This window comes from Sciurus vulgaris (assembly GCF_902686455.1).
Source record: "Sciurus vulgaris genome assembly, chromosome: 6".
Classification (NCBI taxonomy): domain Eukaryota; kingdom Metazoa; phylum Chordata; class Mammalia; order Rodentia; family Sciuridae; genus Sciurus; species Sciurus vulgaris.
The window spans coordinates 45,304,952-45,377,040 of NC_136466.1; the positions used below are offsets into that span (position 1 = coordinate 45,304,952).

Consider the following 72,089-nt stretch of genomic DNA (forward strand, 5'->3'; position numbering starts at 1 on the left):
CACCCATCAGCATCTATGTGGGAATGTCATGCAACCAGAAGAAGGGAGAGAAAGACACTGGGTTTGGGAATGGATTGACTGAAAAGTAGATAGCAGCTTTATTACACTGCAATCAAGAGTAGACTCAAAAGACATGGATTGAAAATCTTTTTACTGGGCAGAGCAGGGAGCAGTATATTTGGTCATGGAATGTGTGAAAGAAAAAAGTAGCCCAAGGTGAGAAATTCTATATACTCCTATGACAGTGAAGCTAGTCAATGGGACAGAGGCCTGGAAAGAAGAGAGTGGGAGAATTAGAGTAAAGGTTTGGGGTAATTTATCATGTGGATGGTGTAGGTGGCATATGAAGATTTTTGGATCACACAGTAATGCCTGTCAAAAATCAATCACACAGGGGATGCTCAACAACCACACAGACACAAAGAGGTGATTTTTTAACCTTGGTCAGACTTCATCATTGACCATCCCAGAACTGGCACACTGTGCGGATGAACAGAGAGGCCACAGTGCAGGGACAAAGGCTGCTTGTAGACTCAACAACTTGTATGCCTATCCCCAAAGCTGATTTAGCTACTGCCACCTGTGAATGTTTAACCTGCCAGCAACCAAGACCAAGGCAAGTCCCCCAAATGACAATATTTCTTGAGGAGATCAACCTAGAACTTGATGGCAAGTAAACTAGCCTGAGCCCCTTCTATGTTTCGATGTCAATCTTTATAGGAAAAAAAAAACTATTTGGGATATGGATTTGTTTTTATTTCCCACAAAGTCTCAACCAACACTACTTTCTAAGGATGTAGAGTATGCTGATTCATACAAATGAGTTTCCACACAACACAGCACCCAACCAAGGAACCCGTTTCAGAGCAAAGTAGATGTGAGAGTGGGGAGATCCAAGATGGCGGACTAGAGGGAGGCTGCATTCCTTGTCGCTCCATAACTCCAGTTTCAAGCAGAGGATATCTGTTTCTTGATAAGGCAGTTTTTGCTGCTTATCAATCCCTGCTGTTTACCCCATTTGTCTGCTGTGATCACCTGCAATCTGCCAGCATATCGACACCTTTTTTGAGTGCAGATTGCTTGCTGTCAGGCGTCTATCATCCACCATTTGCCTGCCTCTCACCTGTCCATCGCTTGCCTTACACCTATCCATCACCCAATGCACGAGGTTCACCTCCTGATCGTCCAACAACAGTCAGCAAACTGATCACCAACTGCCAGTGGAGCACCAGCTGCCTGCTCTTGCCTGGAAGTTCACTGTTGCAGTACCTGCAGGTTTGATTACAGGTGGCTGCCGCCATTTTGAGACAACAGCCAGGCCCTGTACGACCTCTGGCCAGACTGACTGAGCCCCATCTCCAGGATCCCTCAGCCAACTGACTGTGCCCTATCACTGGGACACCAGACAGACTGATTGCAACTGGCCTCCAGGATTCCACAACCACACCAAAAACACCAGATCTCCAGGACCTCCTGCTGACCATGGCCACACCTGAGCTGCAGCTCCCCATTTGCCAACACATTTTGAAGCCAGAGCAGCCATCTTAAATAATCCTGGAAGCCTTAGCACCGATCTTTAGGTGGGATAAAACCCATCCTGAGACGCCTGCTGGAAGCTTGAAGCTCATTGTCAGAAAGGGTTTTGGAAACCTATAGGGCCACTATAAGCCTATAGGGGGAAATCTGCAATACCCCAGATCTGCACTGCTACAGGGGAAGATACATGAACAACATGAAAAAACAAGGGAAGAAAATGATCCAAACAAATCTAGATTCTATATTAATAGAATTCAATGACAGTATGGTAGAAAGAATTGTCAGAAAAGGACTTCAGATTACACATGATTAAGATGATTCATGAAGCAAAGGATGAGATAAGAGAGAAAATGCAGGCAAGGAATGATAATACCAATAAACTGAAAGAGCAAGTGCAGGAAGCAAAAGATAATTTCAACAAAGAGATAGAGATTCTCAAAAAAAAAAAAAAAAAAAAAAAAAAAAAAAAACCAAATGGAAATCCTTGAAATGAAGGAAACAACAAACCAAATAAAAAACTCAATGGAAAGCATCACCAACAGACTAGACCACTTGGAAGACAGAACCTCAGACAATGAAGACAAAATATTTAATCTTGAAAATAAAGTTGCCCAAACAGAGAAGATGGTAAGAAATCATGAACAGAATCTCCAAGAACTATGGGATATCATGAAAAGACCAAATTTAAGAATTATTGGGATTGAGGAAGGCACAGAGATACAAACCAAAGGAATGAACAACCTATTCAATGAAATAATATCAGAAAATTTCCCAAACCTGAAGAATGAAATGGAAAATCAGATACAAGAGGCTTACAGAACACCAAAAGCACAAAATCACAACAGGTCCACACCAAGGCACATTATAATGAAAATGCCTAACATTCAAAATAAAAATAGGATTTTGAAGGCCATGAGAGGAAAACATCAGATTACATATAGGGGGAGACCAATACGGATAGCAGCTGACTTCTCAACCCAGACTCTGAAAGCTAGAAGGGCCTGGACCAACATATTTCAAGCTCTGAAAGAACATGGTTGCCAACCAAGAATGCTATACCCAGCAAAACTTACCTTCAGATTTGAAGATGAAATAAAATCCTTCCATGATAAACAAAAGTTAAAAGAATTTACAAATAGAAAGCCTGCACTACAGAATGTTCTCAACAAAATATTCCATGAGGAGGAAATGAAAAACAACAATGTAGGTCAGCAAAGGGAGGAACTACCTTAGAGAAAAACCACTCAAAGGAGAAACCAAGCCAACTTAAAAACCAAAAATAAGCCAAATGACTGGGAATACAAATCATATCTCAATAATAACCCTGAACGTTAATGGCCTAAACTCATCAATTAAAAGACATAGACTGGCGGAATGGATTAAAAAGAAAGACCCAACAATATGCTGCTTTCAAGAGACTCATCTCATAGAAAAAGACATCCACAGACTAAAGGTGAAAGGATGGGAGAAAACCTACCATGCACATGGACTCAGTAAAAAAGCGGGGGTTTCTATCCTTATATCAGATAAAGTGGACTTCAAGCCAAAGTTAGTCAGAAGGGATAAAGAAGCACATTTCATACTGCTTAAGGGAACCATAAACCAGGAAAACATAACGATAGTAAATATTTATGCCCCAAACAATGGTGCATCCCTGTACATCAAACAAATCCTTCTCAATTTCAAGAATCACATAGACCACAACACAATGATTCTGGGCGACATTAACACACTGCTGTCACCACTAGATAGATCTTCCAAACAAAATCTAACCAAAGAAACCATAGAACTTAATAACACAATCAATAACCTAGACTTAATAGACATATATAGAATATTCCATCCATCAATGAGCAGATTCACTTTCTTTTCAGCAGCACATAGATGTGAGAGTGTATACACATCTGACCATATACAAAATCATCTCAAAGTTGCTGGCCTAAAAGAGCATTGGAATGTCCTTTGTGGACACAATACTCTGCAAAGATGTGCGCCATCCTTTCAGATGTAGTATAGACAATAAATCAGAGAACGTCACATGGTACTATGCCACCTGTAGGAAGCATACAAGTTTATAACACCAAAGGGGTGTGTATCCATTCTCTTTCCATTACTATAAGAAAACACCTATAGCTGGGTAACTTATAAGGAAAAGAGGAGCATTTATATCACAATTTTGGAGGCTAAAAATGCAAACAGTGTGGCACAGCCTCTCATGTGGATCTCATGGCAGATGGCCCAGTAGTGGGAGCACATGTGAAAGGTATCACATGGTCAGACATGAAGCCAGACAGTGACTGGGGTCCCACAAGAACTATATTTCTTCCTTCTGAGGGTATACCTAAGGACCTCCCACTGGGCTCCACCTCTTAAAGGTCCTACCATCTCTTAATATCACCACACAGTAGACCAAGCTTCCAACACAGAAACCCTTGGGGGTTATCCCAAATCATATCCAAACCACAGCTGGGTAGAAACAGGGAGGCTCCACTTACTATCACCACTAGTAACACACTAGGGACTTCCTGCTTCCAGGGGGCTCTGGGTTCTCTGAAGTAAACGTTCTAGACCCCTTTTGTGAGGGGTCCCATTGGCCTACAAGCTATAGCTATTGCCATGGCACTTTGAACTTCATGCATATGTGGACCTGCAGGCAAAAAGAGTCATCATCATCATAGCAGGATAATTGACCCGCCCAGAACTGGAATACTAACACAGTAGAATGTGCACTTAGGTAATACACTTAAGTTCTTCTTGGTAACTCTTGCCCAATTCAAACAGTGAATAGATTTGTGAGGCAACCCAGTCCTGAACTGGGTACAATTACCAAGGACTCAGAGCCTGCAGGAATAAGGGTTTGAGTCACAGCACTAGATAAGTCATCAAACTTACCCTCAGGGTGAGAAACCCGCAATTCCTTGAATACATGGAGCAAAGGATCTGTGCTGTACAAGGGGCGCATTGGGGCAGCCATGAGAGTGCACAGCTCAAATTTCTTTTCAAGAGGGAATTGTTGCTATGAGTATAGTTAACTGTCGACACCAGGGCTGTGCTTTGCATAGGCTACACACAACCAGTGACTGAGCAAAATAGGGTTGCTATAGGTGATCCTGTCTGAGGCAGGGCTCAGCTAATGAGCAATATTTGCTCCAGGATTTAATGAGTTTCTTAAATCTACACAGCCATATGAAAGTCTTCCTTCCCCATCCTTCGTCCTTCCCTGTCTCCTCGCACAGGTGTCAGATCTGCATGACAGTCTGAAGCCTTTCCCTGCCTCCTGCAACTCCCTCCCCATTATTTTTCATAGACATTTCTCCCAATGAATCTTTAGAGATTCTAGTTCCATCTTGGCATCTACTTCCTCAGAGTGTCTGAACTGGCATATTGACATATAAGGATAAATATCAGCACTGTGAAGTATTTTCTTTGGATAATAATTACTTTTGTATTTGGGACAACACTGTGAATGAATGCTCACATCTGAAAGATTCTCAGTTTTAAAAACTGTTTGAACTTGAACCCCAATTCCAGTCAATCCCAGTCATAGTCTGTGACTGAGGAACAGTTTCCGTATTTGCCTTAGCTCTCATGACAGTGCCTTAATATTTCAAGGTAGATCTTTTTTATACTTCTAATATTTAGGCCTCTATTGTCACTATATCTGAATTATTGGGATAGAATCTTTATTTAACATGGTAGGTTTCTGTGAAGTTGATATTTACAGTTAATAACACAAAACTGAGAATAACAAGGAGCTATAGTTGTGAGGTATGTGTTATTTTACGTTTACTCCTGGTTCATGATGCCAAATAGACAAGATTCAACTTTCATGTTTTAAAAGTTATTAAGTCATTCACTTACAGCGTTGACTGAGACACAGGTCAGAAATGGAAGTAGACTCTGGAATGGAGCCAGAGATGTACAAGAATCAGATTCAGTTGAGAATCAGGGTGGAATATGAATTAAGTGTATTATATATGGCACACATTATTTAGTAATTGAAAACAAAACTGAGGTTTCACTGTGTTTTTAATTGCAAAGTTTTGTGCACACACAATTGAGATTGCTCTAATTTTTAGATGGACACATTAAATTGTTCATCATCTATATTGGCTTGAGTGGACCATGGATTCCCATTATATTTAGAGCTTATATTAATTCTGTGTTTATAGAAGTACTAATTGATTTTACTTTTGTTGACCATTGTATTTTTTAACATCATTGTATTTTTTAACATCATTGCAGTAAAATCAGACTGTATTAATTGCAACTTAGCTCATTTCAAATTCTTTTTAATCCCCAAGTTCTTTTCCCAGTGGGAGATGGAAACAGTTGGTATAGGTAGACAATGGACTCTCTAATTTAAACAAAATAGTTGGAGGTCAGAAACAACTGAGAATACTGACCAAAGAGACTTTGAATAATGCTTTTGTAAATGTTTTATCAAACAGCATTATGCTGGAAAAGGATCAACTTGTACTCACGGTATTTTGGGAAACTCCATTATGATACTCTCTTTCCTTCCAAAGCCCTGCCCTATGTGTGGTTGGTCTCCTTCATTGTAATCTGCACTAGGTGCCTGAGGGATCTGTGAACCATGTACTGCCTTATGCTTCAATGCTCTTTATAAATTTTTCTAATTTGAGAATATTTTTTCTTCACTGTGACTTGCCCATAATTTGCAGTTGTTAAATCACCAGGAAACTAAGAAGTCTGAATAGTTCTGTTTTGCTGCCAGAGCCAAACCCCTAACTGCCCAGATGCCTTGTTTCCACCAAAAGATGAATTTAGGGATGAGCCAGTATCTGGTAACCTGACAGTCTTCTGATAGCTCTGCCCACTCTTAGTCTCTGTCTTCTTCATGCAGATATCTGGGTCTCATGAGCAGGTCCCTTGAACTCTGTTCAGGTGTAGAAGTCATCAGCAACTCTTCATTCCAACTTGGCCTGCATCCTTCTGGCTCCAGGGCCTCTGGTGCTGGCGTTCACTTCTCACAGCCCATAGTTCTCTTCCTTTGAATCATGTTCAGTCCTTTCCATTGGGCATAGCCCCCACCAGTTCACCTGGATTTTGATGAGAATTGGTGACTGCCATCATAAACACCTAGAACCACAGTTCTTTAACCTGTTTTTCTCTTCCACACTCTGAGGATGAATGCAATGTCTTCCCCTCTCACTCATAAGTGACACTTCTTTCAAGTGAAAACCCTACCCAATTAGATGATGCAGTGACTAATAAATGAAAAGCCAATTGAAACACAAATTGCACTTACAATTTGATCTCAGGTAAGTGAATAAAAGGGATATAGAGAGTTCTGGAAGGAAACATATCAAACTATGAATAAGTGCTCTTGTTGGGTGATGGAATTGTGGGTAATATTTATACTACCTCTCAATCCCATTATGTATATTTCAAAATGTCTACAATAGCCCATGTCTTTGAGCAGTTGGAAAAGATAATGTAAAATGCTAGGGAACAACACAAAATGATGTAAGGCAAGTAAAGTTGTAATGGTAGAGAATGCTCAGTTTGTAGAATGAAGACTTGTGCAGTTAGGTATGGTCATAGGACTACAGTATGAATCACACTTTACAATCCACAATCCATTGGATTGTGGAATCCAATGGAATGTAGATTTGCAGTGGTTATCTTTGAAGGGGCAGAGCATGCCTCCCCCCCACCCTCCTACCAGCTGTAATGCAGGGGTAAGAAAGGGCAAGTCTTACCAATGGTAGTGGGAGACAAGGATGGGACAAACTTCTGAGAAGAGGTTGGAGCTCAGAGATAGGAGGAGGAATAGGGTATGACTCTTGATTGAGTTAAGTTCCAGAAGTGGAATGAGGCTTAGAGAAAGGTTAAGAGATGGGCTGGGAACCAATGAAGAGATGAAGGGGAACAAATCTCTTCATATGTTTCACATACAACTTAGTAGTTACAAAAACAAAAACAAAAACAAAACCTAAACTCTGTGTTTAAAGACCCACATTTTGATAAGCTGTCTTGGAAGTTATATCATAATATCATGTTCCTTTCGATTTCAATTCAGTGAATCAAAAGTTGTTATTAGTGGACTGCTGATTGTTCAGTGGGAGGTGAGAATCTGTGTTTGGCATGGCGGAATGTCAAATCATCAGCAATGAGTCAATATTGGAAAAAATGGAGAGATGAGCAGGAAAGGAGACATTATTCCAGGGAAAATGAAATTGTTTTCAAGAGAAGAGGGGAAAACAACAGCAAAGTCCTTTGACAGTTTTTAAAGATACTCATTTTTTTGTTTGTACTGGAGATTGAAACTAGGGCGCTTAACCACTGAGCCACATCCCCAGCCCTTTTTTATATTCTATTTAGAGACAGGGTCTCGCTGAGTTGCTTAGGGCCTCACTAAGTTGCTCAGGCTGGCTTAAAGCTATTCTTAAATGTACTAGCTTTGCACTGTTTCCCTCAGCCCTGTTCTATTTTTTGTGCATTTTATTTATATGACTGTATGAGTTCTTGTTAGAATCCACCACTAATCATTAGCAAACTAATCAATCAATAAACAATGAACGAATTAATATATGTATTTAAATAAAACACAATCCTAATTAAGTATAATTAGGTGGTGATTTAAGGTTTTGAAGTTAACACAACTCCGTTAATCTAGGTGGCTGCTTAATATTCTAAAAACAACAACTTGCTAACCAAAGCCATAGTTATTATGTAAAGCAAAAAGTAATGACAAGTTGGGTTTTATGCAAAAATATGCCAGCATGTCCTTAGTCCACTCCCACAGCTAGCTGGACAACGGATTAATGACAGTAAAAGGCAATGATAGCAAAATAATAAACCCATATGTAGAGTACTTAAGAATCTTATTTCTTACAACAACCATGCGAACTAAATATTTTTACTTCTCTTTTATATGAAGAATGTGAAACTTAAATAGCCTGCCCAAAGCCTCAGTAATTAGTAGATAAGGAAGTCAAAGCTTTATCTGGTGAACTCCAAAAACTGAAGTATTAACCTCTATAGCTGTGTTCGCTAAAACTTACTCTCTCACCTGGAATGCCCCAAAACACACAGCATGCCACGATGATAAGAATCCTTATTGGTTATGGTTCGCAAAACACTTTCAAATGCATTGTTTCAGTTGTATTACCCTTTGTGTTATTCCTTATAGGAGGGCTAAAAGGTCAGCTATGAGTATGTTCCCATTTCAGTTGAGTTTTAAACACAAGAGAGATTCTCTGACTTTCCTAGGACTAGAAATGAGAACCACCAAATTAAGACAGTTCATGAGACCTCCTAAGTTCCAACACCAAGTTCAGGATCTGAAAGACCACTCTCAGGGTCAATCATTTCCTAGAAGAATTCACTGAAAGCTGTTATGTTCCTGGTTACGGTTCATCACAATGAAAAGGTACACATTATTCTCAGTTTAGAGAAGAGATGTATGGGGCAGAGACTAGGAGACTTCTGTCTATGGAGCTTCTAGTTGTCCTTTCCCAGTGAAACTGTGAACAGTGCTGACTTGTCTTGACAACAATGTGTGAAATGTGCACAGAGTACTGCCAATGAATGAAGTGCACTGAAACTTGGGTACACAGCTTTTACTGGGAGTTGGTCACATAGGTTGATTATCTGTCTGGTTGACTTTTTGTCTCCAGTCCCTCCAGAAGTACAGCTTATACCATGTGGCCCAAAGTCCCTGCCTTAGATGACCTTGTTAGACTATCTGGTGTGGTCCAAGGCATCCAGGTAAGCAACAACCTTCTTATCAAGATCTACGATCCAAGGACTTAACCATCTCTCAGGATCTGTGTAGTTAATTCTTCACTCCACGTGTCTAACATCTCATAATGGAGAAGCTTGGTCTTACTTCTGGGTTTCTAGTCCAGGTTCTTTCTGTTGTAATTTTTTGGCCTGCAGACTTGTTCTTATGAGATCCTTCTCTAATCTGCTGAGCTAATCAGAACCTAATTGACAATGATATCTTCTATGCATTTCAAAATCATTCTGTGCTTTCCCCATCATTGTTTATCTCTGTATTACAATTGTGTATTTAGTTGTCATAGTTATTCAGAACTAATCCTCAGAAAGGCAGGAACCATGTTTGCAGTGGTTCCTGCTACAAGCCCACAGCCACACATTCATTAAACCAGAAGCACTAACACATGGTGATTAAAATTGCTACCCTGAGTTCAACAGACCCAGATTTTCAGAGTGCTTCTGCATCCTAGCATTGTTATATCAAGAGTGTTACTTACCTCTCCTGGGTCTAGCCTTCCTCACCCATCTGTATGCAGTACTGTAGTTTTTAGCACTTGTTGGGCTCATACTTAGTGTTAAAAACTGATGCCTTGTATCTTTATCAATTGGGGAAGTAACGAAGTTTAAGGAAAATCTGGTCCATTATTTCACTTTCATGCAAGGAATATTTGGGGTCTTCCATTTTTTCTTATACATTTTTAACCTTTTAAAATAACAAAAAGCTTCAAAGGAAGACAAAATTTAGTATGAGATCATTTTTCAATTCTTCAGTGGCCTTCTAGTCAATCAGGAATGCCCATTCTCATTGCCCATCTGTGGCCACTGATGGCCATATCTTCCTTAGGCCTGAATCTGTCCCTTCTAACCACAAAAGGCTTTGGATCTTCCGCTCCATCTGAGAGCAAGCTGACTTACGATGTGTCCCTTAACACAGGGGGTTAATAAAGAGATTAAAGCTCTTTTCTCTCCTGTGAATTATCTGTTTATATTCGTTGATTCTTGCCCATTTCTTTTTGTTAAGTTGTTTTTGTTGCATTTGTTTGATTAATATTTATGAATCTTTTCAGAATATTCCTTTTTCTGACCTATAAAATAAAAACATTTTCTCTGTCACTTAACTTGTAACTTTCTTTGGCTTTCAAATTTCCTTGATGATATGATCTATACTAATTCTAAATTTTCATTTGTTTTATGAATTATATAAACTCTGAAGGGCAATTCTGATTTTTAAATTTGCCCTGGGCTCTTTCCAGCTGTTTGATAACCCTCTGTTGAGTGTCTTATTTGAGAGCTCCTCTCCCTCTCTAGTTCTAATCAAATCCCAATCTTCATCCACAGATTGGGGGGTGAGGTGGGCTGTCTTCCAGGTGAGGGTGCTTCCCTTTCTTCCTGGATACCACCAGCTTTGTGGTACTGTACAGATTCTGCAGCCCAAGAATCTCCACTCTTTTCATACTGGGAATAGATATCTCTCTTGTTTGTCTTTGGTCCATGACAATGGGAAAGAATGAAAGGAAGAAGCTGACCAACTTGTCTCCTCCCCATACCATCCCTGGATAATCTCCTTGTTGATTGCCCTGCGTCCTCCTTGGAGCATCTCATTTTCAGCAGTCTTCATTGCATAGGTTTGGAGTATGGTTCTTTCTACCTTCGAATTGCAGGAATTTTTTTCAGTCCCTGGTCCTCTTTTTTTCCTACTTGGGTGTAGTTTTTTTTTTTTTTTTTTTTTTTTCAATATATTCATCTGTTATGTCTAGGACTTTGGGGGTACAAGCCAGAGACTGCTTTATATGTTTATTTGATTATTTTTTTCTCTTGATCACCTTGTATTTTTATTCTAATCCACTGGTACTGTCACTGGGTGCGTTTGTGTAGCTTAGATGGTCTAAGTCTTCTTGAAATTATAAAGCAAAATGTTATGTATCCATAAACACATGCATTTCCCTAGGACACAGGCCACTAATTCTTTTTTTTTTTTTTTTTTTTCACAGAAAGCCATGAACCAGAGTTTAATAATTGCACAAAAACAAAGGGCAGCATGATAATGATTTCAGAATTTTAAAATTCAGTCTGAAATTTTAGATTTCGTTGAGTTTTATTTAAAATCTGAGTACCTTTGACCCAAGGAGAGGAGATTAGGAATCTACTGCAGTCTCAGCTGATTTTTCTCAGGTTTGTAGCTGCTTTATGGGACAAATATTCTGTATCATTGCTTTCAGTCAAAATCTGAGGAGACAGGAAAGATAAGAAGAATTCAGTATATGAAGATTCAGTATATCCAAGTCTGGATTCCCATAGCATTCATGCAGGCAGACAATGACCAGCAGCTAGGTGCCACTTGCTGTGCCTTTCTTTGTTTTTTCTTTGCTCGCTTGGTTGGTTGGTTGCTTGCTTGATTAATGTAGTGGTACTGGGGCTTATACCCAGGATCTCCTATAGGCTAACACCTGCCCTACCACAGAGCTACACACCCAGACCCCTTGCTGTTCCTTTATTTCCCTTAACAATGACTTCTGAGAAAGGTCTCTCTGCAGGAGTGAATGCAATTGCAAATAAAGAAAAGGGTTTGAAAAAATAATTATTTTCTTTTTTTCTCCAAAATAGCACAGAGGTTAAGCACAAAAATAAACCAATCTCATCATGTAAATGAATAGCATCTGCTTTAATAATTGCACTTGTGATTCTGTAAACACAATGAAGAAGGGTCAAGTAGAATGTAGCTTCCGGAAACCATTTAATGGATCTTTATCAGCAGCCAACAAACAGAATCTGAATGGTGACAACTGCAAAATGGAACACAGTTTAGATTGAGGGAGAAACTAACTTTACTAACCTCTGGAATAATCAAGAAAATGTCTGACCTTCATAAATAACAGTGGAAGGAGAGCACGAACAGCCAGAAAGCTGTTATTCCTCTGCTTGGCTTTAAGCACAGTCTGAGGAATTTGCTTGGGTTATTTGAGAAATTCTTGTGGTACTTATGATGTAATCAGTCAGTTTTTTAAAAAAATAACTCTCCTCATCCTCTAGCTGCTAATGATTATTGGATGAAATGATCTACAGGAGCTATTGAGTGAGTTTTCCTTCACATCTCGGGGGGGCGGTGTTTGGAAGTATGAGGAACCCATCAAGAAGTATGCTGCAGGGAGCAACAAATCTCAAGGCTTCTTTTTGCGCAGAGGGCACTGAATTTGTTTCCCTGACATCACCCAGAAACTTAGCTTCCAGAATGTTCTCTGGTTTGGGGACTGAACTAGGCCCAAGAGAGCTTTGCCAGTCCCAAAGACTCTTGGCTCTCCCACCTCCCCCTTCCCTATCCCTAACCCTTGGAAACTCCTCATCTGTTCTCCATTTTTAAAGCCTAGTCATTTCAAAAATCTTATATAAATGGAGGCACCCAATACCTAACTGTTTAGGATTAGCTTTTCTCACTTAGTCTAATTCTATAGGAAGCCATCCAAATCGTGTGCTAATAGTATCCATGGTATGTATGCACCACAGTTCATTTAACTATTCACACATTCAACTTTCTGGCAGTTATTCATAAAGCTGCTATATTTCTGTGGACATAAGTTTTCATTCCTTTTGAATAAATGCCCAAGAATGCAATGGCTAGGTCATCGGTTTTAGTTTTATAAGAAATTGTCAAAGTGAATTGTCGAAGTTTTTTTCAGTGTGGCTGTACCATTTGATATTCCCAACAGCAGTTGGATCCAGTTTTCTACATCCTTGTTAGCGTTTTCACTATTCTTTATTTTAACTATTCTAATAGGTGTGTAATGACATTTAGCTGTGGTTTAAATTTTAATTAATTTTTATTATGACTATTAACGTTGAACATCTTTTCATGTGATGTTTTTCATCTGGCTGTCCTTCCCAGTGAAATGTCTGTTCATGCCTCTGTCCATTTCCTGATTGAATTGCTTGTGATTTTTACTGTTGAGTTCTGAAAGTCCTTTATATGTTCTACATACGAGTCCTTCCTTGAATTCATGTTAACTTCTAAGTTAATTACCTGAGTATTTTCATGCAAGTAGAATCATATAATATTTGTCTTTTTGTGACTGGCTTGTATCACTTAGTATAACATTTCCAAGGTTCATCTATGATGTAGCACATTTCAGAATTTCCTTCCTTTTTAAGGCTAAGTAACATTCTTTTGTATGTATGTACCACATTTTACTTATCCATACATTCATAGGTGGACACTTGGGATACTTCCACATTTTTATCTATTGTGAATAATACCGCAATGATCTTAAGTGTACAGATATCTCTTTGAGAATCTCTATTTAATTCTTTTGAATATACCCTGAAATAGAATTTCTGGATCATTTGGTGCTGTGGTTTGAATTAGTGTCCCCTAAAGACCCATGTATTAAGGGCTTGGTCCCTAGAGTGACAGTATTGGGGGGTGATGGAAACTTAGGACATGGGACCTTTTGGGAGGGCCTTAGGGTTTTGGGGATGTGTCCTGAAAAGGGACCTTGGTCCCTACCTCTTTCTCACTTTTACTTCCTGGACATGGGGTGAAGAATTTGCTCCATCACTCACTCCCCACCATTGTCGTCCAACACCCTCACCAGAGGCCCAAGGCAATGAGTCTAATCAATCTTAGACTGGAACCTCCAGGGTTAAGAGCCAAATCAACCTTATCTTTTATAAGTTAATTATCTCAGGTACTTTGTTAGAGTGATACAAAACCTACAACTATATATGGTAATTCTACAACAACACTTGTTATTTTCTGTTTTTGTTTCTTTTTTTTTGTCTCTGGGCAGAAAATGATGGTTGCCTCAACTTGAACAGAGAGAAAAACCAGGGCCTTAGCATATTGTATGATGCCTGTTCCTATCAGTGAGTGTGATCTTTGCTCTACAAATTCAAATGCTAGTTTTCCCAGGAACACCCTCCTACACATACCTAGGAACAATGTTTCATCAGCTATCTGGGCATCCCTTAGTCCAGTCAAGTTGAAACATAAAATTAACCATCACAACATCTGTTCTGTGTTAGACCCTAGACCCTACTCTCTATCCCTGAACTAAGCTACAGCTATGTTAAATCTGAAAGTGCACTGAGAAAGCTTTATGTTCTATTTTGTAGTTTTACCGAGGTTGAAATATTAGTTCTGAAAGATAGAGCTATGTACTTAGCCACAGCAGCACCAGAAGAAGGAACTGAATCTCTTAACCCTTTACATGTGGTCTAATGCTATTGCTTGTGTTGTTTTAGGCCTTCTGAAAACTTCTACCAAGAAAGTAGGATAAGGTATAAAGTGAATCCATAAGAAAAAGGCAAACTACTGTCAACAGGGTCCAAAATTCCTGCCATCCAAGGCTTACAAAGTATTCAGTTATGGAAGAGCATGAGGGTAAGGAGGATAAACTGGTATAATTGACAAAAATGTCAAGTAGCCAGGACCGAGTGCTTACAGGCTGGGATGTCATCCCAGTTCTGCTCCTTTTCCATCTAAAATTTTGTTATTTGGTGATTTGACAACTGAGACTCCCTTTGTGGTTTGATCTGTCCTTGACTGAGAACATTTGGTTTCAGTGATGTATTAAAGACATCCCACAAATGTCCGTCACTTTCACAAATAATTTGAAAGGCAGGGCAAGGCAAGAGTTGGCAATGCTCTATGGAAAAGTAGAAAGGCTTCATATTTTCTATTGTTTTGTCACTAACAAGTTCTGAAGCACAAAACACTTCAGACAAAATGAAAATACATTGTGTTGAGATGTCTTGGTATTTCCCTTGCAAATCTTGTTACATTAATTTCTCAGGGAAAGTTACTGGCAATCATCTCATCTATTTTTAACTAAAGGAAAACTGCTACAGAACTAAAACCAGATGCTGAACTGCATACTGCCTGTCTTTGTTCTAAATTCTCAGTACCCAAGAGCTTGTAAGGCTAAAGTCCTCAACATTTACTTGTATTCTCATTTTGCCTTTGATTGTGGCCTAATCTGTCTGTGTTGGAATTTTTTTTCTTCCTTAGATAATTCCTACTCTAAACCCTTAAAAAATCAAAAGTTATTTAGCACCTAGCTATTCTGAGAAGCTGATCAAGAAAAAACGATGTTCATGGTGGCAACTGGGATTTTTCAAGGAAGTTATTTGGCCAGAGAATTTATTTGTGCAAAATAGTTGGGGATATGAGTGGGTCACCACAAATATGTATTTAAAAGGAAGGGGAGGGGAAAAAAAGATCATTAAAGCATCTGTTACCAATTTTTTTTTTTTTTACTAATATGCCAATTCATTTGGAAAATTCTGGCTATAAAATTAATGCCACCACCAATTCCAGTGTGTGAAATATTTTTACATTTTTAATTCAATGTCAAAAAGTGCTTGAATGTATATACTTATTGTTTTCTAGGGCTTGTCACATTCAAATTCTTTTCTTCTACTATGTCTAAATTCATAGCGTCTAATACTTATTAGAAGTTTTACAAGAAAATTTCTTTTAAAAAATTAAACACTTGTAGAAAATAAAGAAATCAAGAAGATAAGGGATCAATTGGCTTAGGAAAAAAAGGGAAATGACAGTAAATGGTTATTCCTAAGAATCGATTGCAAAAAGAAATATTTTTGTTACTGTTTTTTCCTAGAAAGTAATTAAACATCATTTATTAAGTCTCCAATTTGTACTTCAAACAACCCTTTCCCATGAGTTTGTTAATAATTTATCTGTTCTTCAAGGCCTGGCCCAAGCCACCTTCTTTCCTGATTAGCTTCTTTCTTCACTATGGTACATGTTGATTTTGTTCTATGGTTGTAGATTTTTAAAAAATATTACCTGCTGTAAAGTAAGTTTGGTGAGACCTCACTGCTGTCATCTTCAGGCCTATAACAGGTGCTTAAAAAATAACAGTCTCCCACTCATTGACCTGTCCATAAAACAAACACAGGTACACCTTGTTAAGAGTGGCCCTACAGACCACTTAATCATTTAGGCCCTGTTCAGTCACCCCAGAAAAATGTCCAAACTGCTGTCAAGATATCCCAGGTGTGCCCAGGAGGGTCCACTATGATAAGAGAATGTGATGGTTGATTTCATTTGTCAACCTGGATAGGTTTTGGTGCCCAGGTGTTTGGTGAAATGTCAGTCTGGATGTTGCTTGGGGAAGCAATTTTTTTTAAAAGTAATTGACATGTAAACTGATAGATTTTGAATGAAGCACATTACCACCCTCCCATAATGGGGGTGGGCCTCTTCCAATAACCTGAAGGACATAGGAGAAGAAAAACTGAGGAGGAAGGAATCCTGCCTTTGTACTCAAGACTGGAATATCAACTCTTCCCTGAAGAAGTCTATAGTCTGTAGTCTGCTGGCTGGCCCTGAAGAACTTAGATTTGCCAACCACAATCTCATGAGCCAGTTCGCTAAAATAAATTAACCTCTCTCTCTTCCTCTTCCTCTTTCATGTCTCTCTCTCTCTCTTTCTCTCTCTTTCTCTCTATCACACACACACACACACACACACACACACACACACACACACACACACACATATCCCTAGGTTCTATTTCTCTAGAGAATATCGATTAATCTTCCTTAACACAGAAAGGAGGTGGTAAGGGGAGGGATTGGCACTAGTGCTTTCGTGCGTCCACTGTTTTCCACGTACTGCAACCCAGAGCACTGTGCATGCACCCAGTTGAGTGAATTATGTTGAAATGTTGGGGAGTGACCACAAAAACCTTTCATGCCACAAAGTTTCATTGTATGGCAAAAGCAAGTTTAATGAAATAGTTATCACAAATGAAGTTAAGACCAAAAAGCAAATCTCCTGACCTCTTCAGTGAGGACAACAAAGCTGGCAGTACTGTGTCATCTAGCAAATATTTTCAAAAAGATAGACACACAGTCTGCTGCTTCAAGGTAAAGGCAGTAGTTTCACAGTGAGGGAGAAAGGAACAGCTCAGTCATGCTCCAGAAGGACCATCTGAAAGCAAATGTTTGGAAATTATTTTTTTTTTACTAAAAGTTATTTAAAAGTTACCTACAAAAATTGCATATTTATGCACTTAAAATGTTGGAGATACTATGTTTAAAATGCACTATCTTTCAATTAGTTTGGAAGAACAATGGGCTTATAATACCTCAATTACAATAGGAGCAGAACTTGAACAGAAATATTGCATGATATTTTTAAAATGAGTTTGATGAATTTAGAAAACATTTTTCTAAATTTTTCATTTTTCATCTAGGTCTAAATACTTGCTATCAACTGGATGTTTTGTGTCCCTCATCCTCCAAAACTCATATGTTGAGATCCTAATTTCCAATGTAATGGTATTAGGAAGTGGGCCTTTGGGAGGTGATTAGGTCATGAGTGTGGAGACCTTATGAATGTGATTAGTTCCTATGTTAGTGCCTGTGTTACTATAATGACATAACTGAGACAATTAATCTGCAAAGAGAAAAGGTTTATATTGGTTTCTGGTTCTAGTCCAAGATGGAGTGGCCTCACCACTTTGGGCCTCTGAGAGGGCAGCATATCACGGTTGGAGCACATGGAGGAACAAACCACTCATGAGTCAAAAAACAGAAAAGATCCCATGACTTGGCAGGAGGATCGCAAATTTAAAGCCAGCCTCAGCAACTTAGCAAGGCCCTAAGCAACATAAGGAGATGCTGTCTCTAAATAAAATATAAAAAAGGGCTAGGGATGTTGCTCAGTAGTTAAGTGCCTTTGGGTTTAATTCCGGGTACCAAAAAAAAAAAAAGCAGCAGAGAAGGATTGAGAGGCTGGGTCCCACCATCCCCTTTAGTATATTTGAGAAATTATGAACACATGTTGCTAGAAACACAGAAAGCAAAGGACATTCTAATGAGACTTCAGTATAAAATGAGGAACATGTTTTTGTACAAGAGAAAAAAGGCAATACTTAACATGGCAAATAACGTGCACGTTCATGTTCCGTGTTTTGTGAAAGGTAGAACTTATGAACAATGAAACTGAATACTTAGCTAAAGGGATTTTTAAGTGAAGTTTTGAAATATGACTTGGCTCCCCTGGACTGTTTATAGTAAAATGCAAGAAGGAAGAAATTACTTAAAAATGGGATCATTAAGCGAAAAGGAAGGAGATCTTGAAGATTTGGAAAATTGTTGGCCTATTCATATAACAAAAATTAAAAAGTATGTTTGGAAGAGAACACTAGGAATGAGGCCTGATAAGGGTTTGGATTAGTCACCCCAACAGAACCCCAAGCTGTTCCTCAAGACAATGGAAAAATGCCCTGAAGGTGATTCAGAGAGCACCAGCCTGCCCTCCCTCCACAGTCCAGTGCTCAGCTGCCTCCACAGGCAGAGGGGCCCCTGGAGCTGTGGGGCCCTGAGCCCAGCAGGGGACAAGCCAGAGGCACAGGCCCACTCTGGAAGAGCTGTGGTGTCCCAGCAGAAGGCTTCTGCCAAGCTGTGGTGTGGATGTTGCCACTCTAGTAGGCCTAGGAGGCAAAGCATCAAGCCAGAGGATTTCTTAAACTTCAAGGTTTCATGACGTTTACCCTTCCAAATTTTGGACTTGCCTGATGCCTGTTCTCCCTTCCTCCTGTCCTGTTAATCCCTTTTTGGATGGGTATATCCATTCCAAATGGGTCCCTTCACTGTACTTCTGTTTTGATTCCTTTTGAGACAGGGTCTCGCTATGTTGCCCAGATTGACCTGGAACTTCTGGGCTCCAGGGATCCTCCTGCCTCAGCCTACAGGCCTGTGCCACCACCCTTAGCCTGCTACTGTAATGTAAATTAACATGCAATTTGTTTGGTTTTACAGACTCACCAACTGGAGGGGAAGTTTGTCTTAGATTGAATCATACCTCAAATCTCACCCATAGCTGATTTAGATGCTATTTAGATAAAATGTTGGACTTCAGATTTTGAAGTTGATGCTGAAATGAATTGAGACTTTTTTTTTTTTTTTTTTTAATAGAGGCTTTTGAAGCTACTGGTATGGAATGAATGTATTTTGGTGTGAGTAGCATTTTGGAGCCGTGGAAATGTGTGTATCTCAACCAAAATTTCTATGCTGCACAGACTACAATGGTATTTTTTAAAATCTTTTTTCCACTATGACGGTCATTAAAATCAAGTTTCAAAACAAGAAGAGCCCCGTGCTGCAACATCACAGTGTATTGTGGCAAGTATTTTTTAAAAAACCTGTCCAATTACACTGCTTTCATTTAAAATGTGATTAACAATAACAACAGAACTGTTAGCAATAGCAAGGGAACTTCACATCTTGAAACATTTTAATGTCTGTTTTACAATGTTGATTTTGTTTTAAATGATCTTTATTTGCATGTTTTATGGTGTTTATGATATAGTGGTATGAGTATGATCTTAGTATAAAAGTACATTATGAACTTTATAAATAAGTGAGCAGAGAGTGGGACCTATCCTCACAATGGAGGGGGACTTGGAGAGCTCCAGGTCAAATGAAGGCCAGCCAACATTCCATTCCTCAATCTGAGTGAGACCCACAGACCTGCTCACTGAAATAAGACCCCTCGCCCATTTTCACGTATTTTCAGGATTTATTTTTATGGGTAAAGGACTCACTGAATATTGAGATGTAAATATTGCTGGAGTTAAGGGACAGTCAGCTGACGAAGGTTACCTTAAGGTTTGGTTACTTCCACCATCAAAGCAATTGGGAAGACTCCCAAGAAAATAAAGACGGCTCATAAAACTGCAAAGTGCATGACAGTCATAGGTAAGAATGACAATAGGCTCATGTCCTCACAAGAGCTATCTTCTTATGACTCCACTGGTGATTCTGAATGGGTGTTTTTATTTTCTTGAACGGACGCACAATCCTAAGAGGGATTCCCTCAGAGAGAGGTATCAGTTGTATGCCTATGTGTCACAAATATGTTTGGCTAATTTTAAAGAAAAAGTTCTACAATAAGTCCTTTTAAACAATTTTTCTTTAGCAGATTATTTCTAGTTTATAAGGGAATGAATGGTCAGGGAACAGAGAAAGTAGGATTGGATTCCAAAGTATTATACACGCCTAGATGTTGATCTGTCCTTAAAACAAGGAAGTTCTCAAAATAAAATGGAAACCACATGGGAATTTGCCAATAGTAATATGCAGTGCCCTGCTCCAGAAGAGGTTCCAAAAACAGTAGGAAAGAATGGATGTTCTCTACTATATAGTATTTATGGTATATTCATGCATAAATTACATATTTTTGAATACGTGCATATTTATTGTCTGCTGTTATGGTTTGGATGTGAGGTGTCCCCTAAAAGCTCACATGCAAGAGAATGCAGGAAGGTCCAGAGGAGAAATGATTGGGTTGTAAGAGTCTTAACCCAATCAGCGAATTAATCCCTGATGGGATTAATTGAAGTGGTAGGATGTGGTTATAGGGTATATATTTTGAATCTGGAGAGTGGACACTCTCTTTCTCTCTCTCTCTGCTTCCTGATCACGATTGTAAGCTGTTTCCCTCTACTACACTGTCCTGCCATGATGTTCAACCTGATCTGGAGCCCCATGGAATGGAGCTGGCCATCTATGAACTAAATAAGACCTCTGAAACCGTGAGCCCTCAAATAAACCTTTCCCCCTCTATAATTGTGCTGGTCAGATCATTTAGTTACAGCAGCGAAAAAGCTGACTAAAATATCTACTAAGATTATTTGTTAAGGTTAATGACCCTGTTATATTTATTATTGGTTTTGTCCTGAATGTATTGTGTTTACATTTTAAGTAATGAACTCTAGCAAAATACACACTTGTGAAAATGTGGTATAGTGAAGAGAGCACCAAACTTGAAGTCAGAACAATCTGTTCAAAGTCCAGCTGCACCACTTACCTGCCTTGGAATCTTGACCAAACTATCTAGCCTGTGAATCTACCTGCGCTCATGCTGATAACACTACCAACCTCAGTGGCTTTTGGGATTTGTTTTGTTTGATTTTTAAAGTGAGGTCATATATATATAATTCAGCTCGTACATAAAGTGACTTTCTCATTTCATCTACAATTTTAACCCCAAACCTGGACTATCCTACTATATACTTCTTTATGTTCTTGTTGATCACATTTATCATTTACTTTGCTTATTGTCTATCACTTTGACTGGATTTAATGCACCATTAATGCAAAATGGTGCAACAAACTTGGGAAACAGTTTGACTCTTCCATAAACAGTTAACCTTATGACTCATCTCCTCAAGAGAGGAGAAATCAAAATACATATTCATGCAGAAACTTCTTCATGAAAGTTCAACGCAGCATTTATGAAAAACAGACAAAGAACCCCAAATACACATAAATTGAGTGAACAAAACATTGTCTATTCATATAATGGAATATTATTCAGCCATGAAAAGGAATGAAGTACTGATACATGCTTCAACATAGATGAACCTGGAAAACATTATGTTAAATGAAATGAGTCAGACATGAAAGACCACATATTCTTTATTCTATTTATGTGATATGTCCAGAGGGGGAGAATCCATTAAAACATGAAGTATAATTGTGGTTTGCTTTGGTCTGGTAAGGGATGAGCAACAGGGAGTTGATTAAAATAAAGAATACAAGATCTCATTTGAGGTAATGAAAATGTTCTAAAGTTGACTGTGATGTTGCAAAGATCCATGAACATTCTAAAAGTTATTGGATGAACTATATCATATATGAATTATATCTTAGTAAAGGTATGTTCTTCTGCTGAGTTTATTGTAATGCAAAATATATGTTTAAAATACATATATTCTTTTTCTGTAAGGCTTGGGGTTTTATTGCTCCTGAAAAAACTAACTCTATATTTTTTGATAAGTTTAATGGATTAGATAAGTTAGTCTTTCTACAAAATAGTTAGGGTAAACACATGTGCTCGATTAAATTACAATTGTTAGTTATCTTTTAAAAGGATTGTATTTTATAAGCTTCAAACACTACTTCAAATAAATTAAAATTTTACACTTACTGAAAACTTTAAATGCCATCTGTCTAACTTTTAATATCAGTAGCATTGTGTGACTTCATATTATTCCAACTTCAAATATAAATCTAAGACCCTAGAGCTTGGACTAATATTAAATTAATTTGTGGATAAATATTAACTCTGAAATCTCCAGTTATTTGGACACTTTCTAAGAGACTAAAAGTCATAAAGCTAGAAATTATGAAAGTAATACAAACAAGCAGCAGGAATTTGATTTTATGATGGGGAATTTGATACAGTGTATTTAGAGTCTTATGTGCATTAATGATACACATGATACATTAATTAATTAATGATTAATTAATATATCTGAAAACTAAATTAAAAGCTTTAAAATTTTCATTTCACATGTTTGTGTATATTTACATTTATATATAGTGTTATATTAGGATTGTGAAATTGACAACCTTATGTATAGTAAAGATGAAAAAAAATTCATAGGGCTGGGGATGTAGCTCAATCATAGAGCACTAACCTAGCATGTGCAAAGCCCTGGGTTCAATCCCCAGACTGAAAGGAAAAACAAAACACAACTAACCACTTAGGAGGAAAAGTTCCTTGAATAGTCTGACTTTCTTTAGAAAACGACAACAAATGTCTCTTGTATGTTGGCTTTTGTAGTGCAAAGAGTTTTTTCTTTTTTGTTTTGTTTTTGCAAAAAAAAAAAAAAGAAAAGGTTTTGTTAATATTGTATGTAAATTATTTTTATTTTGTTCTTTTTAGTTATAGATGACAGTAGAATGTATTTTGGCAAATTATACATACATAAAATATAACTTACTCTATTTAGGACCCCACTGTTGTGATTATACATGATGTGGATTTACTCTGGTTGTGTATTGGATACAAGGCTAGAAAAGTTATGTCTGATTGATTCTACTGTCTTACCTATTCCCCTCCCCACTCCCAATTCCTTCATTTTCCTTTGTCTAATCCAGTGGATTTCTATTATACCCTTCCCCAACCTCCCTTCTTTTTGGGTTTGCATCTACAAATCAGAGAGAACTTTCAATCTTGGGTTTTTGGGGATTGGTTTATTTCACTTAGCATGATATTCTCCACTTCCATCCATTTACTGGAAAATTCTATTATTTCATTCTTCTTTATGGCTGAGTAATATTCCATTGTGTATATATGCCACATTTTTCTTAATCCATTCATCCATTGAAGGACACATATGTTGTTTCCAAAGCTTGGTTATTTTGAGTTGAGTGCTATAAACATTGATGTGACTGCGTCACTGTAGTATGCTGACTTTAAGTCCTGAGGGTATAAACCGAGGAGTGGGATAACTGGGTCAAATCGTGGTTCCATTCCAAGTTTTCTGAGGAATCTCCATACAGCTTTCCATAGTGGTTGCACCAATTTGCAACTCCACCAACAATGTATGAGAGTACCTTTCCTCCCCACATTCTTGCCAACATTTATTGTTTCTTGATAATCACCATTCTGACTGGAGTGAGATGGAATCTCAGTGTAGTTTCAATTTGCATTTCTCTAATTGTTAGAGGTGTTGAACATTTTTTCATATTTTTTTGACCATTCATATTTCTTCTTCTGTGAAGTGTTTGTTCAGTTCCTTTGCCCATTTATTAATTGGATTGTTTATTTTTCTGGTGTTAAGTTTTTTGAGTTCTTTATATGTCCTGGAGATTATGTCTTATCTGAGGTACTGGTGGAAAAGATTTTCTCCCATTCTGTAGGCTCTCTGTTCACATTCTTGATTATTTCCTTTGATGTGAAGAAGCTTTTTAGTTTGATTCCATCTCATTTATTGATTCTTGATTTTACATCTTGTGCTCTAGGAGTCTTGTTAAGGAAGTTAGTTCCTAAACCAACATGATGGAGATTTAGACCTATATTTTTTTCTGTTAGGCACAGGGTCTCTGTTCTAATGACTAAGTCCTTGACACAGTTTGTGTTGAGTTTTGTGCAGGGTGAGAAAGAGGGGTTTAATTTCATTTTACTACATATGAATTTCCAATTTTCCCAGCACTATTTGTTGAAGAGGCTGTCTTTTCTCCAATATATGTTTATAGTATTTTTGTCTAGGATGACACAACTGTATTTATGTGGGTTTGTCTCTGTGTCTTCTATTCTGTTCCATTGGTCTTCATGTCTGTTTTGGTGCCAATACCATGCTGTTTTTGTTACTATAGCTCTGTAGTATAATTTAATTTCTGGTATTGTGATGTCTCTTGCATCACTCTCCTCACTAATGATTGCTTTGGCTATTCTGGGCCTCTTATTTTTCCAAATGAATTTCATGGTTGCTTTTTCTATTTCTGGAAAAAATAGAAACTTGCATTAAATCTTTATAGGAATTGCATTAGATCTGTATAATGCTTTTGGTAGTAGGGCTATTTTGAAGATATTAATTCTGCCTATCTAAGGTCTTCAATTTCTTTCTTTAATGTTCTGTAGTTTTCATTATAGAGGTCTTTCTCCTCTTTTATTATGTTGATTCCTTTTTTAGTCAGCTTTTTCACTGCTGTGACTAAAAGGATCTGACAAACAAAGTCATAGAGGAGGAAGAGTTTATTTGAGTGCTCAGGGTTTCAGAGGTCTCAATCCATGGATAGCTGGCTCTATTTCTTGAGGCTTGAGGTGAGGCGGAACATCATGGCAAAAGAGCATGGCAGAGGAAGCAGCTCACATCATAAGAAAGCAGATAGAGACTCCACTCTCCAGATACAAAATATATACCCCAAAGCCACACCTCAATTCCAATCTCCTCCAGCCACACCCTACCACTTCAGTTACCACTCAGTTAATCCCTATATGGGAATTAAATCACTAATTGAGTTAAGACTTTTGCAACCCAATCATTTCTTCTCTGAACCTTCTTGCATTGTCTCACACATGAGCTTTTGGGGGACACCTCACATCCAAACCATAACAATTCCCAAATATTTTATTTTTTAAGTTATTGTAAAGGGAATAGTTTTCCTGATTTCTCTTTAAGCTGATATATCCTTGGTGTGTAGAAATGCAATTGGTTTGTTGGTGTTGACTTTAAACCCTGCTACTTTGCTAAATTTGTTTGAGTTCTAGAAGATTTCTAAGAGAATAGGGCTTCCTTATCCCATACAAAGATAAGTTCTTGAGAAACTCCTCAATCTTTGTGGTTTTGCATTGATTTCTTCATTCTTTTTTGACCAAAATCTTTTATTTCTGAAGAAGTTCAAATTCTGTAAATTCTTACCTTTATATTTAACTTCAGCATTATTTCTGATTATTTTTATAGGTAAGACTTTGATCACTTTTTTTGTCTTTGGACACAGATGACTTATATTTCTCTATATGTCATAAATAATTCTTTGACAATTACTTCTTTTTTTTTTTTATTGTAAACAAATGGGATACATGTTGTTTCTCTGTTTGTACATGGCGTAAAGGCATACCATTTGTGTAATCATAAATTTACATAGAGCAATGTTGTTTGATTCATTCTGTTATTTTTTCCCTTCCCCCAACCCCTCCCACCCCTCTTTAGCCTCTATACAGTAGTTCCTTCCTCCATACTTGCCCCCCTCCCTAACCCTAACTCTAACCCTTCCCTCCCCCCATTATGTGTCATCCTCCACTTATCAGCGATATCATTCGTCCTTTGACTTTTTGAGATCGGCCTATCTCACTTAGCATGATATTCTCCAATTTCATCCATTTGCCTGCAAATGTCATAATTTTGTCATTCTTTATGGCTGAGTAATATTCCATTGTATATATATACCACAGTTTCTTTATCCACTCATCAATTGAAGGGCATCTAGGTTGGTTCCACAGTCTGGCTATTGTGAATTGAGCAGCTATGAACATTGATGTGGCTGTATTTCTGTAGTATGCAGATTTTAAGTCCTTTGGGTATAGGCCAAGGAGTGGGATAGCTGGGTCAAATGGTGGTTCCATTCCAAGTTTTCTAAGGAATCTCCACACTGCTTTCCATAGTGGCTGCACTAATTTGCAGCCCCACCAGCAGTGTATGAGTGTACCTTTCTCCCCACATCCTCGCCAACACCTGTTGTTGCTCGTATTCTTGATAATCGCCATTCTAATTGGGGTGAGATGGAATCTTAGGGTGGTTTTGATTTGCATTTCTCTTATTACTAGAGATGTTGAACATTTTTCCATATGTTTGTTGATTGCTTGTAGATCTTCTTCTGTGAAGTGTCTATTCATTTCCTTAGCCCATTTGTTGACTGGACTATTTGAATTCTTGGAGTAGAGTTTTTTGAGTTCTTTATAGATTCTGGAGATTAGTGCTCTATCTGAAGTATGATTGGCAAAGATATTCTCCCACTCTGTAGGCTCTTTCTTCGCATTGCTGATAGTTTCCTTTGCTGAGAGAAAGCTTTTAAGTTTGAATCTATCCCAGTGGTTGATTCTAGCTTTTATTTCTTGTGCTATGGGAGTCCTGTTAAGGAAGTCTGGTCCTAGACCAACAAGGTGAAAATTTGGACCTACTTTTTCTTCTATAATCTGCAGGGTCTCTGGTCTGATTCCGAGGTCCTTAATCCATTTTGAGTTTAGTTTCGTGCATGGTGAGAGATATGGGTTTAGTTTCATTCTGTTGCATATGGATTTCCAATTCTCCCAGCACCATTTGTTGAAGAGGCTATCTTTTCTCCATTGCATATTTTTGGCCCCTTTGTCTAGTATGAGAAAATTGTATTTATTTGGGTTTGTGTCCGTGTCCTCTATTCTGTACCATTGATCCACCTTTCTATCTTGGTACCAATACCATGCCGTTTTTGTTACCATTGCTTTGTAGTAGAGTTGAAGATCTGGTATTGCAATACCCCCTGTTTCACTCTTCCTGCTAAGGATTGCTTTAGCTATTCTGGGTTTCTTATTCTTCCAGATGAATTTCATAATTGCTTGCTCTATTTCTGTAAGGTACGTCATTGGGATTTTAATTGGAATTGCATTGAATTTGTATAGCACTTTAGGTAGTATGGCCATTTTGACAATATTAATTCTTCCTATCCAAGAACATGGAAGATCTTTCCATCTTCTAAGGTGTTCTTTAATTTCTTTCTTTAGTGTTGTATAGTTCTCATTGTAGAGGTCTTTCACCTCTTTTGTGAGATTGATTCCCAAGTATTTTATTTTTTTCAAGGCTATTGTGAATGGGGTAGTTTTCCTAATTTCTCTTTCTGAAGATTCATCACTTATGTATAAAAATGCGTTGGATTTATGGGCATTGATCTTGTAACCTGCTACTTTACTGAAATCACTTATGAGTTCTAAGAGTTTTCTGGTGGAATTTCCTGGTTCCTCTAAATATATAATCATGTCATCAGCGAACAGGGATAGTTTGAGTTCTTCTTTTCCAATTCGTATCCCTTTAATTTCTTTGGTTTGTCTAATTGCTCTGGCCAGAGTCTCAAGAACGATGTTGAATAGAAGTGGTGAAAGAGGGCATCCCTGCCTTGTTCCAGTTTTTAGGGGGAATGCTTTCAGTTTTTCACCATTTAGAATGATATTAGCCATGGGCTTAGCATAAATGGCCTTTACAATGTTAAGGAATGTTCCCACTACCCCAATTTTTTCTAGTGTTTTGAGCATGAAGGGGTGCTGTATTTTATCAAATGCTTTTTCTGCATCTATTGAAATAATCATGTGATTCTTGACTTTAAGTCTATTAATATGGTGAATTACGTTTATTGATTTCCTGATGTTGAACCAACCTTGCATCCCTGGGATGAAACCCACTTGATCATGGTGCACTATCTTTTTAATATGTTTTTGTATGCGATTTGCTAAAATTTTGTTGAGAATTTTTGCGTCGATGTTCATTAAGGATATTGGTCTGAAATTTTCTTTCCTTGATGAGTCTCTGTCTGGTTTAGGTATCAGTGTGATATTGGCTTCATAGAATGAGTTTGGGAGGGTTCCCTCCTCTTCTATTTTATGGAATACTTTGAGAAGTATTGGAATGAGCTCTTCCTTAAAGGTTTTGTAGAACTCGGCTGAGAACCCATCTGGTCCCGACTTTTCTTTGTTGGTAAGCTTTTGATGACTTCCTCTATTTTCGTACTTGAAATTGGTCTATTTAAATTGTGTATGTCCTCCTCATTCAGTTTAGGCAATTCATATGTCTCTAGAAACCTGTTGATGTCTTCGAAATTTTCTATTTTGTTGGAGTATAGATTTTCTTTTTTTCTTTTTTTTTTTTTTTTATTGTAAACAAATGGGATACATGTTGTTTCTCTGTACATGGCGTAAAGGCATACCATTTGTGTAATCATAAATTTACATAGAGCAATGTTGTTTGATTCATTCTGTTATTTTTTTCCCTTCCCCCCACCCCTCCCACCCCTCTTTACCCTCTATACAGTAGTTCCTTCCTCCATACTTGCCCCCCTCCCTAACCCTAACTCTAACCCTTCCCTCCCCCCCATTATGTGTCAACCTCCACTTATTAGCGATATCATTCGTCCTTTGACTTTTTGAGATTGGCTTATCTCACTTAGCATGATATTCTCCAATTTCATCCATTTGCCTGCAAATGTCATAATTTTATCATTCTTTATGGCTGAGTAATATTCCATAGTATATATATACCACAGTTTCTTTATCCACTCATCAATTGAAGGGCATCTAGGTTGGTTCCACAGTCTGGCTATTGTGAATTGAGCAGCTATGAACATTGATGTGGCTGTATTTCTGTAGTATGCAGATTTTAAGTCCTTTGGGTATAGGCCAAGGAGTGGGATAGCTGGGTCAAATGGTGGTTCCATTCCAAGTTTTCTAAGGAATCTCCACACTGCTTTCCATAGCGGCTGCACTAATTTGCAGCCCCACCAGCAGTGTATGAGTGTACCTTTCTCCCCACATCCTCGCCAACACCTGTTGTTGCTCGTATTCTTGATAATCGCCATTCTAATTGGGGTGAGATGGAACCTTAGGGTGGTTTTGATTTGCATTTCTCTTATTACTAGAGATGTTGAACATTTTTCCATATGTTTGTTGATTGCTTGTAGATCTTCTTCTGTGAAGTGTCTATTCATTTCCTTAGCCCATTTGTTGACTGGACTATTTGAATTCTTGGAGTAGAGTTTTTTGAGTTCTTTATAGATTCTGGAGATTAGTGCTCTATCTGAAGTATGATTGGCAAAGATATTCTCCCACTCTGTAGGCTCTTTCTTCGCATTGCTGATAGTTTCCTTTGCTGAGAGAAAGCTTTTTAGTTTGAATCTATCCCAGTGGTTGATTCTAGCTTTTATTTCTTGTGCTATGGGAGTCCTGTTAAGGAAGTCTGGTCCTAGACCAACAAGATGAAGATTTGGACCTACTTTTTCTTCTATAATCTGCAGGGTCTGTGGTCTGATTCCGAGGTCCTTAATCCATTTTGAGTTTAGTTTCGTGCATGGTGAGAGATATGGGTTTAGTTTCATTCTGTTGCATATGGATTTCCAATTCTCCCAGCACCATTTGTTGAAGAGGCTATCTTTTCTCCATTGCATATTTTTGGCCCCTTTGTCTAGTATGAGAAAATTGTATTTATTTGGGTTTGTGTCCGTGTCCTCTATTCTGTACCATTGATCTACCTTTCTATCTTGGTACCAATACCATGCCGTTTTTGTTACTATTGCGTTGTAGTACAGTTGAAGATCTGGTATTGCAATACCCCCTGTTTCACTCTTCCTGCTAAGGATTGCTTTAGCTATTCTGGGTTTCTTATTCTTCCAGATGAATTTCATAATTGCCTGCTCTATTTCTGTAAGGTACGTCATTGGGATTTTAATTGGAATTGCATTGAATTTGTATAGCACTTTAGGTAGTATGGCCATTTTGACAATATTAATTCTTCCTATCCAAGAACATGGAAGATCTTTCCATCTTCTAAGGTGTTCTTTAATTTCTTTCTTTAGTGTTGTATAGTTCTCATTGTAGAGGTCTTTCACCTCTTTTGTAAGATTGATTCCCAAGTATTTTATTTTTTTCGAGGCTATTGTGAATGGGGTAGTTTTCCTAATTTCTCTTTCTGAAGATTCATCACTTATGTATAAAAATGCATTGGATTTATGGGCATTGATCTTGTAACCTGCTACTTTACTGAAATCACTTATGAGTTCTAAGAGTTTTCTGGTGGAATTTCCAGGTTCCTCTAAATATATAATCATGTCATCAGCGAACAGGGATAGTTTGAGTTCTTCTTTTCCAATTCGTATCCCTTTAATTTCTTTGGTTTGTCTAATTGCTCTGGCCAGAGTCTCAAGAACGATGTTGAATAGAAGTGGTGAAAGAGGGCATCCCTGCCTTGTTCCAGTTTTTAGGGGGAATGCTTTCAGTTTTTCACCATTTAGAATGATATTAGCCATGGGCTTAGCATAAATGGCCTTTACAATATTAAGGAATGTTCCCACTATCCCTATTTTTTCTAGTGTTTTGAGCATGAAGGGGTGCTGTATTTTATCAAATGCTTTTTCTGCATCTATTGAAATAATCATGTGATTCTTGACTTTAAGTCTATTAATATGGTGAATTACGTTTATTGATTTCCTGATGTTGAACCAACCTTGCATCCCTGGGATGAAACCCACTTGATCATGGTGCACTATCTTTTTAATATGTTTTTGTATGCGATTTGCTAAAATTTTGTTGAGAATTTTTGCGTCGATGTTCATTAAGGATATTGGTCTGAAATTTTCTTTCCTTGATGAGTCTCTGTCTGGTTTAGGTATCAGTGTGATATTGGCTTCATAGAATGAGTTTGGGAGGGTTCCCTCCTCTTCTATTTTATGGAATACTTTGAGAAGTATTGGAATGAGCTCTTCCTTAAAGGTTTTGTAGAACTCGGCTGAGAACCCATCTGGTCCCGGACTTTTCTTTGTTGGTAGGCTTTTGATGACTTCTTCTATTTCAGTACTTGAAATTGGTCTATTTAAATTGTTTATGTCCTCCTCATTCAGTTTAGGCAATTCATATGTCTCTAGAAACCTGTTGATGTCTTCGAAATTTTCTATTTTGTTGGAGTATAGATTTTCAAAATAGCTTCTAATTATGTTTTGTATTTCCATCCTGTCTGTAGTGATATTTCCTTGTTCATTCCGAATTTTAGTGATTTGGGTTTTCTCTCGTCTTCTCTTTGTTAGTGTGGCTAAAGGTTTATCAATTTTGTTTATTTTTTCGAAGAACCAAGTATTTATTTTGTCAATTTTTTGTATTGTTTCTTTTGTTTCAATTTCATTGATTTCAGCTCTGAGTTTAACAATTTCCTGTCTTCTACTACTTTTGGTGCTGTTCTGTTCTTCTTTTTCTAAGGCTTTGAGCTGTAGTGTTAGGTCATTTATTTGTTGAGTTTTACTTCTTTTATTAAATGCGCTCCATGAAATAAATTTCCCTCTAAGTACTGCTTTCATAGTGTCCCAGAGGTTTTGATATGATGTTTCTTTGTTCTCATTTACCTCTAAGAATTTTTTAATTTCCTTCCTAATATCTTCTGTTATCCATTCATCATATAATAGCATATTGTTTAATCTCCAGATGTTGGAATAATTTCTGTGTTTTACTCTTTCATTTATTTCTAACTTCAATCCATTATGATCTGATAGAATACATGCTAGTGTCTCTATCTTCTTGTATTTGCTAACATTAGCTTTGTGGCATAATATATGGTCTATTTTAGAGAAGGATCCATGTGCTGCTGAGAAGAAAGTGTATTCACTCTTGGTTGGATGGTATATTCTATAAATGTCCGTTAAGTCTAAATTATTCATTGTGTTGTTGAGATCTATGGTTTCTTTGTTCAATTTTTGTCTGGAAGATCTGTCCAGTGGTGAGAGCGGCGTGTTAAAATCACCTAGTATTATTGTGTTGTGGTCTATTTGGTTTCTGAAATTGAGAAGGATTTGTTTGACATACATAGATGAGCCACTGTTTGGGGCATAGATGTTTATGATTGTTATATCTTGCTGATTTATGCTTCCTTTAAGCAGTATGAAATGACCTTCTTTATCCCTTCTGACTAACTTTGGCTTGAAGTCCACATTATCGGAAATGAGGATGGATACTCCAGCTTTTTTGCTGAGTCCATGTGCATGGTATGTTTTTCCCCATCCTTTCACCTTTAATCTATGGGTATCTTTTTCTATGAGGTGAGTCTCTTGCAGGCAACATATGGTTGGATCTTTCTTTTTAATCCAGTCTGCCAGTCTATGTCTTTTGATTGATGAATTCAGGCCATTAACATTCAGGGTTATTATAGAGAAATGATTTGGTTTCCCGGTCATTTGGTTCATTTTTAAAATTTTGTTTATTTATTTGTTTGACACAACTTGTTTCCTCCTTTATTTGACAATTCCTTTAGGATAATTCCTCCCTTTGCTGATTTGCTTCTTTGTTTTTCATCTCTTCCTCATGGAATATTTTGCTGAGAATGTTCTGTAATGCTGGCTTTCTTTTTGTAAATTCTTTTAGCTTTTGTTTATCATGGAAGGATTTTATTTCATCGTCAAATTTGAAGGTAAGTTTTGCTGGGTATAAGATTCTTGGTTGGCATCCATTTTCTTTCAGGGCTTGAAAAATGTTGTTCCAGGACCTTCTAGCTTTTAGGGTCTGGATTGAAAAATCTGCTGATATGCGTATTGGTTTCCCCCTGAATGTAATTTGGTTCTTTTCTCTCACAGCCTTTAAAATTCTGTCTTTATTTTGTATGTTAGGTATTTTCATTATAATGTGCCTTGGTGTGGGTCTGTTGTAATTTTGTGTATTTGGAGTCCTGTAAGCCTCTTGAACTTGATTTTCCATTTCATTCTTCAGATTTGGGAAATTTTCTGATATTATTTCATTGAATAGGTTATTCATTCCTTTGGTTTGTTTCTCCAGACCTTCCTCAATCCCAATAATTCTTAAATTTGGCCTTTTCATGATATCCCATAGTTCTTGTAGATTCTGTTCATGATTTCTTACCATCTTCTCTGTTTGTTCAACTTTGTTTTCAAGGTTAAATATTTTGTCTTCAATGTCTGAGGTTCTGTCTTCCAGGTGTTCTATCCTTTTGGATATGCTTTCTATGGAGTTCTTAATTTGGTTTATTGTTTCCTTCATGTCAAGGATTTCTGTTTGGTTTTTTTTCAATATCTCTAACTCTTTATTGAAATGATCTTTTGCTTCCTGTATTTGCTCTTTTAACTGTCGATTGGTGCGATCAATCAATGCTTGCATTTGCTCTTTCATCTCATCATTCAATGCTTGCATTTGCTCTTTCATCTCCTCGTTTGCTTCTCTGATCATTTTAATTATGTACATTCTGAACTCCTTTTCTGTCATTTCTTCTGCCATGCTGTCACTTGGTTTTATTGATGTAACATCTAGATTTGTTTGCAGCATTTTCTTTCCTTGTTTTCTCATATTGTTCAGATATCAGTGGACCGCTGAGATATTGCAGTTTTCCTCTGTTGATTTACAATGTCCCTGAAGATTTCTATATATATCCCCTCTTAGCCTTCAGTAGGCTGAAGTCTTGGAGGAAGTTGATAATGCGGTGTTCCACAAGGAAGCTGCCTCTCTAGGAGTGGTGGCCTTCAGGTGGGGTATAGTCCCTGCTAGTGGGCAGAGGTGCCTCCACTTGTTGACCAATGGTCATCCAAAGCGGACCTAGGCTGTGGGCTGAGGCAAGGCCTGTTTGGGCCTGTGTCTCTGGTTTTACCGTCCTTGTGGGGAAACCTCACCAGGCAGGGAAGACTCACCCAGTGGGGAGGTCTCGCTGGTCAGTTTCCTCCTAGAGGTTCCCCTCAATTACAGCTACCGCCTGGGCTGGGCTGCCTTCCTCTGCAAAGTTTCCAGGGGCCCAGCCCTACCTCCTGGGCCTGGGAGCCTCACCCTTCGCAGATGAATCTCCTTAGGCTGCCCCTCCTCAGAGAATTTGCCCACAGGCCTGGAACCTTCACTCCGCCCTAAGCCTATCTCTGTACAGCTCTTCCACCCAGAAGCCTCCTAGATCCTGGGACCCTGTTCTGCACCTAATCGCCTGGCTGCGTGGCCCCTCCTCTGAGCAGCCACCCGTGGCCCCGAACAATCGCTCTGAGTCCCAGAGACCCGCCACAGGCCTCTTCCTCCAGACAGCCGCCCAGTATGCCGGTGCGGTCACTAGGAGTCCAAGAAACTCACTTCGTGCCTCCTCCTCCCACCAAGCACCCGTAGCCCTGGGCAATCAATCACTCCGAGTCGAAGTGACCCTCCCCGTTCCTCCTCCTTCTCCAGATAACCCCCCGGGTGTTCAGGAGCAGTCCCTCTGAGTGGCTCTGAATCCACGTGACCCGCTGCACGGGTCCTCTGGGCACCGCCCGGAGCTCAAGTGCGGCCACTCAAGACCAAGCGTCCCACCACGCTTCTCCTCCAGGCAGCCCCCCTGTGTTCAGGAGCTGTCACTTTAAGACCAAACAACTCACCACTCGCCTTCTCCTCTGAGCAGCCGCCTGGAGCGCTAATGCAGTCACTGCGAGTCCAAAGGACCCGCCGCGCTCCTCCTCCTCCTTCTCCTACTCCTCCGGGCAGGCCCCGGGGTTCAGAAGTGGTCAGAGTCCAAACAGCTCGCCATGCAGCCCCTTCTCTGGCAACCGCCTGTAGCTCCCGTGTGGTCACCCGAATCCAAGCGGCCGCTCCTCTTCCTCCTCGTCCTCAGGGCAGGCCCCGGGGTTCAGAAGCGTCGTTCTGATTCCAAACAGCTCGCCGCGCAGCTTCTCCTCTGGCAACCGCCTGCAGCTCTGGTGCAGTCTCTCCGAATCCAAGTGGCCACGCTCCTCTCCTCCTCCTCAGGGCAGGCCCCGGTGTCCTGAGTCCACACAGTTCTCTCCGCCACTCCTCCCCCGGGCAGCCGCCGGAGCCCCAGTGGCTGCTCCGAGTCCCAGCGCTGTGCCGAGCGGTCTCCTCTACGGCGCTCCCAGCTGTCCGAGTTCACTGCTCCAGCGGGGGGAGGGGCGTCTCGCCGGCAGTTCTACTTCACAAAGTTTCCTGCGTTCCGGGACCCCCGTCCCATCCGGGATGCCCCCCCAGGGGGTGAGAGTCACCCGGCTGCTTTGAGTTGGTCCCAAGCGTCTCAATATCTCCTCTTTTGAATCCTGAGTCCTGGAGCAACATGAAATGCAGCCACCCTCTAGGCCGCCATCTTGAAAAACCCTGACAATTACTTCTGATATTGCTTTTTCTAAATACAGGCTCCAAATGCTGCTTACTGAAAATGTTGAGATGTTATTTTATCTAAACTATCCTTGCAATTTCCCAGGATAGTTCTGCAACACTCTGAACATTTGTTCTAAACTTTATAAAATTAACATTATTACAAATGATAAGAATATGTGTATGTTCTATGGTTTTTATTAGTGCCACACAATTGTGAGAGTTGAGTCATCCTATGACCAACTTCACAGTATGAGGGAACTATCACAAATCAAAAAGTGATACTTAACCTCTCTGGGTTTATTACATGTAGTTAAAATGTTATTAATGTAAACATATTCTTTTCAGGACACTTATAAATCATTATATTAATATATATAAATCATTATATTAATATAATTATAAATAATTATATTAATGGAAGATTCTACCTACCTTCACTTTAATAACTCTGGCTAATATATACACCAAAAATATTCAGTTTTATCTCAGTAGATGGTTTCTGATCCTTCATTTACTTATCTAAGATACAAACCACAAATCAGAAGTTCTGAAAAATTTTCAAAAGATCTTCATCAGAGAACAGTTGACTATTTGACTGCCTAGGAAAGTAGACTCATGGATCCAGATTTGCCACAATAAAGCTGGCATCATGATTACCAAGAGATCTGATACTGTCAGATTTCACAAAGACTGAGTTAGAACTTCCACAACTCCCATTCAAAAGTGGTCAGCCTCACAGAAGTAGTTCCTTAAACTAAGATTAACAGGAAAAAAAAAAAAAGAATTAATTACATAGGACTAATGCACTGATTTGATTATTATTACTATTTTATTTTTAATAGACATATTAAAATTTAGATTTTCTTCTTATTCTTTTGTGCCTATGTGTGTGTGTGGCGGGGGGAGTGCTGAGGATTATACCCAGGTCCTGGCACATGCTAGGCAAGTACTCTACCACAGAGCTACACTCACAGCCCCTTTTAGTTTACTTTGAGTCAGGATTCCACTAAGTTTCTTAGGCTATCCTTGAACTTGGAAACACCAGCTTCAGCCTCCCAGCTGAGATTACAAGTGTGTACCACCAGGTCATGCTAGTCTTTTCTTAATAACCTTTACTGATATCCTCTGGAATCATTTCCTACAGATCCCACTGGACTAACGATTGCTGAGATTTCTTCCAACACTAACATCCTTTGAGCTATTACAAACAGTAATGTAATCAGTGGCATTTATGAAATGCCTCTCAGTGCATTGCATTTTGCTCACCAGGATGTGATTAGATAACTAAAAGAGTGATTTATACCTCTGTTTGTACTCTGCAACATTAATGATACGTTGCTATTAATGATTTTTAAACATTAACAACACGTTAATTTCATTTCTAAATTACATTCAAAAATATCGGTCATTGTTGTTAGGAATTGCCATATTTTGTATTTTGAACTTTCCTTCAAAGACCCATGTGTTAAAGATGCCTGTGGTGCTATTGAGAAGTGGTGGGGCATGCCCTGGAAGGTGATACTGGGACACTGGCCCCTTCCTACATTGCTTCCTGGCTGCCGTGAGGTGAGCAGTCTTGCTCTGTCACATGCTCCCACCAAGGTGTTCTGCCTTGCCTGACGAAAGGCAATAAATAGACCAACTGATCACGGACTGAAGCTGCTGAAACCATTAGCAAAATAAACCTCTCCTCCTTCTAATTCTTCAACTCAGTTTTTTGTTTGTTTGTTTGTTTTGTTTTTTTGTTTTTGTCCCAGGAAGAGAAAGCTGACTAACACAGGAATGTATGCTGTTTCTTTCTAAAGCAGTGGTTATTTTAGCATTTATCAGTGTACCCCATTTAGCCATGTTTTGCTGTTTTTAGCAAGGCACTGGTGATATATAAATTTGTGTGTCAACTTGATTTGGTTATGGCACACTGTTATTTAACCAAACAGTGATCTAGGTGCTGCTGTGAAGGCATTTTGTAGATGTGGTTAACATTTGACTTCATGTAGAGGAGACTGTCATGCGGACGGTCCTCTTAGATTGATTGAAGGCATTAAGAGCAAAAAGTAAAGGTTCCCAACAAGAAGAAATTCTGCCTCTAGAATGTCTACCTAAATTTCTGGCCTTCTGGACTTCTATATGGATATTGGACTTAAGATTGCAGCATCAACTCCTATTTCCAGTCTACCGGCTTGCTCTACCAATTTCAGCTTGCCAGTCTTCACAATCTTCTGAGACAATTTCTTTAAATAAATCGCTTTGTATCTATATCTAAATCTATGTATCTATCCTACTATTTTTACTTCTCTAAAGAACACTGACTGCTGTTGGAATGAATTTGCATGGAAGTTGGCTGAGATTAGGAGTCTGATCTGTGCCAGTAGAAAAGTTTTCCCTATGGAAAGTTAACTGAAGGCAGTTAAGGGCCAAATCCATTAATTTAATTTCATGGGACCACCCATGTTGTACCACAAGAATCCAAAAAAATGTGGGGCCTAGACCAAGACATTATCTTTAATAAAACATTTTACGTTTTAATCAAATGATGTATATATGTTTCAAGATCAGAATGTGAAAACTCAGAATGGCCATGACCTATCAAAGTGGTACTTTCTTCGCACCAATTTTTAGTTTAATGTCTGACAGATAATTATTCTAGGGGCAGGTAAGACTGATGTGTGCCAAGGAATGGACCTTATTTTCTTTATCAGAGATCTCTTTTCAAGGATTGAATGCTACAGAGAAACAAACAATCCAGAATCAGAAGGACAGAATTGAAAAAAAAAAAGAATTTAAAAATCATAATGATATATAATCATCACACAATTCTGTCTTCTTTTGGAAACCATATCTGTTCTTGTTCCAACCATTAATACTTAAAATGCTATTTCCTCTGTTCTCAGTGGGATAAGCAGTTTCAAATTCATATTCATGCATAATAAATAATTTCATGTAAATGAGATTTACATAGAAACTTTCTCTCAGAGTACTGTTGTGAAATTAGTTAAATTCCACTAAATACATATGGAAAAGGTGGGGAGCAGGAGCTTGAATTACCTTCTAGGAAAAACTGCAAAGAGTAACATGATTTTATTTCACTCAGCAGGTTCCTTTTCATACCCATTAGATCAGCCCTTCATTTGTAGCTTGTTTTGTTTCTGCTATTATTTATATTTAAAATACTTAAGTGCAAATAATGAAGACAAGGTTATGAAATAATTCATATATTCTATGCCATCTATTTATTCATTTCTCAAGGTCTACATAAGCATTTTGAAACAAAATCAGAAAAATGTGCTCCCTATATTACCATCTCCTAGGATTTTCATTCCACTACTTGGAACATTAATTACTACAGAAGGTTCTTTACACGGAACATACTCTGTCCTTTCTAGGGTACACAAATGCTAAAGAAGACATTTGTACTTTCATGAAAGATCACCACATCAAATTGTCACAGAGTAAAAGCAAGTTGCCCAACAATACTTATATTTTTATATAGTACATGTAGTGGAATGTGTGTGTATTTAGACAGAAAAATTCTGGAAGAATACATAGGAGTTATCCGTGATTACCTCAAGGAATGGTCCGGAGATGTGAGGCTGAAGGGAAAAGGAGGTTTCTTTTTAAATTTTACATGGAAAACAATTAAGGGGTAACTTGTTATTCTTCAGAAGTGTCAAGGTCACAGAAGATAAGGAGAGACCAAGGTACTGTTACAAATTAGAGAAGACAAGGGAGAAATGACAAGTGATTATAACAGGATATCCTGTATTGGATCCCGGAACAACAACAACAAAAAGATAGTGTAACAAATGTGAAATACAAATGATGTCTGTAGTTTAATTAATAGCATTGTACCAATTTTAAAGTCTTCGCTTTTAATCGGTGTATGATTACATAAGATGTTTGAAGCCATATGAAGGGCATAGGGAGGGACGGGATGTAGTTCAGTGATAGAGCACTTGCCTAGAATGTGGGAGGCCCTGGCTCAGATCCCCAGCACCATGAGAGTCTAAAGGAATTCCTTTTTTTTTTCATAAAGTATAAAACTTATCTCAAAATAAAACTTATACAAAAAAGGAAAAAGGGGACATTTTATTTTAAAAAATACACACTTCTAGTTTCTACATCACAGCACGGTATTTTGCATGTTAAATTGCTCCCAGAGGATTCTCCTGCAGATTAGAATCTAAAAGCCCCTCTTTTGCGTACTTTAAAATTATTTTTAAATGAAGAGCAAGAAATGAATGAAATGTTTGGGAAAAAAAGAAAATGTATTTATGTATTACTTGTATAATTCAAAAGAATATGAGAGGAACCTAAGTCAGTGGTTCTCAACTTTGACTCGGTGTGGTACTCACCCAAGAATTTTTTTGTTGGTACCGGGAATTGAACTCAGGGGCATTCAACCACTGAGGCACATCCCCAGCCCTATTTTGGATTTTATTTAGAGTCAGGGTCTCACTGAGTTGATGGGGGCCTGGCTAAGTTGCTGAAGCTGGCTTTGAACTCACGATCCTCCTGTCTCAGCCCCGCAAGCCTCTGGGGTTACCGGAGTGTGCCACCAGGCCAGGCTCCAGGAAGTTTTACACCCCTACTGCCCAGGATACACCCAAGATAAATTGCATCAGACCCTTTTAAATCCAGTTTGTTTATTTTGTTCTCCTCTTTCCACAGTTAGTATACATATTTCAGTTTAGGAAAAATTTAAAGACCATGGATCGGTATGTTACTTGAATAAGTCAAATTCCATTAGGTTCAGAGGCTTTAATCATCAGAGTTTCTGGTATTCACAGGAAGCCTATAAATATTCCCCTCAAGAAAAGAATAGCCTCCATTTGCTAGAGGGTGACTGGTATACAGAAATCCTTTTCTTAAATTCACTAAAACTTAGAGTTCCTGAAGACAGGCTTAGAAGGAGTGAAGACATTGAAATTAGCAATACAGCCTCCTAACTTGTGATCTATTGACTCCCACATAGGTTTCTGGTTAGAATTCAGGGAGTCCATGAACCTAGATGGTAATAAATATATCTTTATTTTCACTAACCTCTATCTTAAATTCAGAATTTCATTCAGTTATGAATATAGACAGCATAAGACAGGTATGGTGGACTGTACCCATAATCCCAGCTACTCAGGAGGCTGAGACAGGAGGAGAGCAAGTATGAGATCAACTTGAGCAATTCAGTGAGACCCTGTCTCAAAATAAGAAAACATAAAACAGGCTAGAGATATAGCTCAGGGGTAAAGTGTCCTTGGGTTCAGTATTCAGTACCACACACACACATAAACACACACACACACACACACACACACACACACGCACGCACAAAAGAAAATATAAAAGAAAGTAGACAGCAAACCACGGTTATTGACAACTGTGTCTTTATCGCCAATAGAAATTATAGACATTCTTGTTCGGTTCGACACTGATCAGTGCCTAGAAAGCTTGCAGTGAGATAAGAAAGTCTCTAAAGAATATGATGAGGAGGAAATGGAGAAGAGAAGCTGGCCACGTCTCTTATCTCCAATCTTTAGGTGAGAGTCAAAGCAGAGTGACCTTGATTATGAAGTAAAAGATGTCTTCATAAAACATCTGAAGAACACCACCTACGCAGTGGGCACAAAGCCTATCCTCTATATTCCCCCTGCTTGTAGGCACTGTGTGACCCTCTATTGTATCCTGGCCTGCTGCCTTGGAGGAGCTGTGAATAATAAAATGTCCAAACCCTCTCTGTTGAATCCTCCAAGTTCTTTTTGGTAAACAGTACACTGGGACATTTGCAGTCCTTGGTCTGAACGATTGGTGTCTTCACCAGATCCAAAGAGGAATGTGTTGACTCCAGAGTTAGAAAAGAACGTGGGGTCTCTGGGAGAAACCCTGAGCTGGCCACTGCCTTGACACGGAGGGGTGGGGACCATCACATGAGTATGCAGATGCCCCGAAAACTCCAGAGGGATTGCCGAAGGTGTCAGAAACAGCATCCAAAGTAGTCATGGGAAAGTGAAAGGAGTCAAAGAATGCTGAGGCAGCAATGGCTTAGCCCCTGCTGGATGCATTAAAGTTAACCACAGACCAGGAGTTAGCCACTCAGGCTCAGCTCCACAGACTATGGGAAGAGCTAAAACTAGAAAAAGAAGCCCAGTTAGCACAGGAAGACAGCAAAGATGTGCTGTCGTGTTGTTTAGGACTTGCATTTGAGCATCTGCAGGTTGTGGCATGCTGTTATACTAACCTGAGGGGACACCTTGGGCAGGAGCCTATGTTAGGGAGTAGATGACTAATGAAAACAGGGACCCTCAGACATGGAGCCCACTCAGTCTACTAGTTACAGTGACTCAGAAGGTGAGGTGGAGCATACATTTGCTGGTGGGACCACTAAGGAAAGCACTATGGAGATTCCTCCCTCAGAAAACTTGGAATGGAACCACCATTTGACCAGTTATCCCACTCTTAGGTTTATACCCAAAGGACTTAAAATCAGCATACAGTGATGCAACCACTTCAATAGTAGCTTAATTCACAGTAGCTGAACTATGGAAGCAGTCTAGGTGCCCTTCAGCAGAAAAATGGATAAAGAAAATGTACATATACACAATGGAATATTATTCAGCCATAAATAAGAATTAAATAATGGCATTTGCCAATAAATAGATGGAACTGGAGACTATCATGCTAAGTGAAATAAGCCAACCCTCCAAAATCAAAGACCCAAGTTCTCTCTGATATGCAGATGCTAACATACAATAAGGGAGAGAGGGAAGAATAGAAGTTCACTGAATTAGACAAAGGCGAATGAAGGAAAGGGAGAGGGAGTTAGGAAAGACAGTAGAATAAATCAGACGTAACTTTCCTATGTTCATATATGAATACACAACCACTGTAACTCCACATCATGTGCAACCACAAGAATGGGAAGTTATATGCCATGTACGTATAATATGTCAAAATATACTTGACTGGCATGTATAGCTAAATAGAACAAATAAATTTTAAAAATAATATGTACATGGAAAAAAAAAGATGTTAAGGTGAAGGACAAAGATATAATGGAGACAAGACTAGTAATGATCCAAAAGTTAAAGACCCAGTGAGAGTGGCCTGAAGAAGTGGATCCTGAGAGATATTTACATACCACCATCCCTGAGGAGCTGGTGGAACTAGGTCCTAAGTTCAGACAGAAAACAAAAGAAGCATACTCTCATGGCTGCTCCACTTGTGGGACACTTGGAGCAGATGGGATCCTGTCAAATGGTAAATATTGTATAAAAGTTCATTAACTGCTCACTCTGCTTTATGCCACCCTTACTCCAGTTCTGCCGATAACAATTTGGGGTCTTGGGGTCATTATTAACTTGATTACTCCCTTCCCCGCCACTTATAGCATGTGCCAAATTCCCATTCCCAGAGGCACGTGGGCCTCTATAGAAGAACTACAAAGCTATTAGTGGGAACTGGGAATGACACATACTATTTATGTGCTGCCTTCCCAAGACCAGACAGTATGACTTTTATTGCTGGGAGGAAGGATGCAGGGTTGCAAGTGCCTCTCCATCCATTTATCCTGGTATCAACATTATTCCCATTAGTAGGGCAGTGTTAGTAGGGTAGTGCTTCCAGCAAGCAGCACAACCAATAGTAGATCTATGGGAGACAGAAGGATTGCAGTGGAAAACAGGAGTCCATAAAACCCAGCCCAAACCGAAAGAACCTCTCTGAGTCTTCCGTAGACAAATGTGGGTAGACTTAATAGCAGGAGTAGATGAAAGGAAAATAGATACACAACCTAATGTATCAGCAAAAGGATCCCCCCTCCCATCCAGTGGAGAGCTGTAGCCTATCATCCAGTGACTTGAGACTCTGTGGATCAATGAAGGGCAAGGACAGAGCAGCCAGTGAACCGAATTGCAAATGGTATTGATGGCTATTGCTCACAAAAGTAGGCCATTAACTATCTTCACAGACAGGTGGGCCATCTTTAGAGGACTTACAATATGGCTGCCTCAATGACAACAATAGTGGATAATATCTACAGGCCTCTGTGGGGAAAACAGCTATGGGAAATGATTGGCCTTGTGTCCAAACCAAAGTTGTGATAACGTGCCATGTGACGGTGCATTGTTCTCTCCTCTTTCCAGGAAATGATGAGGTTGATGAACAGGCAAAGGTAAGACAGCTGGAGAAAGCCTCAGCAGAAGAAATTGCCACTTGGCTACATTGTAGCTCAAAGTACATTGGTTAAAAGACTAAGTGGGCAACAGAGACATGCTGGGGACTGACCATAAAAATGTCTGACTCTACTGCAAGCCAGAACCATCTTGCCTGCTCTTAGCACTACCCACAACAATTGGAGGTCACCAAGGGGCATATTGAATGAGGTGACATCCCTCTTCCATGATGGCAGTAGACTATGTTGGCCCTCTCCCATTTTTAGAAGGGGTCAAATATGTTTTGACTTATGTGGACTCAGGCTTGATGCAAGACTTCCACAGCAAAAGAGCCAATCAAAAGGCACCTATTAAGGGACTGATCCAGCTGAGTGCCATGTACTGAGGCTGACCAAGAAGCTCATTTCACAGGTCATGCCATATAGCAATGGGCTCAAGACCAGGACATAAGATTTTTCCACCTGCCATACAATCCAACAGGAGCTGGATTAACTGAAAGAATGAATGGCCTGCTGAGCCTTGAGGACTGGGAGTAATACTATGCAGGGATGGGTTGCTTTCTGCATGATGAACATGGAAAAGAAAAGAAGATAAGGTGGAGGACACTAAATGAGAAACCTAGACCACTGCAGCCTGCAGCCATTTCTATCTCACCCAGGGCCACCAGCATTATGGTTATAGATAAAGTTCACATCTACTGAGTATTTTCTTAAACTGACCTGGGTACAAGTAGTAACTTATTGTGGCTGGCTCCTCAAGACATCACATTGGAGACAAGGGGCATTAGCTGGCCATAAATTGAACGAGTAAGTCCCCAGCAATTTGCCTTGGAGATCCTTTGGAAGGAGGGAGAAAGTTCAAATTTACAAGTAAAGCCTCCTGTACTGGGAACCTGGCCCTCACAAGTACAGGTGATGTTTGGCTTGGGTCTCATTATCTGAGGAACACTTTGTAACAGTTTGTAGCAGTTATATGTAGTTCACAGTGTCTTATTCTTTCTATGCCCCTGAAGTGGAAACAGACAGATTGGTCTGGTACACTTGCCCTGGTAAGCCTACTGTGAAAGTGGATTTACTAATGCAAGACTTTAGAGTAGCCTGTTTGGTGCCCATTAAACATTTGTCATATTCTCCATAAGTCAGCAACAAGTAGCCTATTCTTGAACTACGTAATGGAAATTGCACAACATGCCAACCAGACTGACGTTTTGATCTGCTCGGAACTCCCAGTGACTGTAGCACAAGGACTTCCCTGGGCAGTTCATCCGCAAATGAGATGGATGAAATGAAGTTGGGTAAAACACAACTGGACTAAAACCCAACACCTGTCATGCTTTAACCCAAGTGTCTAAACAAATTAATGCTACCTTAATTACCTTAGTATGCTTGCTGATGGGCTCTTGCTCTTTGTACTGCTGTTGTGGAGTATGGATGCAATGTGCCTCCAGAGCCCCTTAGAGCCCTCCAGAACCTCCAGAGCTCAAGCTTCACAGAAAATGTGGGGCAGTATAAGATTGTGAGGGTCATTAACAGGCTTCTGAAGCACTGAAAAGGTGGACTGTTGGTATAAACACAAATGAGTGCCTAGGAAAATTTGCAATGACCTAAGAAGGACTTGACAGAATGTGACAATGAAAGAAATGGAGAGGGTAAGCTAGCCACTTCTTTTAACTTCCATCATTAGGCGAGGATCAAAACACAGTGATTATGTCTGTAAAGTAAAAGAATGTTCTCATAAAACTCCACCTGTGCCATGGGCATGCCACCTACCCTGTACATTCCCATTGCTTGAAGGTGTGGTGTGGCTTTCCATTGTACCCTAGGCTGCTGCCACTGAATAATAAAATGTCCAAACCCTCTCTGTTGAGTCCACCAAGTTCTTTCTTTGGATCAGTATGCTTGGGGCATTTGTAGCCCTGGTGCTGAACAATATTCATTATGGTTGCAAATATCTCCAAATACTATTTCTGTTTGTCACTATTTCAAAATTACAGTAGTCAATAGGCTTGCTGCTAGGTCTTTAATTCATTAATAAAGAAGCACATGCATTACTGATGCATTTAATGATTTATTATGTAGATATCTATATCTGTAAATAATTATTTTTCTTTGTAATACTATATGCCATCTTTTCCTAATACATTTTAAAGCTGATAACCTACAGATGCCTATAGATTGTAGAAACTGACTTTCCATATCTGCATCTTTCCATGAACATTTCTTAGAAGGGATTTATGGGCATCACCATATTTTTAGATAAGTTCAAGGCCAAAAAATAAGAATCTCTGCTTTGGAACAAAAGAAAACCAAACAATTACTTTATAAATTTTTAAAAACCATGATATTTTACTGTTGTTAAGATAAAAAGATTTACAAATGCATTAAGGGCCACATGCCAAACAAATCTTTTTTCATTTTGCAGAGACCTAGCACAATGGGAAAGCCATTACCACAATCATCTGTAGATAAATCATCTTTCCACAGCTCCAGAAAAATGTTTTGTTTAGGAAGAGCACCTAAGCAAAAACTGACTTCCATAACAAATATGATATTTTTCCTTTTAATCAAGCATACTGTGTTTGACAGATCCCTAATTTAGGACATTCTGTTCTTTCAAATAATGGAGAAGATACTTTTAAATTTCAACTAGATTTTGCAGACAATAGACCCAAACTCTATTTTACTTTCCTGAATCATAAAAAGGGGAACCAAATCCATACAGTGAGTGGCAGTGATGTGGTGATGTGACAGGTACAAGGAATCAATTTAGGAGTGCAAGACCTAAAGTCTTGCCTAAAGTCACTTTATTAAGGCTTATGGCTATTCATGGCTCAAGCAAAGACTTTTTTAGAAAGACAATGTCAGAAGTCTGGGCTGTGTTCTTTGACCTTAAAATGTTCATGGAAGGACAGCACTGAAGGAAATAAAAACAGAATTTGGTGAGGGGAGATTAGCAGAGGTTGGGGGGTGGGGAGGCTGCAGTGTCATATAAACTTTCAGTGTCCACAGAGCACATTGTGTAATCACCTCATTTGCCCCTCAGTGGGGACAGGCTCTGTCCTCATGCCAAGTTACATAAGCAGAGATTTCAATGTTTTTAAAAAATGTACCTTATCAATTAGGATGCTGTTCATGTTGACAAAGACATCAGGCCACTTCATCTAGATTTATGGAAACAGGAAACATCACTCATTCTTCTTTCCTACCTCCCTATTTTGCAGAAGTCTGAGTTTGTAGTAAGTTTCAGAGCATTTCAGAGTGTCACAGAAAGATAAGGAAGTCTCATCTGAGGGGACAAAAGGGAAAAACCCAGGTAGAGCACTATCAAGGATCAGGCATTCAGAAGTCTGACACTGACTGTCAAATACATTACATGGTTTTTGAGGTTTGTCTTTTCTGACCATCCTGGCTCCATCAGCCATATATATTAATAAACAAAGAGCAATCCATCAAACATAATCAAAGTGTGGGCCATAGACTAGAGGAATTATATGGGAGCTTGTGAGAAATACGTTCTCAGATCCCAACCCAGAATTACTAAATCAGAATCTTTGGGGTTGGGACCCAGGAGTCTGTGTTTTAATAAACTTTTCAGATGATTCTTAGGCACAGCTTGGCAACACTCTGCAGGCTGTTCTTCTGAGCCAGGACAGTGTCACTGTGTTATTGGCAGCAGCAGTATGATGCAGGTGTTTATTAAGTGGCCAGAACTCCACAGGAAGGGAAGCAAAGCCATGATTCATTGCACATAGATGAAGGGGGGAAAAACCATTAGCCATTCTTTAATTTGCTCATGCTAGATCCTTGCCAACAAATTTGCAAAACATTACACACCTCCACTGTGACTAACTGTTTTGAAATTGTAGACAACAGGAAGGGTTGAGTAGTTCAGAGAATTAAGACAGAACAAGTTACTTTTTCAGGTTCTTCCACTGACGTTCCATAAATATGTTGAGAGCTGAAACTGGGTCTTACTCATGCTTTTATTACCAGGATTTTGCTCAGGGCCTGCTTCATTATAGCTCCTCAATGAATGTTTGGAAAATGAGCAAATACATGAATGAATTAAACTAAATCAAGGTTTTGCCTTTACTTCTGTGTATTAGTTTGATGCTGCTTTAGGGGACAATTCATTTCCTTGCTCATATTGGTTGTTGTCATATTTCAGCTCCTTACAGTGGTAAGGCTGAGGTCCCATTCCTCTGCTGGCTGTCATTGTAGAGATGGCCTGTTTTCTTTGGCTCACAGTCACTTTCCTGTCTTTCTAGCCAGCCTTGAGTCTCTCCTTTTTCTTATTCTGCCTCACCAAACTCTTCCCTTACCTCTTCCACTTTTAAGGGCTCATAAATTTTAATGGGAAATACCCAGATAATTCAGGAAAATCTCCCCATATCAAGATTCATAATCTTCATTACATCTGCAAATTCCTTTTGGCCATGTCAAGTAACATGGAACCATTCATTACTTCACCTGCTATACTATATTATACAAAATATCTTAAAAGCATCTGCACCCTAGCAATTAAAGGGGGACAGATATGATATTCTTGTAGAATGCTACAGTCATCAACAACCAGAACTAGCCTTTGAGAGATAAGTTTAGAAAAATTAGTAGCTCTCTACAATCATCACTTTTAAAACTGCTTCCTGAGTCTCCTCCCTCATCCTGGGCAGTCCTGGACAGCAAGTTTTTAACCCTTCCTCCTGTATCTTTTGCCTGATTGCCAATCAAAGCATGTGAGAATAGTTAATCACTGTGGATGGTTTTCCGCATGCTGAGCATTTTCACACAAAACCATCTCATTCAATTATCACATTATCTCAACTAAGTTTCTGTATTGCCATTTTAGAGGCAAGTGGAGGCTTAGAAAGTTTAAATAACCTATTTAAGATAGTAAACAGTGGAGTTTAGATCCTATTACTAGTCCCTTTTGTTCACCTTTACTCACCCTGCTTCCTTATGATGCCCCATTTTCTCATGTTTCCTTCACTCCAAGAAGTAAACAGCAAACCTAAGTCAGGCTTTTATGTTCCCTCACTGGTATGCAAAGGGCTCTTTCATAACAAGATCTCAAGCATCAAAGGATGATCTGAATGGTGAAAATCAAGGTACTTTGGGGTGGGCCCAGGGAGGAAGTCAAACATGTGGTTTTACTTGGAACACAAACATTTATACAGCCTGGCCAAGCAGGCATTCAGGAGAAGAATCTTTTAAAATTCTTTCTACCAGAAAAACAGAAAATTAGTTGTGTGAAATAGTTAGAGGGTCTAGGAGAGATCTCAAGAAATTTATCATTGCTATAACAAATGTTTGAACAAAGCCCCTTACCATTAAATTAAAATTTTATTACTATTAGAATTGTATCCAAATGGTTCAAAATGTTCCTTCAGTGTGGGGACCCACAAACAGGAATAAGAACAGAAGAGTCATGAGTTATTGTGTCCCTCTTTTGAGTATTTAGCTTTTCTCTGTCTGGCTTTATTAATCACTACTCAGTGACTCATTATTTGGCAAATACATATTGAATATTTTGCTATTTTCTTTTTTTTTAAGTTTTTAAATTTTTAAATTTTTAAATTTTTTAAAATTTATTTTTATGGTAAACAAATGGGATACATGTTGTTTCTGTTTGTACATGGAGTAACAGTATACCATTTGCGTAATCATACATTTACATAAGGTAATGATGTTTGATTCATTCTGTTATTTTTTTCCTTCCCCCCACCCCACCCACCCATCTTTTCCCTCTATACAGTCCCTCCTTCCTCCATTCTTGCCTCCCTCCCACCCCCCTATTTTGCTATTTTCTGAGACCATGCTTAGTACAGAAGTGAAAAGAAAGAATCCAAAGCTCAACCATGGATATAATATGACATGAGCCATGCTCTAATCTCATTTTGACCTTCATGAGGGACAATATCTTAATCAAGAAACTCCCGGGAAACATGGAATTAATACTGAATGACTTGTTGTTTAGAGACCCAGGTTTATCTCCAAGAGACCCATTTTAAACAACCACTCCACACAGAACAGAGCAGCCTACTCTCTCTTTGCTCTCAGAAATCTTTTCTTCATCATGTTTCATTGACAAAATGAACTGTGTTCCAGGAGAACAGGAACCAGACTGTGGTACCAGCACTCTGCTTCCACCCAACACAGCTCATTTCACCCTGAGATTTCCAACTAGCTTTTCTGAAAGACAAATGAATCACACTTTTATTAAGGCTATAAATAAATATTATTATACCCTCTACCTACCATGTATATATATATACCGTGTATACCATATAGAGCTACAGTAAGTGTTCATAGTTTAATTCCTCTGCATTGGCTAGACCAACCCTGTAAAAGGTATGACATAGGCAGAGTTTCTCTTTACCCAACTCTTCTCTTTCAGCACCAATTGACTTCTGTGACACCCAGATGACATAGTCTGCTATTAGCTCCATTTCCAGACTTCTCCCATCTACAATGTGCTTTTCCATCCTCTATATGACTCTAGAATTGTTGATTTCAAGCCCCCTCTCCATAAAACTTCTGGTCGTGTTGACCTCTCCATTCAGAAGTTAGCTTTCAAACAGATAAGTAAGAAACCAGCTGCAGGACAGGGTCTATGTCAATACATATCTGTATTTTCAATGTGTAGGTCACAAGCTATGCCATAATAATAAATAACACAATATGTTAATAATAACTGTAGTCTCTAATATAATATTTACATGGAAGTGATTGTTCATTCAATTTATATACATTAATTTCATATTATGACAATTATATGATAGATTTCCTCATAGATGAGGAAATTAAAATCTGTTAACAAGGGGAAGAATGGAAAGCTGCTGGATGTAATAATGTGGACTGTCTGGAGACAATTTCTCCCATCTAAAGAGTAACTCCAACAGGAAGAATTTGTGCTCTGTACACCATTTAAGAGGAAAAATTCTTGGAGGAGTACATAGGCCCAGAATGGGAGAGGACAAGTCTTTGAAGTTACTTCAGTGACACATGATGAACTTAGTGTTTCAGGGATCTCTCCTTGTCTATGGTCCTGCTTCGTATATCTCTGCTCCATCATTTTTCTGATTTTTCAAAGAAGTTTTTGGAGCTAGGAAGATTGTAAATATGTTTTCCAGGCCAGAGAAGTTCTGTGAAGAAGTTACAATGCCACAATTCAAGTATCATAAACAGCTATGAGGGCTTGTGGGACCATGTTGGGCCAGGGTACCCTTCTTGACCTGAATGTCTCTACATTGATATTCTATGTTACATAATAAACAACAAATGAACCTAGCAGCTTAAAACAATATCCACTTACAATCTGTAAGATATGTTAGGTTCTTAGCAGATCAGGAGTTTGAGAATGGCTTACGTGGATAAAGTGATGGCCAAACTGTGTTCTCATCTGGAGGTTGGACTGGGGAAGAATATACATCCAAGGAAAAATTCATTTTCTTGAAGATGTAGAACTGAAGGTCCGAGATTCTTGCTGATTGTTGTCTGACAGCTGCCCTCAGCTTCTTGACACGTAGATTTCCTAGTATTTACTTCTTCAAAGTCTGCCACGGAGTTTCTAGAGTGAGTCTGCTAAGTGATGGACTCTTATATGCAGCACTGTAATCACAGAAGTGATGTCCCATCACCTTTGCCTCAGTCCATTGCTAGAAGTAAGTCACAAGTTCTGCCCACCCTCAGATGAAGGGCAGGAATATCAGAAAATGGGATTTTCAGGAGTCATGCTGGGTTTCATCTGCCACAGTCTCTCAGGACGCTCTTAAAGGAAACCTGTTAGTAAGAACTGTTATGTGGACTGCATTTACCCCGCATGTGAAAGAGCAATAACAGTTACTCTATCCTAATTGGTCATAGAGGTATCCCATGTCTAAAAGAGAGCCTGCCACCTCATCCAAAAGGTCTGTCTATGAACAAACGAGACTGACTCCTCTTAACATGTCTGTTACACAGACAAAAACAAACATGACAGGCAGGAAAAAGGCTAGAAAATCTACTTACCATTATTTTGATGGCTCTTTACTATTATTTGCTCCAGGTTAACTAGTCTTATTTTCTATGACAGAAGGTCATAGACAAAGAAGTTATTTAGAAAAAATTGGCCAGGAGATAAGGGAAGAGGAAAGCGACTCTCTGAGAGCCCCTTTTCTGATGGACAGAAACCCAACCTGCTCTCTGGAGGGCTTGAAACCCAGCCTCCCAGGAGTCTCTGGTGGTTCCCACTCTTCAGGGAGAAACTCTGGCAGGATTATGAAAATGTCAACAAGGGTGTTTATTTATTATTTATTTATTTGTTTATTTATTCCTTCATTCCTTCATTTTTAACAACACTGTGCTTCATTTGTTTCCCCTATTTTTATTGGGAAAATTTTTTTATCTTATTGAGGAATTTATTTATAGTTGTGCATAATGGAGGGATTTGTTGTTACATATTTAAACATGTACATAATAGAACAGTGTAATTTGGCCATTATCATTCCTCAGTTTTTCCCCTTCTCCTCCTCCTCCCTTTCCCATCCCTTTTCTCTATTTTACTGATCTCCCTCTGTTTTTCATGAGGACATCCCCCTTTCTTTTTCTTTTTCCTGTCTACCTTCCACATATGAGAAAACATACAACCCTTGACCTTCAGAATTTGATGTTATTTTGTTTAACATAATGTTCACAGTTCCATCTTTTCTCCTGCAAATGACACAATTTCATTCTTCTTTATGTCATGCCTTTCTTTCTTATAGTATTTTATAGTTTGCAAATCTCCCTCAGACAAAATTTTCTTTAAATCTCAATCTCCAGGGACAACACTGGACACAAAGAGAAAATCAATAGAAAGACACACTGAAACACAAAGAGAAAATGTCAAAGAGTCAAACAAAGCCTGAAGTCAGATGCTTGGATCCCCTGAGCACCTGACTATGCCTCGAGCATTTCCCCACCAGGCCTATTTCATGGCACTACATTTGACTCAGGTGCTGAGGCTGTGAACACAGAAATAAGTAGGTGCAGACACATGAAGTTCAGAGCACAGCAGACTCTCAAGACAGGACTTTGCCATTCATTTAAAACATGCAGAAACAGGACAGAAGTTGAGTGGCAAACAGCTGCATGTTAGATAAGTTCAACATTTAAAATACTGGCTATGCTCCATGGGCAAGTGTGTGTTCAAATGGTAGATACAGCAATTGGGGTGGGAGCATGCCCAATCTCACAATCTATAAACTGTCATTGTGAAGCAGGGGAATAGGGACTTTTTAAGAGAAAAGATAAAAGGTTTTCCAGGCACAGAAGTCCAAGGTGTGTGAGGACAGACAAGTACAGGGATCAGAACTCAGAGACTGCCTTTCAGTAGATTTTTTAAAATTCCAACTGCACAGAAACTTTCAAATGGGAAAAAAGGAGTCATTTATAGCCTGAGCCTTCACAAAGATGTATAAATTGGAACATAATATATAACTAAGAGGTAGGCCCTGAAATCCAGCCAGGAAAAATTCTAAGAGGGACCATCTATTCCCAAGAAGAAAACCAGAAACCTAAAATTAAAAATATCAATGAGTAATCACTGTTGGATTTCACTCATGATTTTGAGTTGCTAGGGGTTTGCTAGGGGTTTCTCAGAAATTCTCACTTATATCACTGGCAGTCACATCTCACCAGCAGCTTCGGAGACTGTGACCTGGCATTCCTCTGCAGGTCTAAAGGCTTTCTTTCTCTTATTCCTTCCCCCTTTTTCCACCTCGTGGTTGACAATGAGACATGCTATTCTATCTCTTGCCTATCACTCCTGAGTGTGTTGGTTGGTGAGGAAGCCCAAATACTTGCTTCCCTTCCATAAGTTGCTCAAATCATCCTTCAGTCCCAGCTAACCAAGAGGGAAGCCAAAAGGCACTTAGACTCTCAAGTGCTGTCCTATCTGGCCAATTTCTGTAATAATAAATATGTTGTAAAAGACATATTTGATCTTTGAATGCACAGGGCTAAGGAAACATTCTTGTTTCTCAAGAAACAGAATGTACGATGGCAAATATTTTACATGCTACTCAGGGACAGTCAGAATTCCTTGAACTAACTACAAAGATAGGCAGCCACAGGGGTGTCTCCTTCCCCAGGTAGGAAAGCCATTGAGAACAGGATGTCCTGCATTCTTTGGGTACACCATGAGCAGAAGAGTTACACTATGAACTTAATGGACTTAAATATTAACTGGTGATTGAGAAGAGGACCAGGCACACCAAGGATGCTCGGATGAGCAAGAGTAGCGGGGAAGGTGGTGTTAAAAGTTTGCTCTCGTTTTAATAGAGAGTAGACCTTAGTTCAGGGCCTTTGGTCCATGCAAGAATAATAAAAAGAGGGGAAGGGGAAATGGTAAAGGAGAAAAACATAAAAACTGTGAGTAGGTAAGTGTCACCTCAAAACTTATGATCAAGACCTAATAGAAAGTTGAAATGTTATTTTGTGCTTAAGGAATAAAGTCGAACAAAAGGTCAAAAGAAGGAAAATACATTTATCTGGGGCTTGAGCAGTCTATGCAACAGATTCTATTTTGGCATTTGAGATAACTCTTACCAGATTATATTAAGGTTCACTAAAAGTTGTTCTCCAAGTTGACAAAGTAACCAAATCTTCTCTAAGTTTTTCTTTTTTTTTTTCATTTGTTGTATTTTGTTTGTTGTTTGTTTTACCTGTAGACTTTTTATGACTGGATGAGAAGATGGTAAATAAGAAAACATGTATACAATCAGATAATTTGGCTCTCTCAAATATACCAAGATGTGAGTGACTGTGGGTGTCATTGTTGATGGATGATGAGCTATTCAGCCCCTCTCTTCATTTGGAAAACATTAACTTGGTATTAGTTTGCTAGTGCTGCCATAATACAGTACCACAGACTAGTGGCTTCAACAGCAGAGAGTTATTTTCTTACAGTTCTGGAGGCTGGAAGCCTGAGATCAAGGGGTGAGCAAAGATGGTTTTTCTTAAGGCATTCATCTGTGGCTTTTAGATGGTCATCTTCTCCCTGTATCTGCATGATCTTCCCTCTGGGCAAATCTTTGTTCTAATCTCCTCTTATAAAGACACCAGCCATATCTAATTAAGGCCACTATATCTCTTTTAAACTTAATTACCTCTTTAAAGGGATTTCTAAATACAGCCACATTCCAAGGTACTGTGGGTTGGGAATATGAATTTCAGTAAGGGTAAACAATTCATCCCATAACAGTCTCTTAAGGAAGTAGAGACGGGATGAGAATTTTTAGAGGGAGCTTTTTCCACTCCACTTTCTCCTGTCCCCTGAGGGTTCTGTGAAGGACAAGGATTCCCAGTTTCCCCTGTGGCTAACAATGATTCTTAATTTGAAACCCATAGTTGGGTCTAGGATTTGAACTCAGGGTTCTCGTGGAAAGTCAAGCAATAATCAGAAGGAATTTACAGCAGTGTTTCCTCTCGCTCTTCTATGTCAAAACCATATTTTCCAAGTGGGCATTATAAATGCTCTCACACGCATACTAGTACAGCTGCATCTTGGAGGTGTGGACATCATTTAATTTCAAAACACAAAATCTTTACATGTTTTATCTCAATTTTCTAAAATGTGGTGCATATGCCATTGGCAATATGTGAGATGTTGTCATGTGGTGCATACGCAGAGTGTTAAGTAGCATTGAATCAAATAGTGAGGAAGTTACTTTCTTGTGACCTTTTTAGTTCTTTTGATTAAATAACAAAGAATGTGTCATATTGGAATTAATATCTCTTAATCACCTGAAGAGAGAGTAGGCCTTAGGTCAGAGACTTTAGCAAACAAAATATCCATCTAGAACCTAATAACATTGTTTAGTCTCTGTTACAGTTATTCTTGTACTTACATTCCTCATTGAGGAATTGATAATGGTATTTCATTTCCTTTTTGAAATTAATCTTCCTTTAACATTGAGTTAATTTAGAGAAAACATTAAGGGAAAGGTAGTGCAGGTAGTATTTGAATATGGCAAATATTATGCTGGCAAGTTACAAGTGACTAAAATTTGGGGAAACTTGTTTTCATCTAATTCTTCAAGCAAATATATAAGGTTTGAGCATATTCAACCACATTTTGATAAAAATGAAATTGAGACTCAGCATGTCTATTTTTTTGGTCTCCCATCTAGTTGTACACAGAGCCAGGATTCACATATAGGGACATTGACTAAAAAGCTTATGCCCTTGACAACTAAACCACATCACCTACCCATCAGGCCCCCTGCAGCGTTTTGAGTAAAAGAAGGTAGGTGCTTAAAGGAAAATACCTGAGCTATGGGAAGGAGAGCCAACATAAGTCGGGGTTTGACTGGTATGTGAACACAGTAGTCTCCCTTATTCATGGTTTCGCTTTCAGCAGTCATCAGAAAATACTAAGTGGAAATTTCCAGAAATAAACATTTCATAACTGTTCAACTGCATGCTGTTCTCAACAGTGGAGTAAAATCTCACACTGTCCTATGGTCTCCTGAGGAAAGAATCACCTTTTTGTCCACTGTATCCACGCTGTATATACTGCTTGCCCTTTACTCACTTGGCCATCTTGGTTATCAGTTCCACTGCTACAATATCTCACAGGGCTTGTGCTCAAGTAAACTTTATTTTACCTGAACAAAGTGCAAGAGGAGTGATGCTATTAATTTGGATGTGTCAAAGAGAGGCCATAGGGCATTTCCTTGAAGGGAAAAAGGTGAAAGTTCTCCATTTAATAAGGAAAGAAAAAAGTCATAGGCTGAGGATGCTAAGATCTGTGGTAAGAACAAATCTTTTATCTATTAAATTGTAAGGAATGAAAAAGAATTTCATACTAGTTTTGCTATCATATCACAAACTGGAAAAGTTACAGCCATGGTGCATGATAAGCACCAAGTTAAGATGGAAAAGACATTAAGATTGTGTTTGCAAGTACAGGGAAAAACAGAATGTATAGGATTTGATACCATCCAGTTTCAGGCATTCACTGGGTGGCTTAGAATGTATACGTTGTGGATAGGAGGAACTATTGTACTTATTTAGTCAATAAATTTGACCTGAATATCCACTGTCAGTCAATAAACTTGGCCTGATGGCTGAATTATTTTCCTGAGATTATCCAAAGATGGTGGTCCCCCGATGAGAAAAGCAAATATCAAAACACAAAACAGGGAAACTTCTTTTTTTCTGGGAAATCACTAGATCACCTGAGAATGACATACAATAGATGATCAATACATTTCTGCAACAAAGTGTACTAACCTTCTACTCTGGACAGAACAGGAATATTAATGATCTCATTTATAAAGGAACATTTATAAATGGAACATTTATAAAAGGAACATTGCACCACAACAATTTTAAGGTGTGGGACTTTTAAGAAAGAGGTAGGAGTTTCTCTCGTATCCAATCTCTACTGGTGTAACTTTCTTATTGTTGGCAATAGTCCTAGTGATTTTCCAGAAATGTCATTGCAGTCTTTTTAAAGACTTTGCCAAAAATAGTTGCCAAGACAAAAAGTTCAAACTGTGACAAGGGCCAAAGTCCAACTCACTCAGACTTTTCCCCAAAGTACTGTTATTTATTATAAGAAGAGGTGATCTAAGAACTCACACTTGCTAGTTGGCAACTAACGACATGGGTATGAACAATCCCATAATTTCTATACTAATATAACAGCACAGGCAGAAGGGAATCAAATCAAATGCTTCTCTGCAACTTCTATCTCTCTGGTGGAATCTCCATCAGCACCTACATCTGCGAGGCATCCCCAGCCCATATTAGCAATTATAGGTTGCACCCTTTAATCTTGGGAATTTTGGAGATCTCCTCCCACATTAACTGGATCAGGGGAATAGTAGTAGAGTTTGTTTCTTCATGGAAATCTTGTTTAGAAAGCACATAAAAACTTTTTGATCATATATTCCCTGAGAGGCAGTCTCTACCCTGTATTTATCTTTTTTTTAAAAAATAATTTTTAGCTGTAGATGAACACAAGATCTTTATTTTGTTTGTTTATTTATTTATTTATTTATTTATTTATTTATTTTCATGTGGTGCTGAGGGTTGAACTCAGGGCCTCACATGTGCTAGGCAAGTGCTCTAACACTGAGCCACAACCCCAGGCCATAACCTACAGTATCTTGATGTTGATTGCTACTCTTCAGAGGAAGAACTTCCTCCATGCCTGAGCAGACATGATTAAAAATTCGGGTTTCTATCAGATGGTGCTGTTTGCTCCGCCAGTAGATCTGGCCAATTTTACCATAAAAAACTATTTTAATGCCCTCCAAACAATGGCAGGGGCCACCTCATGATCATATCTTAATTTTGGTTAAGTAATGACAAAAATTATGAAAGAGTCCTTTTAAATTATTTTGACATTTGGTTAATTTAGAACTGCAGATATTTTTAATGAAATGTGTATGTGTGAGGCAGATTCATTCAATCTAATGAACAAGTAGACTCCTAGAAAACGTCTTCCCAAGTAATCTCCATTCCACAGATTGGAAACATTACTTTATGTTAGGAGCTCCTTGAGAAAAAGACTAGACTCTTTTTAGCTTTATATTCCCAAAGCCTAACTGCACAAAGCAATTGCTTAATAAGAAATAGATATTCCAGAGGTATTTTTGTTTAGCTAACACTTTTAATATTCATGGAGCACTTATGTACCAGACACTGTTCCAAGTGCCACATTGCATTTATTAGTCAGCTTTGCATCGTTATAAAAGGAAGACCTAACACAGGCTACTGAATATACAAAAGTTTATTTTAGCTCAGGATTCTGGAGCTTCAAGTTCAAGACCAAGTGACCCATTGTTTTGGGCCTCTGCTGAGGGCAGCACATCATGACAAGAGTATGTATTGGAGAGAGCCAGGGATGCAGGTTGGTCCCATACAACCAGTCTGACTCCACTGCATCCCCACAGCACTGTGTACCCCTGAACACAGGTACTATGGGAGAAGCAAAGAGAAATGTGGTAAGTGTCCTGCCCTCAAGGAGCTCGAGATCAAGTAGAGAAAGTGAAAAATGTGCATTAATAAACTCAAGGCAAAATAAGACCTGTGCTCAAAAATAAAACAGAAAGATTGGAACCAAGTGCTCCAGGAGCATAGGAATGGGACAGATGGCTCTAGCTAGGGAAGCAGGAAATGCCAGTGTCTGAACTAGCTGTATTTTGATTCTAAGAGATTAAAAGGAAGGACTTTCTGCATAAAAGAAACTCTATGGAGATGTGGAGTCCGGTATGGGGAGAACTGGCAGTTCATTCCAGTTGATTAAACAATGGTTACACTCTGCCCAACTCTGGGCTAATCTTTATTTGGCTTGTACATTGTTGTGTGTTTTTAAAAAGCAAGTGCTATATCTGAATGCCCAGAGGGAGGACGTGGGCTCTGTGTTACTCCTCATTCTCTGCTGTTTGACTTACCTCACACATTCATGCTTCCTGCTACCTCTGCAGGTTTTAGGATGGGTGACCCCTGCACAAAAGCAGAGTGTCTTGGGGCCTCCAGAGGACTTAAGCTAAGAAAAATCAGGAGTTTCTAACCTGGAATTAAGGCAGGAAGGAGGAGGGGAAGTGTTGTAGGGTGGGCTTGAACTTGGATGGGGGGATAAGGGAGCACCTTCTTTTTCACTAAACTCAGACTCAACTTTAGCATTTCCTTCCTTTTTGAATGTGAGGGAGGAAATCACAATAATATCAGCAATACTCATGACTTGGTCACTAGTAAAAAACATATTATTTCATTACACCTAACAGTTGTTGCAGATATATTAAACAATGATTTAGGTTAATTGCTACTGTGAAATTATGAGTTATTAGAATTTGTTAGATTTTGTTATTTAGTGAGTTAATAAAGAAGTACCTATATTACTATATCATAGAATTTCAAAGAATTTTGATATGATTTCCACATCATTGGTTTTCTTTATACTCCTGTGTGTTTTATTGTTTGCATTTAAAAACCGTATCCTGGAAATGAATCTATAATTTTCAGTAGACCACTATAAGGGTCCATGACACAAAATAGATTAAAAACTCAGCTAAATGTAGTTGGGACCACATAACAGAGAGCTTAAAAAATCATCTTTAGTGGTGTAAAATTAATCTTACAAGCAAATGGTAGCCACTAAAGGGGTTTTTTGCTTTGTCTTGTTTTGGGGGATTTTTAAATGCCCCTTAGTACTTCTTAGTAAACTGATAGGAGCAAGATGATTTTTAATAAATTTTATGAAAGTATAATTACATACAGAAGTGCACACCCATTTGAAGTGTAAAGTTCAATGAGCTTTGACAAATGTAACCACCACCACAGTCAAGACACAGTTTGGGTTACAAAAAGCAAAATTCAGAAATTGTGCATCCTGCTGTCCCACACCCAAAGGATTCTTGCTGAACTGTTTTGGGGACTGTTCTCCCTCACTAGGGTGCAGGAGGCCCTTCAGTATAAAGCTGGTGTATCTGTGAGCAGGGAGCAAGAATCCTGTATTAAAAATGAGAAACTTAGGTACAGATGTGATATATACACAAACAGTGTAAGGATACTCTTCGAATGCCTACCTATGTAATGTTGTATGTTGCCACTATCAAAATCATAACTTTTTACAGGCAAAGTGAGGGTCAGAATTTGATCATCTGTTCTTATTGGATGATGGCATGCATGGTACGCTGCTAATTGCATCATGCTTGCCTTGATGGTCCCTATTTTAGATCACCACAACTTAACCTGATGTTGTTGAAAATCCTGAAAACTATAGTCTTTTTTCCCCCCAGCCTCCCATTATCCTCTGGGAGGATATCCTCCCATTATCCAGCCCAATTTGGTTTGCTGGTTCCTATAAATATTTACCAAGATGGCATAAGGCAAAGGAAAGTTACAAAACTATTTGTATTGGGAATTATTACTTCAGTGACTTTAGCTGTATTAAGTGGAGATTTTTACTACCCTAAAGTAAAACAGTTTTTTTTCCTTTAAAGGCAGAAGAGGTAGGGAAAAGAATCACTCACTTTTTAATTCCTATCTCATGGGTGTGCTTGAGGAGATGTGGAGGATATAGCTCTCTTGATAACAAAGACAAGTAATATAATGATACAAATGATTTTTCCCCAGCATAGATGGTGAGTGTTCTAGCATTTATACTTTAATAATAATATGTTCACCTGTAAAATACAGTCTATAGTCCCAATTGTGTGAGATACTTTATTTACATATAAGATCTCACTTAATCTTCCCAACAATCCTAAAAGCTGTATTAATTTTTTTTAAGATGAAGAAACTGAGATGCATAGAACCCTAGGTGGTAGGTCTGACTTTTGTCTTCTAACACCATGCTACTTCTACTTTTTTACATTATTACACAATGTATTCCTAGTTATCTTATTTATTACAGTTTAACTGTGCATCAACATCTCATTTCACAAGATCTGGACTGATGAAAGGCATGAACTAAGAGGGAAGGGTTCTATTTTGCATCATCTCTTCTAATAGGTGAGGGGCAGATCCTCAAGGAGGACATGAACACTCCCCCCAGGTCCCAGGATACATTTCCCCCTCCAAGATCTTTGCTCTGACCTCCCTCAATTCTTTCACTCGTACTTACAACACAGCCATTCACTTCTAACTATACCTGATCATCTTTTATTTCCCACTTCATTAAGCAAATAGTTATTCTTCATAAGAGCAAATTTTCTAGAAAATTTGACAATCACAGGGACTGGCCATAGAATTACTGCAGATCTCCTTTAGACCTGGATAATCATCACATTGAACAAGCATACTCAAAAGAAACTTGAGCATTCTCTTTTACTATCCCTTTCAAACTTGCTTCAGTTGAATAAAATTTAGCATGATCTATGACTTTTTTTGCTTACTTTTAAGAAATAGTTCCAGATAACTTTCTATCACAAAGCGGTCTCTACCCAATAATGAGAATGCCCAGACCCGTGTAATATGCATAGCTCTTTCTTTGCCTAGAGTTAAATCTTTTCTCCTCTTCTAGCAAGGGCAGCTTCAAAAAGAGTGGTGATGAGTCCTTTCCTTCTCTCTCTCACCCTCCTCCCCAACCTGCCAGCAAGACTCCTAGGCTCCTGGTGTTGGAGGGAGGAGGGAAAGGAGTACAGAAAGTTCTCCCTTCACTGGTGTCTTTCTAAAGAGCTTATCAGGCATGGCAGATGTTTAAAGCTGATTCTCCCACAGGACTTCTGTGGGTTCTTTAGAAGTTCCCTGAGGTCCCTCCCCCTGCAACTCTGCTTGCAAAACCAGTTCTCCAGCAGTTCCTTGAACACTGTGCATTTTGATCTGCCTCACTATCTGCTTTGTTGTCAAACAGCTATCATATCTCACAGTCTGGGCCAGAATTTCCCATTTAACAAACTATAACTTTTGCTATTACATTAATCCTCTAGATTGCAAATCATGTTTCTTAGGTGGTTACAAATGCAGAACAATACTTCTTTTCAACCAGCAAAACAACACAGTCATCTCTCAGTACCCATGGAGGACTGTTTCCAGGACCTGCCCACGGAAACCAAAATCCACAGATGCTCCAGTCCCTTATAGAAAATGGAGTAGTATTTAGATATAACCTACACACATCCTCCTTACATTTAAAATTATCTTCAGATCACTTATAATACTTAAAACAATTTAAATGTTATGTAAATAGTTTTTACACTGTATGGTTTGGGGAATAAAGACAAGAAAAAAGTGTGTGTGTGTGTGTGTGTGTGTGTGTGTGTGTGTGTGTGTATGCATGTGTGTTCAGGACAGATGCATTTTTTTCCCAAAATGTTTTCCATCTAAGGTTGGTTGAACACACATACATGGAACGCATGGGTACAGGGGACTGATCTTTGTAACAGAATCTGGAAACATTTTATAATTATTATTTTTCATTTTAATTTTATCTTGATTTCAGTTTGAAAATGGATTATAATATCTCTTCTATAGTTATTCATTGTTTTCTTAATTTGTTCCATATTTGGGTGGTTTTCAGTGAATAAGTACTGTCAACTCTGCTTATCCCAGGCCTAGAATTGAAATCAATTGCTAATGGAAGGTTTTCAAATGTGTTCATTGTGTTTGGCATTTTTCTATATAAAAATGGAGAAGAGAATGTAAACTAAAATTTCCAATCCCTAGACAGTTTCCATTCTAAGTGAAGATTTCTGTGTCATCTTTGGTCAGCATCATCCGTGCAGTTGATGGGCATGTTAGAAATTCACTGGGGCTGTACATTTTTAAGTAACAGTAACATTTTAACTTTTAAACTTCCTATTCCTTTTCCTCTCTCTCACTCCACCCTCTCATATCAGCCATCACTACGGCAACTGAATCTACATGGCAGTTGGTAGGGTGATAGAGATTGTATCTAGGATACAATAGTTTTCCCACTTTTTTAACTGGTGCATTATTGTCATACATAATGGTGGGATTTGTTGTTACTTATTCACACATGCACATAACAACATAATTTGGCTAATATAAATCCCTATACTTTCCCTCTCTTCCTTTCTCCCATCCCCTGGTGCCTTTCTTCTATACCGCCAATCTTCCTTTGATTTTCATGAGACTACCTCCACTCATCTTTCTTTTCCTTTTTCCTGTCTACTTTCCACATATAAGAGAAAACATGATCATTGACCTTCTGACTCTGGCTTACTTTGCTTAACATAATCATCTCTAATTCCATCTATTTCCCTGCAAATGACATAATTTCATTTTTATTTGTGGCTCAAGAAAACTCCATTGTGTATATATACCATATTTTCACTATCCACTCATTTACTGATGGAGAGCTAGGCTGGTTGCATAGTTTGGTTATTGTGAATTGTACAGCTATAAACATTAGTATACATGTATCAATATAGAATGATAACTTTAAATCTTTAGAATAAATACCGAGCAGTGGTGTAGCTGGGTCATATGGTGGTCCCATTTCTAGTAGTACACAAGATTTTAAAAGGTGTTCAATCCCACGGTCATACAATTGTTGTACCCTAGGCACCTGACTCATCTTTTCCTGGACTTGCCTCTGTGTGTCAGAATGCATTTTTTGTCTTCATTCAATCATTCACTCAAGAATATTTTTGAGAGCCTTCTTTGGACCAAAAACTGCTCCTGATGCTGGACATTCAGAAGATCATGCAGATAAAGGTTCCTGCCCTTTGTGTTGGATAGATTCATGTGTTATGGAGAGAGAAAGCAGAGGAGAATAAGGAAGCTCCAGAACAAAGTGGGGGTTCTCAATTGATATGGGGTGTTTGGGGGAAATCCTAGCTGAGAAGGTAATATTTGAACAAAGAATTGAACGACTTATAATTTTTTATGAGTCCTTGATAAAGTATTCATAATATTTTATGCATTTATCACCAGTAGTTTATAATAAATAGATTTTGTGTAATTATCTGGCTTCTTTTTTTTCCTATTACCATTGTAAATGATTTATTTTATTTTATTAATTTTTAAATTTGTTCTAATTAGTTATACATGATAGTAGAATGCATTTAGACACATTATACACAAATGGAGCACAACTTCTTCTTCCTTTGGCTGCACATGGTGCAGTCATACTGGTAGTGTAATCATATGTGTATGTAGGGTAATACTATCCATCTTATTCCACTGTCCTTCCCCTCCCCTCCCCTCAGTCCCCTCTCCACAATCCAAAGTTCCTTCATTCTCCCCTCCCCCATTGTGGATCAATGTCCACTTCTCAGAGAAAACATTTGACCTTCAGTTTTTTGGGTTTGGCTTTTTTCACTTAGCATGATGTTCTCCTGCTCCATCTGTTTACCTTCTAATGCCATATTTCATTCTTCTTTAAGGCTGAGTAATATTCCACTGTGTATATGTACCATATTTTCTTTATCCATTCATCTGTTGAAGGGCATCTAGGTTGGTTCCATAGTTTAGCTATTGTGAATTGAGCTTCTATAAGCACTGATGTGGCTGCATCATTATAGTGTGCTAATTTTAAGTTCTTTGGGTATAAACAGAGGAGTCAAATGGTGGTTCCATTCCAAGTTTTCTGAGGAATTTCCATACTGCTTTCCTCACCAACACTTATTGTTGCTTGTATTTTTGATAATTGCCATTCTGACTGCTGGCTTCTTTTGACAAATTCAAAGATCTGATGACATGGAATCACCATCCTGTATAACAACAAACAGATGGAGCTGATAGAGGTTGACTGGTTAATTTAAATCAAGTCAGGGCTTTTATATTTGGTCAAAGGTTCTCCAATTCTCCAATTCTTCATTGGCCTACCTTGTTCAACTACATCACCTGACTGTTCCCTGTAGACATTTGAGTTTGCAAACCTTGGCAAGAATCCTCAAGAAAAAAAGAGAGCTCAAACGCTGCCTTTAAGGCAACCACTCACAGGCATGGTGCTACCGCACTAAGACAGTCTGCTCACCACGTGACAGCAAAGTCACTCCACAGGTGAGGTAAGGAAGGCCTGGATTCTGGACTCTGGAGATGAGTGATGTTCCTTGACTGCTTAATGACAATGGGAGACAGATAGCCGTGGGCTGTTGTCTTGCACAGTGATAGAGATCACCAGAACTTTCAGACTCTACCAGCCTAGTCCATACACGTACAAACTTTCAACCAGACTAGCAAAAGAACAACAACAACAACAAAAATCAATTCTGGAGTGTGCAAGGCATAAATTTCTGTCTCAGCAGAATTTCAACACAAGCTGTCACAGGCATTTGAAACCCCACCTACCTGCTGGCACACATAAAGGACAGGAATTTTCCACTTGGGTGAGAAGCCATACTGGTCATAAAACACTCCCCAAAGGATGAACTCTGGGGTAGCAGAGAGTATCAGCAAGGAGACCTCTGTAAAGTGGTCAGAAGTACCATTTCCAGCATCACCAGGAGTGTCCAAGGCAGGTTGCCATAGTAACTGTCTCATGTTTTCCATACTTTGAATGGGTTTTTGTTTCTGCAACTATTTGCCCAAACTATAAGATTATTTTAAACTGAAACCAAGTAGCTGAGAAGGAGTTAAGATTTTTCAACTTTAAGTTATGTAAAAATCTCAACTGTGAAATTGCATCAAACCAGTTTTGCTGTAAAATAAAATAGCTGGGAGCACTGTGACTTTGAAGCAGATATGGCGTGAGTGTTTGTTTGATAAACAGTATGAGGTTCTGGATATATTTCAATCAACTCTCCACATTTGTACTGGATTTAAAAGCCTCAAACCCTTCCGAGACTACAGAGTACATTGCGTCTCAGTTGTTATTTCACAATCAGTGGAAGAATGGGGGAGGGAGAAGTATATTTTCAACCTTAACTCCAAGTGGGTATTATAAAATTGAATTCTCATGTTAGTAAATATGAAAATGATGGTAAAAAAAAAATAGAATCATTTAAAAAACAAGTTGGCAAACAACTACTGAGCCATTCATGTCACTTGAAAACTAAATTCACATTAACTGAATGAAAACAATTTAAGGTGATCTAAGAAAATTTGGGAAACAGGAGAAATTTCTCTTTAGTGTACAGATTACTTCTTCTCTGTACCTCTTCCTGACCTTTACCAGGCTCTCCGTTCTCCCATGCAACACACAGTTCCCAATAACCATGCTCTTTCCTACACATATCTAAGTATGGGCCAATGGGAAGACACAGAAACTTCATGTTTTTAAAGAAGTTCTGGTTCAAAAATTGTTTCTGATTTGAAGAGTGAGAAAAAAAAAATGAAGAATGATCATGCTCCCTTTACAAATTATGGTGTGTGTGTGTGTGTGTGTGTGTGTGTGTGTGTGTGTGCTTTGTTTTGTTTTGTTTTTTCTACTGGGGATGGATCCTAGGGGCCATCTTCCAGTGAACTACATCCCCAGTCCTTTTAATTTTATTTTGAGACAGGGTCTGGCTAAGTTGCTCAGGCTGGCCTTGAACTTAGGATGCTCCTGCCTCAGCCTCTCTAGTAGCTGAGATTACAGGCATGTGTCATTGCTCCTGGACCTTTAAAAATTCTTTTGATGTGTCTCTCCTCTCAAGTAAATTTTTCAGAGGATAACAATCATTTTTGTAAGGAAAAGTTTTTGTAGTTTTCTACTAGAAATCAAACATTAAGCAGCAGCATCTGGCCTGCAGTTGTTCTGTTAACTTCTGTACCTTCTGGTCACAACTATTGCATTGGTAGAGATACTTTGCAATTGTGGTGTGTTTATTGTTATCGTCGTGTGTGTGTGTGTGTGTGTGTGTGTGTGTGTGTGTGTGTGTGAAAGAGAGAGAGAGAGAGAGGAGGAGGAGGAGGAGAAGCAGGAAGAGGAAGAAGGGAAGGAGGAGGAGGAGGGATCCTCAGTACATACATGCTTTAATCATGTCGTAGACCTGGACTTAGCAAAAGGAAAAAACAAAAGGAGCCCTATTTTCTTTTTAACTTTCCATAAAGTAACTCTTCAGAGTGCTCTTTGCCTGTACTCCTTTCCCTTTTGTTTATGTATAAAACAAATTTGCAGATAAAGTACTGACCCATGCACATGGTTTGAATACTAGATACATATTTCAAAAAAACAATTTTGGCATAAACTTCCACTCTAAGAAAATCATGTGAGAGACATATTATTTTAAAAAATTACTTCAGATATAATCAAATCATTTAAAATGCAATCTAAAAAAATAAAGGGAATAATTTTGGGTCTCTATTTAGTACCTTAGAAGTTAAACATGGGGCAATGAATTATGCTGCTTTTGCTGAAGCTGAGCTTCTCACCTATTTCCCTTCCATGAGTCATAATTAAGGTGCAGCACTGTGTTTGGATGGTCCAAAAATTGATGAGTCAGGCCAGTCCCTGTCCTCAAGGCTGTGCAATATGGAAGAGAACAACCATTTGTCCACTACCTTCCTGTCTTCATTTCACCCCTTGCATCCCCAACTCCTCGCAGAAGGAGAAGCCTCCCTCTTACTTGTCTGAGTAATCCTTACCACCCTCCTGACTTGATTCTATCCACATCACTGCTTCATCAGCTATCTCCTCTCCTTTGGAGTGTCTTCTCCTCCTTCTGTCCCTTTCTGACTGAAACCAGCACACACCTCACCTCTTCTGAAAACCACTTCTTTACCTTGTGCTGTCACTTCAGGTTACTACTCTGCCAACTTTCTTTTCCTTCCATTCTGAAAAACCACTCAATAACAGCTCTTTCAAAATTTTGTGTGTTTACAAATCACCTGGGTAACAGTGCTAGCATGCAGGTTCTGATTTGGTAGCACTCTGAGAATCTGCATGTCTAATGAGCACCTAAGTGACCAACATTCGGCACCCATGGGAGGTCTCTCCAGTGAAGGTTTCCACTCTTGATTTCTCACTCATCCTCACCATCTGACATGCACTTCTCTCACTGAAACAGTTCCTAAATGTCACCATTCTCACCGTCAAATTCAATGATTCTTCCTTTGCCCTCATTTTATTTAATTTATCCATGGTATCAGTCATCATCATTGGTCACTCTTTCCTTGAAATTTTCTTCTCTTGACTTCTGTAATGCATATTACTTTAGCTCTTCCACCTGCAGCTCTGGTTTCCTTTGATTGCAACTCTTCCTACTGTTGTCACCTGCAGGAATCTAATTACTACTCAAGTGATGACTGTCAAGATTCAGTATTTGCTTTTTGATTTCTTTGTCTCTGCCTTTTCCCTTGGAATTATCAAGTTTCATGGTTTCCATGTGCATTATTCAAATGTGTTTCTTCAAAGGGACCAATTGCTCAATTTATAGTCCAACCTCCAACAAGAGTTATTTCCATTTGGACAAGCTATTTTTTGTGGTTTGGATATGAGGGGTCCCCCAATGATTCTGTATTAAAACAGGAATATGCAGAGGTGAAATGATTAGATTATGAGATTAGTAACCTAAACAGCATATCCTAGTTGGAATGAAACAACTGGGTGGAAACTGAAAGCATGCCTGGAGGAGGTTGATCACTGGGGGCTGCCCTGGAAGGGTGTATCTGTGCATCTTCCTTGTGACCTCTTCCCCCACTCCTTTCTCTCTCTCTCTCTCTCTCTCTCTCTCTCTCTCTCTCTCTCTCTCTCTCTCTCTCTCTCTCTCTCTCTCTTCTCCCTTGCTGCCATGAGGGAGTTTCCCTTCATCATGCACTTTGCCCATGATGCTCTTGCTCTGCCTCACTTTGGACCCAAAGCAATGGAGCAGGCTGTCTATGGACTGAGAACTCTGATACTATAAGTCAAATAGACTTTTTCTCCTCTAAGCTGTTCTCGTCAGCTACTTGGATCACAGGAATGGAAAGCCTGTATAAAACACTATTCACATCTGCAGCGTCACATGTTACAAGGCCTAACTTACTTCTACATCTTACTTCTCCTTTTTTATGAATGGTGTCTGTCATTCGTGTTACGGTCACATAAGCTCATGACCTGAGTCTCTTTGTGTATCTTCACATCAGATCCTTAAATTCTAATGTGGAAGGGTGGAAAGGTGGCTCAGGGGACCCATGAATGAGTGCAAGTACTGTAAGATTTGCTAGTCCTATGTCGAGCCACAACTAGTGACATTTTACATCCTGATGATATTCTAGATAAACCTTAAGCCAAACTACAAGCTTAAACTACTGCCTGAATTTCACCTCCCTTCTCCGTATTTTTCTTTCTCTCTTAATTTTCCTTTGTATTAATCTCTCTTGTTTCCTTTGAGTTATTTTCTGAACTACTGCTTTCTTTGATTCTTGTCCTTCTCTTTCATTGGTCATAAGTCATATAGTTTTAAAAGAGTCATAGTCCCTTTGCCTACCCCCATCAGTACTCATTAATTGGATATCTACTCAACCCGTAATTTTTATGTCAGATATTTCATACTTCTTAATCTTAAAACAAGTCCAGGAAGACAAAGGACATTCTTATGTTTAGTATCTTGTATTTCATTAGTAAGTGTTAGACAAGTATTAGAGGAAGAAAGGGAGGAAGTGGAGGGAGGAAATGGAGGAGGAGGGAGCTTGTCCTTATGTTGCAGATAATCACCCAAGACAATAGTCATATAGCTAATTGGTGATAGAGTTAGACTTCTACCCTCAATTTGTCTAAAGCCAAAATCTATAATAAGGACACTGTCTTTCTGTGTCCCCAGTTCTTTATTAGGCGTTCCAGTAGGAGACAAACATGTACAAGACAAAGTTTCTGCCTTTGAGGAGTATATAATTTAGTAAGGAATATAAACACACAAATAATTATAAAGTAAGATACAACGGTGGGTTCACGATCCTTAAAAAGATTTGTTTAGTACCAAGATTCTGGGCAAACAATTATTAAAGTATATGAAAAAATAAAACAAGTTAGTAAACAGTGTTCAGATGGAAGGTTCTCCTTTCCCCTAGAGCCTTGTGGTTGACCTTACTAAAAACAAGAGTCTTGAAATCCAAATAAAGAGGGCTTTCTGTAACAAGAGACCCAGAGGTTAAGGGAGATGTCTGTGTAGTTCCTAGTCTAAAGTCAGATCCAAGATCCTTAGGAGCAATTTTTAACTGCTAGGCTGGCAAGAAGAGAAGCAGTATCATAAAAAAGTGCTACTAGTTTATTGTCTCTCACAAGTTGGCACAAGAGAAGAAATCTTGCTGAAACTTGGAAGAGGTAGAAAGTAAATTCCTGTTTTTAAGACTAGAGCAGGTAATTTTTAAATTTCCAAATGAATTAGTACTGTGATATAATAGGAAATATGTACTTTGGTCTTTGTGATCCTAGCATACAATTTCTAAAACAATTGTAATTTTCTAAGTGATAAAGCAATAAATGTGAAAAGGCTAACTTTCATTTCTCATAAGTCCCTCTGGTCTGTGATTAAAGTAAGTGTATCATAAATTAGATATTTCAAAGCAGAGAGAGTGGTGGTATTAATACATCTGCCTAGTTACTTATGGGAAAAAATAGTTAAATAATTGATTAACCTTTCTCTGAAGAACAATATCAGATATGTTTAAAAATCAATATAACTGCAGGTCTTGGGAAAGTTTCCATGTACATCCTGGAACTCCAGGAACACAGTTACCAATGCCTCAAACCCAACACCCTTGTTTATCTGGTGGGAACTAGGAAACAACTTTCTAAGCACATGGCCTTGTGATTTCAACTGCTGGTGAAAAAATCCTCAACAACACCCAAGTTCATCCTTGAGGAACAGAGGAATCTCCCATCCATGTCCTGTAGGTTCAAGACCATTACTATCAATGCTGCAAAACTTGGATCCACCAATGCTTGCCCCCAGGGAAATGGGGACATTTCCATTCACATCCTCCTGCTCCAGGACTTTAGATACTATAGTCATAAACCCTGTAGCACTTGTGGGACCTAGGGAACATCACCTTCATGTCCCACACTTCAAGAAGTGTGGATGTCAGTGCCATGAGTCCAAACTTTACCTGCACATGACTCAGGGGACCTAGGGAAGATCTCCACAACCCACAGACTTAGGATCATAGCTGCTGTTACTCACTTCAGATTGTCCATTTGGACCTGCAGAAAGTACCACCTGAGTCCCGCAGGTTCAAGAAAGTAATTCTGAGCACTAGAAGTCCAGAACCACCCATAATGGCTCCACAGGGGCCTAGAGAATATTACCTTTCCACTCTACAACCTTGAGTCCACTGGTGCCACATATCTCAACATCACCATTGCTCATCCCATGGGACTTCAGGAATGTCCCGTCATATCCTGTGGCTTCAGAAATGTGACCAGGACTCTGAGATATCTCCTACATTAATCCTGAGGGTCCTGGGGGAAATTCTCCTCCACATGCTACGGCTCAGTAACCATGGCTGCTGTTGCTACAATACTTGTTATCACCTGGGCTTGCCATGAAGGGCCTGGCAAGCACATCCTGCACCACTCCTCTCCACATCCTGCACTACCGAGGCTGTGGCAGCTGTCACCACAAGCCCCAGTGTTATCAGTGCTTGATTCTGTGGAGCCTGAGGACATGCACCTTTGGAAGTTTAAGTCCACTGAAAAGTTGTACAACTGCTTTCATGAATTGCTATAGTCTAGACCTTTGAGGTACTTATAGACACTGCTGACATCAATCACATCCAGAGAAATCTCACAGAGACTACTCTTTTTGAGTTTACCTACATTCAAATCCAAAACACCTATCCAACAGATACCCTCTGTCCTAACTAAAAAAAATCTTTACCTATAGAAGTTACCCCATAAAATTTGGAGAGGTAAATATTATACCAGAGGTACAGACATCAATGTAAGGACACAAGAAACATGAAATAAATGACTCTCCCAAAGAAAACAATAATTCTCCAGAAATAAGTCCCAATTTGAAGGAAATTATGAAATGACTGAAAAAAAAATCAATGTAATGACTTTAAGGAAACTCTATGAGATGCAGGAGAATACAAAAGAAGGAGAAAAACAATTCAGGATATGAATGAGATCTTCACCAAAGAAACAGACATAGCACTAAAAAACTTAATCAATTGAAAAAAAATTCAATGAAGAACTTCCAAAACAGACTACAAAAAGCAGAAGAAAGATGTTCTAAAATTGACAAGTCTTT

The 72,089-nt window shown here is 38.8% G+C and overlaps 1 long non-coding RNA gene across 2 annotated transcripts; it reads right to left on the minus strand.

Annotated features, from left to right (window-relative positions):
• Positions 1-11,413: 11,413 nt before the first annotated feature.
• On the minus strand, positions 11,414-48,541 carry LOC306664174. Of its 2 annotated transcripts, none has more exons than XR_013764668.1 (3): positions 48,500-48,541; positions 46,662-46,837; positions 11,414-11,511 (listed from the first exon to the last, which is right to left on the minus strand). It is a non-coding gene; the product is annotated as an uncharacterized lncRNA (long non-coding RNA). The 2 variants fall into 2 exon arrangements; XR_013764669.1 differs by lacking the exon at positions 11,414-11,511 and adding an exon at positions 17,107-17,237.
• Positions 48,542-72,089: the final 23,548 nt, after the last annotated feature.